Below are 72,089 nucleotides of genomic sequence, written 5' to 3' on the forward strand. Positions count from 1 at the left end.
AGGTTCTCATCAAAAAGTATGGCCCCTTTTGCTTTGGGTGATCTATTTTTTGTCGGACAGGGGGTCAATTTTAAGAAATTACAAGGAGAAGTGTAGTTCGAAGTAAAAAAGCTAAAAGGATGAAAAAAATAAATACTTAAACAGTTTGAGCAAGATTACAAAACAAAAGGAATGGCCGTTTTATTTCAGATGTTCTTGAAAAGCTACGGAGAGATGGAGATTCGGAGTGGCTTACCTTCTATTTATCTTCAATTGCTTTTCTAACAGCTAACACTCTTGAAGCGGATGCGCTTCTGAAACCAGAAATATGTTCCCAGGTAGTAATAAACCTATCGCTTGCCATATTTTGTCAGTTAATATTTGAAACTGGCAATTAATTACAGCAACTAATTAAAGCAACGAATCAAAATTTTAATTTCAGTATCTAACGAGAAGTATCCAGAAATTTGTCAAGGAAACCGAAGAGTTTAACCGGAGAGCCGGTTCAAGGATACCCAATAATGACAAATTGGACTCACTTTCGGTGCCAGAACTTCAGGGTCTTGTCACAAACTTAAGCGATATCCAAGAACAAGTGGCACAAAAACTGGAAACGATCGCTTTCTTCAAAAAGACTATTGAAAAGTTCACCAAATCAATACACGAGACTGAAACAAGGAACTTTGAAAGACTTCAGCAAACGAGCGAAGAGATCGCCGAAAAATCAGCAGTATGTTCTAGCAGAGTGCGGTTCATGCTTGCAAGGTAATAAATCGAGGAATACTTTCTTTTTTAACTTAATTTCAGCCTATTGTCTTTTTATAGTCGTAACAACATGGAAAAAATAGAGCGAGAAACCAGGGATAAACTAAAGAAGCTGCTTGGTCACCTCACAGACTTCGAGACACGCCTGAAAGCAAGTGAACAACAATTAAATGTTGACACTGAAAAAACCAGATTCGAAGTAGATTTATTGACGTCTGAAGCAGAAATATTCGAAACAGATTTCAGAAAACTCCAGAAAAACTTCAATGAACTCGAAGTTTCAAACAATTCACCGGCAGATTTGCGAATTTTGATTGGATTAATTCAACAGGCTATGACGGGATGGAAACGAACCTTAAAAAGCAAACATGAAACCTCGAAACCCGAGAAGGTTGATGGCGAAAATTCTCAAACGCGGGCAAAAAATGAGCTCAATGAAGTTGAACTACGAGTGCAATATCTTCAGGTTGGTTTGCGACAATTAGGAACATAGGAAATGAAATTTTGATGTTTGCGTTAACTTGATTGTTTCACAGGAGGCGATAGTTACACAAAAAATTGAAGTTGCTGACAGGCTGAAAACACGAGTGTCAGCTTTGAGGCACATGAACAACGAAATAGGGAAAGAAGTACGAATAGCCTCGAACGTGCAGGTTAGAAACACGTAAAGATATTTAGTCCCATTAAAAAGTATATTAGGTACGGCAAGTATCTGGTAGAATTTCCCCGGTTCATTAAAGTTTTTCAGCAATATCGGGTTTTTAATCAATTATAACTACTTCAGCTGGACATGTATAATTGGGATGCTTATTTTTGAAAACTTCTAGCCTTTGAATGCCTACCTTTTAATCGATAAGAAACCTACAGTTAGTTTTCTATGTAAAACACATTTGCTTATTGTTGCGACCACTTCCCGATAAGCGAAGCATGATTTTTTTCTCAATTTTGATTGCCCGAAAAAAAACTAGAGAGCCAAATGGGGTATCTTATTTAAGCCATATTGATCGTATTTCGGGTTTTAAAAATGTCTCCGAGTGCAAAAAGTTGTCTCACTGATGAGACAAATTGTCTGACTTCTTGATCAAAAAAAAATTGACGAAAAGCTGACTTCTCAAGTTTAGTTCCTTGCTACAATACTTACGTTTTTTTAGAAAGCTAAATCAACTTTATTTTTAAAGGCTTTATTTTATGCGTTTTCCGCCTAAATCAAACGCCTTTTCCACGGCACATTTCGAAAACAAAAATTGTAATGCATGAATACGTCAAACGTGAAATATTTTTTTTTTTGAACAGCAAAAATAACAGTTTTTAAGAGTAGTGGAATTAGTCGATTAGAGAATTTGAATAAAATGTCTAGTTTTCCTTCCAAATATTAACCCAGAGTGACAAAAAAAACTTATCATACATTTCCATAGAGTGGAAAAAATGCTTGTCATACAATTCAATAAAATTCCATGGGAAAGAAAGAATCGTAAGAAAATAGCATGACTGGCATTCTTTCCATGCAATGGAAATGTATGATAAATAAATTTTCCTTTAAATGGAGTTGTATGATTAACGTTTTTCCTTTCGAAGAAAGTGCTAAGAAAAACTTTTTTTTTGCTGGATGTATAAAAAACCTTTTTCCGATTTTCTAATTGTGCAAAACTAAAAAAAATAAATGAGGCAACATTTTAGCCCAGCCAAACGTGCCAGTCTCTCAACAGAGGATAAAAATTACGGATTGTTTGTGTGTTTCTGTAAGTTTCTCTCGTCGTAATCGAGAAAATCCAGGTGAAAGTCACCCAAACTATGGCGCTCAAAAACACAATGCTGCACTGACTTTCAAGGTAAAACTGAGCAGTGAGGTGGCCATAGTTTGTTAGATTTTTGACCAGGACTTCTCATATATCATTCCCATGATTGCATGCCCTTCGTAAAGAAGTACTGTATATCCTTCTTGAAGTTATTTGGGCTAAGTCAGAGGATCTTTTTGATATAATTATGTCAGTGATTGACCAAGTAGTTTTATAGTAAATTTTGGTTGACTTTAAAGCCAAAAATGATTCATTTTAGGGGTGTTTTTTTTGCCTGAATTTAGCAAAATAAATTGCACCATATTATTTCTGCCAAGATTCTACGCAAGTCCACCCAGTTTGATAAAAACGCGTTTTAAATTTCAACTTTTAAGCGTTTTGTACGGATAATTGACATCAGAGTATTCTGATTTTCTTTTAATTCAATCGTACAACCTTTTATTTGCGCTGAATTGTTGGTTGCGCTCACAAAAAAAAACTACGTCATTCTATTTGCTTTTACTAAAAGCCTCACTTTTTACGAAAACATGATGGGAAACTGAGTCAAAAACCTTCAACTTATTTTGTAAAATCTTTTTCTTTTCGAATACTTTCTGTGACACAAACAAAGGCACCATGCAATGAGATTTTTTGTCAAAATGCAAATTAAAATAGCTTCTTTTTTCCAAATCCTCTGTTTTTTTTGCACACGAAAGCCGAAAATAACCTTTTAATTAGTTCTGAATTTGGAACATTCAGAACAGTTTTAATATGACTTACCTGAAATTCGATTGTTGCGCCTAACCCTTGATCCTATTCTTTTTGACATTAAAATGATTTTTAGATTCATAACATTTTTAAATGCTTTTTAGATTTGCTAGTTCTACAAAAAATAGTTCCTTCCCTCATGAATTGATATTTCCACAAGAAGTATTTCCGTCCTATGAGTTATGCCATGGCAAAAACTGAAAAACGAACTCTAGTGCTGCTTTAGGTTTTCTTCAGATGCTCACATTATTTTTACTAATTGGGCTGATTTTGTCAAAACTAGATTAAATTATCTCAATACTGTTTCAGCTCAATTTCACATCGCAGTTGGATTTTCTGTACCAAGTTGCTCAGCTGGTGTCACTGGTAGAAAAAGAAAGTAGTTTTGTATCCGAAAAAATCAAGGACTTCTTGAACTTCAACCTGCAACCATCTGCCTCGGTACAGCCCATGCTATCAAAAATACAGGTCATACAAGTTTCAACAACTACTTTCTCATTTTCACCAATTGTCTCTTTTGCTTAAAATAAGTTTTTGCAGAAATTTGAGCTTCAAATTGAATCACATGAAATGACGAACATTCAACCCCTCCTACAAAAAGGTCGGGAGTTGACCACAGAAACTGAAATGCACGATAGCAAAGCGATAACAGACCCGATTCAAAACCTGGTTAACAACTGGAACTGGATCAAAACGTTTCTACCAGTTTTGAAAGAGCAGATCAACCAGCTAACCAGCTACGATCAGGTTTGAATGAAGATTTAGGTTTTCAGTCTTGCGCTTAAGATCTTAGTGTCCTTCCGCATATTTGCATGAGAACGATATAAAAGAATGTAGTTGTTTCTATTGTTAATATAAACTCTACTGCAGCGTCAGTATGTCATGAGTAGCAACGCCGGATTTCAAAAAATGACATCAATAAAAGCTCCCATTTTCAGGTGCACCAAAAAGCAGTTGAGAACATTCAGTGGCTTAAGTCGCAGTATGACATTCTCACCTTAATCCCAGTTTCAATTTGTGACGTCGGAAGAGGTGAACAACTTGTGAAAAGACTGAATGAAATCAACTCGGCCGTTGAACTGAATGCTGAGGTGCTGATTGGCATCTCGGAAAAGGCAGAAAACTTACCCTCACTCGAGTTGAGAGAATTTAGAGGGAAAGAAGAGGGAAAATTGAACCAGAGTTATTCAGCTCTCGTTCTTGTGTCTCCGCCGCCGAATTCATTGGTAAATTGATACTAAAGACACAATTAGAATATTACCACTCATAAAGTGATGACAAACACAGTGAATAATAAGTTTCTCGACTAATTTAAAAAAAAATCGCTAAAATGCAAAAAACTTCAAGTCGTTTTTTTTTCAAAAACAGATAAATTTTTTTTTTTGGATTTCTCATTACCGATCAAGTCACGGCCCTAAATTTTTTTGATATGATAAATGATTTAAACCATATGGCGTAAATTTGTAGTACATGCTGTTAAATTAGAGAAAAAACACAAAGCTTGAACTCTTTCGTCGGAACAAAAAGGTCTGCTCGCAAAATGACTTGCTATAGAATAACTCTTCAGCGAAATTTGAACCAAACTTGGTTCAAACAAAAATGAAAAACTCGAAAAAAAAACAATTCTTAAAATAACTAGTTTCAAACATGAAAACTATCAATAATAACCGCTTAAAACTTGGACTATTTCAGGTGAAAGAGCCTATTGAAGCCAATCAAGTGGTGGAGTTGGTAACGATGACTAATCAGTCTACCTGGATGGTGCAAGATACGAGTGGCCGCCAGTTTGAGCTGCCCTCAGCTATACTGTTACCCACTCCTCACGAGTCAAGCAAAACAGTCCAGCTACTGCTAGAGTGAGTTTAACTTCGGTCCAATTTCACTTAGTTTCTCTTCAAAAAAAAGATGATGTCACTATAAGAGTGTGCTTTTTACCTGATAGTTTTTTACATATTTTTGGAGCGGTTTTCAACTGATTAAATCTATAAAGTTTTTATTTCATCGACTTAGTCGGCCATATTTTGGTTAATTCAAAAGTGCTATATGAGTTTAATAACTTCAACCAATAGCTGCCACTTTAGAGCCAAAGAAAAGTTACTTCCAGAGATTAGATTTTTGAAAACTGTCCCCCTCGTATTGTACCTAGATAATAAACAGCATTAATTAAATGGTCAAGTAGATGTCAATATACACATACTTAGGAATTTCCCCACTTTTTTTCAATGAGGTGATTGTGGTGAGGAGGTAGAATAAATATACAAAACCGAAGTAGAACAATTTTTTGCAAATACTGATTTTCATTCTCGGAACCGAGGAAACCGTTTTGTTAAGACTTGAGGATCTGTTCTACGAAGTGAATCTGGCCTGTAACTCGAAGATAGCCACGACACAGTTCAACCTTGAAGTATGCAAAGCAGAGGAGGAGCTCCTGTTTCTGACTAAACCATTCACAAACAAGGTATGAGTTTTTTGAACTGCCGGGTTGACCTCCATACACCGAAAATGATTATCATACAATTCCATACATCAAGTGCATGGAAAAACGCTTGTCATACAATTTTCATACAAATTCGAAAAAGGATTCAAAAAGGATATAAACTAATTTCTCTGGCTGTTTGATTCTAATAAAACAGTCTGGTGATACAAAAACTATAACTTTTTTGGAAAAGTTGTTTATTATACAATTTCCAGACATGAAAATTTTGAAAACTGTTTGGAATCAAGTTTTAATTAGTTAGGAACATTTTTTGCTTCATTGAGAGCACTTTCGACTCCAAAAACAAAATTTTACTTAGTAGCTTATAAAGGTTTATCATACAATTTCCATACAAGAAAATTGTATGAAAAGCGTTTTTCCATAAAGGCAAAATTTTCAAAACCTTTCGAAAGCTGTTTGTAATCAAGTTTTAATTAGTTAGGAGCATTTTTTGCTTCACTGAAAGCACTTTCGACTCCAAAAAATAAATATTACTTTGTAGCTAAAAATTCGTATCATACAGTTTCCATATTTGATATTTGTACGACAAGCATTTTTTCCCAAAATCTTTCAGCATACCAGAAATGCTTAGGAAACGTTTTTCAAACAATTTTATAAGAGTTTAAAATGTGTTTGATTCTGTTGCCAGTGTTTAGCTCCTAAAAACGTACTCCTAAAGTTATTCCTAAATTTTTTCTTCAAAGTTGGTTTAATAAAACTTTTTGTTGGTTGTTCATTTTTCGAATTGAACCGTTGACAATTTTTTCGAATTCACTAACGTTTTACGTGCTTGTATAGTTCTTTCATCACACCACGCACAAAGAATGACATTAAATTGTAGAAAAAAAACAATTCTTTTGAAGTTCTTTCAAGGAATATTGTCGGTACACTCTCTGTGCTAATTGCACCGGGTCTAGGACAACAAGCCGACGGGACTTCAAGCCGAAGGGACTTCAAGCCGAAGGGACTTCAAGCCGAATTTTAAACTTTGCATACACCTCAAATCACTATTTTTTATCTGTAAAACGTTGCTTTTAAAAAATTTTGGCAAGTTTAGACCAGAATAGGCCTTATTCATGACAATAAATCACTTAGGATTGGCATCCGTTAATAATATCAGCCGGTTTTTGAAATGCATAAATTATATACAAGATAATTGCCTTCAACCGTGTTTTATTTTTCATTTTTTCTAAACATCATTTGAAGGCGTAAATTTCATGAAAACGTCAATAACTACTGAAAAAATCATGACTTGATGAGAAAATTTTCGGCTTGAAGTCCCTAATTTTACGATTCGGCTTGAAGTCCCGTCGGCTTGATGTCCGGCACCCAATTGCACCGCAATCGCCTACTCATGTTCTTAGTATGCTTTTTATTTTCTGTATAACAGTGTTTTGAAGTGAGTTTCTTGGTAACAATTTGCTCAGCTATAAGAAACTAGTCGAGCTTTTTAAAAGCATCAGGTTCTCAGACTCATATCAGCGATAGCATCTCTTTTTTTGAAATTGAACTTCATTGATCTAATCCCTATCATCGATGAAATTGATTAAAACATTTTAAACAGGAGATAGATATTTCAACCCTACCATCTGAGTTTGAGAAGCTGTCAAAGGAAATCGAGAACAACTTCGGTCAAGATGTCGAGGAAGGGATTCAAACTTCAGCAAAACTCAAGCAGTTGCACACTACTGCTTCAGGAATCTGCAGCTTCTTCGACGAACTAGGAGGTTAGTCTATTATATTAATCAAATAGGCCACTTTATATGGGTAATTTATATCTTGCATTTCCCTCTCAATAACTTTATAGCTCAAGATTAATATCACTAGGCGACTTGAGAAAAATTTTAGGGTCGGTCGACCAAAAATGGATGTCGTAAAATGCTTGGTAAAGGGTAAAATATTTGAGGGAGGGCGTCTGCAATGTTCCCCCTAAATTTGCAACTCTCTGGAACTTTCCGCATTAAGAATCGGCAGTTCACTGAACCGAAAAAAAATCTAACCGACTGAAAAATAACCAATCCTTAGCCGATTTCAAAAACACACATTTCTCGGTTAATTATCCGCGTGTAAATTAACTGATTTGCTATTCTATATTGCTATTATTGTCAAAAATGTTATAAAGTTAATTTCTGCAGTGATCACAAAAAGCATCTCTGAGCTGTTCTGTAAGAAACTGTTTGAACTCGCAATTATTTTAATTTTTATGTGACTCCGAAAATATTTTAGCAAGCGATCCGATCCAAACTGTACTTAACATTTTAATTACATGTCGGCGTGAAATAAATCAGCAATGTTTCAAACTGTACAAAATGCTGTGATGAATCCATGATTCTGCAATTACTCCACGATTCTATAACTCTACGAAAAAGAACCCTGTTTGAAATTGGTAAAACTTATTTGCTTTTTTTGCCAAACCACTGGTCTTAAAGGTCATCAATTTTTTCAGAGGGTAGCCCAGTGGGACCAGAGAACTTCGATGAGCAACTGAACGAGTGCATCTGGTCGGTCGAGTCGATTGAGGACTCCCTGCGCGAATCTCTTCAACAGAACCAAGAAAATAGAGGTTGGCATTTTTACTCATTTACTCTTCATCTTCAACGACAGCTCTGTGTAAGTCCTTCAAGAGCTGCGACTAGCATGACTATTATTGTTTTCTAGGGCATCTATGTTCAGAGATCTTAAGTTAGGGAAAATGATCCAGGAACCTAGCAAGTAAAATATGATTGTCGCTAACTTCGAAAGTTATTGCAGCTTACCATGCATCTGATTGTTCACTTATTTCAGAAATCTCTCAACTGGTCGAATCACTGGAAGTGCAATTTGACAAACTGTTCGACATCTCAGTTCGGGGCTTCAGATTAGGTCTTCTAGTGCTTGCGGGAGACGACGACAGGGCCGAATTGGATTTAATCATGGAGAACCTAGAGTCTAGGTTGAGTCAGGCTCTTCACGTCATCAAGACACAGCTTAACAAGTACGTCATGTTCACAGCTGACCGATTCAACATGTTATGAATTTGGTCAAAGAGACAAAACGCAGATTGGAGTGAACAACGCGGTTTAAACAGTCAACAGAATTTTTTTTTCAAATTATAATTTTTTTTTTCAATTTTTTGCAGAAATTCTTGTCATTAAAAATCTCCAAAAAATAATTTCTCTCGATAAAAAATAAAATTACGTGATCGAATTTTAACGGAAAATCAAAAACTTCAAACTGTTTTTTCTCGACACTAGAAAAAGTTTTGGGATTTGTTGAAGTGGTTTCAATCACGACTGAGAGGGCTTTAATATGATATATCACTCAACCCAGTCCGATGATTATTTGTGGTATCTGATTTTGCGTGGAAAACAAAAAGAAAAAATACAAAGTTCCTCTCCATTTTCATGGGTCGGCGCAACAAGTATAGCCGGATACTGTGCAAGTAGCACAGAATGTTCCGAGCATAGTCTTAAAAAACAACAATTTTTTTTTGAATAATTGGTGTTTTTTTCGGCGTGGAGTGATAAAATGAGCTGAACAAAAAACTGGAGATTAGGTATATTCGACATTCATAGTAAAATAAGCAAAATGAAAAACTATTTTTGTAATAAAGTAAATTAAAAAACGGAAAAAAACTCTCACGCTTTGCAGTTTTTTGAATTTTTTATTCCACAAAGGCGTTTAAATACTCAAAACACTCAAAACTAATTTTACTCGATTGAAACTAAGTTTTTACGTTTTAAATTAATCTATTGTAAGCCTGCTCGCTCGCTTTATAGGGCTCGAAGTAAGACAAAAAACCAAAAATTGTATAACTGTTTTTCGACACTAGGAAAGGTTTGCGAATGGTGATTATGTTTTGTGGTAGCTGATTTTGCATGGGAAGCAAAAAAAACTGAAACACACCCAAACACAAAATTGCTCCCCATTTTCAAATGGTCGGAACAACAAGGATTCCTGCAACTTCGCTTCTGTGTAATAATAGCAACATTTTTTGCGAATAAAACAGAAAGAAGAATGTAAGCACGAGATTAACTTTTCGGACCGTATGTTTTGAAAAAATTTATTGAATTTTTAATATTTTTTTTACTTAAAGGAGTTGAACATTATGAGAAAGCAGATTAAAACAAGGATAATCGGTTGCAGTGCAAGCAGCATAGAGTTTTCCGACCCTACTCTTAAAATAAATGACAAAAGAAATATAAGGTTTGTTTGTACGCAATGTGATACCAAAACTAAACAAAATTCGAATGTATAGAAAGCTAAATTAGGCATATCCGACATTATTTGTTTCTATATTTTTTTCACATTAGTTTTAAAATGTTTTCGGATTTTTTGCCCAAGTAGCGCTGAATTAGGCAAAATTTTGCCTAAGAAATGCCAAATAGTTTTTGTTTATATTAAAAATATTTTTTTTTTTTGCCCGAAAAGTTTCAGGCTAAAAAAATTTGATTTCGTTACCTGATCAATTTACTCGCTCGGAAGACTGAAACCCAAAATTTTCAAACGGGTTCTTCCTTCTTCCCGACACTGAGAACATTTCTTAAAATTTTAATGTCCTTCGAGTCACGGTTTAAAAGGCTTCAAAATAATCTATTATTCGATCTATTTCGATGATAATTTGAAGTACCTGATTTTGCGTGGAAAACAAAAAAAACCAAAACACCCAAATCCAAAATTCCTACCAATTTTAATGGTCGGAACACCAATTTTCCTTCTGAAAAAATGTCGTTCTATCGTTTTTCTGATTATTTTTTGTCAGCTGTTGCCAGAACGTAGTTTTCTAAAAGTTTTAAAAAAATCTAACAACTCCTTTCATACTTTTTTTGCTTTAAAGTTCATTCGGTTTAAATAATTTGGGCATTTTTACATCGCCTTAGTCATTGGATGTTGTGTTGCCTGAAAACAAAAGACCTTTTAATCCTTTTTTTAAATTTTTGGAGTGACGGGCCTATGAACATTGATTTTCAAAATATTATAGCTGTTTTTCATGCAAACAAAGTTGTTTTCGACTCAAACAGTGTCTTCAAGTATTGCCAGTTTAGTTGCCGCTCAAAAACATTTCTGAAAATGTTCATTTGCCGCTCGAAAAAGTTCATTTAATGATGTAATCAAAAGAATAGAAACGCTTGGGGTCATAAGCGTTTTTTAGTTCAAATTTTTTTATGACCCCTTTTTTTATTTTTTCGGATCAATTGGCGTCTACCACAGTTTTTCTGATCGCTATTTCAACGCTGACGCTTTTATTTCTCGACATTTGTGTTTTCCTTTCATCGGACATCTTTCGCGACAAACGTATGAAGCATTTGTAGATTTTTTCTACTTCATCGACGTAATGGCTTCCTTATCTTCTGTCCGCTAGCGCACAATGTTTTGTTTGTGTGGTATCGCAAGTTTTGTTTGTAAGTGTCGAATTTACAACAAACTGTTTTATACAGTTTTTGCTGAAATTTTTCAAGCAGTTCAAATAAAGACTGAAAGGTTTCTGATAAGAAACGCCACTGATTCAAAAATGCATGAAAAGCTCCTACATTTTTACGAAGATATGTTTGTTGTGATGCCTTAATTTTCTGTTTTACTGCCCAATAGTTGAAAACTGTTCCGAAAGGGTTCATATCATTTTTGATATATTCAAATTCAACAGATTGAAGGAAGATCAGAAGATCTAATTTTCAAGATTCGAGAATTTATGATTTTATATTTATCTGGTTTAGGTTGAATCTCATCCTGGATTCTGGCTTCATCTTTAATGAGCTCGTAACTCGAGCGCAGAAATTGACCAACCATTTAAACTCAAAATTAATTCACCCAGAGAATTTTTTGATCAACGCAAGCACCACAGCTTCTGATTGGCTGATAGAGTCCTCCAATCAAAAGCAGTCACTTGAGAATACTTTGCTTCTATTGGTTGAAACAGTTCAATTGCTTGCACCTGATTCAAGCTCGACCCAGATTGACCCGATTTTTGTGAAGCAATTGGTTTCGGACTTGATTACTGACTTCAATGAACAAAAACAACAGTTGACTTCAATCGACTCAGCATTGCTCAGAAGGTGAGTCCAAATTGATCCTAATTTGCGGAAAAAAAACATAACAAAAAATCATTTAAAAAACTAAGCAATACGGAGCACAGGTTAAAATGTTAACACTCTTTTTTTTCTTATTTGTAATTTAGAATGAATTTTTTAGCTGCCGCGAAGCAGAGTTTCTGAAAAAACACTTTCGACTGAGCGACTTGATATCGGTACAACGGGACAACCAAATCGATTTAGAAATGGAACTTGACGCAAAAACTAAAGAGCTACAAACAGCTAGCAAAATAATTGCCATAGAGGTAGGAAAACCAAATTATTATTAAAAGTTAGATTAACGGCTAAGCCAACATAAAAGACATTGTTTCAGGAAAATTTGAGCAAAATAAAAGAACAGAAAATGAAGTTGAATGATCTGAAAGGGAAGTTGAAATCATTTGAAGAAGAAACTCTGGGCATTAAAGGTAATGAACTTTTTAAACTGTAAATAAATAAACTTTTTGGTCTTCAAATAAATAATTCTAAATAGTTTGTAAAAAATCACAAAAAAACAACATTTCAGAACCGGTTCTAAGAGTCAATGAGATACAGACAGTGGGAGCAAAGCTTGAAGACAGTGAGATGAAATTGAAAACCACATTGGATGAGATCATTTCATCATTAGTAAATTTGTAGTTACGGTTTTATATTTAAGTTTCAGAATCTACGTAGTTCAGCATGTGTGATGTTTCAGACACTTCTGCCGGTCCCCGAGATTCATTCAAGTGACAGCCATGAAGACGAAGCAGACGGTCCCATTCCAGCGATCATACTGACCGAAACTGAAACGAACTCACACAGACTTCTAGAACAACCGATGCAACAAACCCCAACTTCAATAACCGAACTACAAAGCCCCTTGCAGTCGTTTAGTCTCCAGTCATCCAGATCGTTCATTGGAATCAATCGACCAAGGAAAGAAATACTGACTGGAAGCGTCCAGATGGATTCCAGAAAAAGGATCCCGTCTTTTGACACCAGTGCTGAAAATTTGACAAAAATAGGAAAACTAGAAGAAAATTCAGATTCTATAAAATACACTGAAGTTACTAGAACATACCAAGATGATGAAGGTAACGAAGTAGTCGAGAAGAAATATTATAAAGCAGAAAGTTCTAGAATTTCCGACCTTGTTTCGAAGCCGGAATTTGAAATCACCGCTGTTAATTTAGACTCAGAGGAAGTTAGAGAACGGTTGGTTACATCTGGCGTCATTGATACTGAAACATGGGCAAGACGAACGATGTCAAGTTCAATGTTAAACTTGGACTCCTTTGATAGAGGTGAAAGATTTCAAAGTGTGCAGAACCTTTCTTCGAGGTTTGAAACAGTTGAAGAATTTGTGATCGAACAAGAAATTGAGAAAGATGAAAAAGGCGATGAAAAAATTTTGACCGAAAAAACTTACCCACTGCACGAGACGACAGATGAGGAAACCCCTTGGAAACCCAAATCTTTTGAAAACAAAGACTACATTGTAGAAGTGACGGTAGTAAAAACAAATGCAAATGGAAAGCAAATTGAAGAAACTAGAAAATTTGCTAAAGACGATCCGGCTATTGAAGATTTCGTGGCCAACAGAGAAATAGTGAGCCAGCAGACATTCAGCGGTAAATTTACGAGAACAGTAATCGAGGAAACTCGATCGGAAAAAATACGACTCGAAGGTACGCCTGACTTTTTTGAGTCGTCAAGCACAAAAATAAGCACAAGACTAGAGAAAGAGTTTTACGAAGAAGGCGCGGGCATCGAAAAGTCAAAACAAAGAGTGGGATCAACAATGTTCATCAATGAATATCATCAAAACAACAGTTCGTCAGAGGTCAAAGAAACGTTCAAAGTAGAAAGGTCAGGAAAAATCGCATCTTTGAAATCTTACAGTGTTGATCAGGTGTCGATTGTGGTAAAAGGAAGCAGAGTTCAAGAAAAATTCCTTCTGAAAAGCGAGGATTTAAATCAAGTTGGAATTTTTGAGCTCCGAGTTTTTCCTAATTTAGATAGCGAACTAAGTGAAAAATTCATTAACAGAAACAGTTCGGATTACTGGCGATTGAAGGAGAGTGGAATTCTTCCAAAAGATTTGTCGCAAGGTCAAAGTTTTTCGCACACTGAGATTGCGGTTGAGATTACAGTTCCAGGAACTGAGAAGGATATCAATTTAGAGCACGTCTACATTTATAAATGCCATGACCAGGAGCTTCTTGAGTTTCTGAAAATAAACAATTTGACTGCTCATTTTGACGAAATGAAGAGAAAAGCTCTACTTGGAATCACAGAAACAGGAGACACGACTCTAGGAAACGAAGCAGAATCATCAAGCGATTTGGACATATCATCAACTGCCGATGTCGTGGTGGTCGTCGAGCATTTCCAGGACTTAAAAGGTCAACTTTTTGTGATTGTTAAATTCCAGAGTTTTATGGAAGAGAAGGTGTACAAGTATCCTGCAGACGATCCGGAACTCCTGGAGATGGTTAGGAATGAAACAATTCCAGCTGAGTCGTTGCCACATTTAATGGTCGTCATTGGCAACGAAGTCAATGAAAATCGTAATTCAAGTCAGTCCAGAAATGAGTTCGACAGCAGCAGTGATGAAAAACAATCTGAAAATTCTTCTGACGAAGAGCTAATTGAAATATTGAATACCGACGGAACAAAACAGTTTTTCAAACTGAACGATCCTGAACTACTTAAGCAAGTCAGAGGAACGCAATATGAACGAGAAATAGTTCAGCTGCGAAAGAGTGCTTCGCGTCTCAGCGTGAACAGCCGCTCAAAGACTAAAAAACGAGGCTCAACAAGCCAAGTCAAGGTTCGACGGAGATGGTCATCAAGCTCGGGTGAGTCATCATCGGATTCAAGCGAAGAAGAATACGAAGGTTATAAGGTCACACTTTTGTCTATTAAGCTAGAAGAGAGAATTGCAAGCGATGGTTTGAAATATGTTCACGTGACCAAAGTGTACCAAAGCGCAAATGACGACGAAGAGATTGAAGTTCAAAAACAAATTGCGCCCGAATCTTCAAAGATTCCCAAATTACGACAGAGGCAAGCAGAGCTCAAAATGAGAAGAAGAACTAAGTCGCATGTCGACCGATTGGACCTGATGCCACAAATTGAGTTTCACCTTGGAAGCAGTTCCAACATTTACACGCCTAAAAGTCCTGGAAAACGACCCAGATTATCAACAACCAGGAGCGAGCGATTGGTTGAATCTCCAATTTCAAAATCAATGAGCAATCTTCAGTTTGAAGACTACGGGAGAATAGAAGCTGAAAACGACGTGCAAATAAATGAATGGACGTTTCGCGCAGAAGAAGAAATTACAGACGAAGGCGAAAGATTTGTTCATCTGTTTGAAAATAAATATGGAGACGAGGTCGAAACAATCCACAGAGCCGACTCGCCCACTATAATTGAATTAATTGAAGCAGGCGAGTTGCCCGAATCATTTTTGATCCCAGCATCGGACGACGAACACGAACAAGTTGTGCAACGGAAATTTATGGTCAAAAAACGACAAATGAACGAAAACCCAACAAGCGATTCGGGTGTAAATCAACAACACGAGGATCCCTTGTCGAAGCATAGGTTGAGAGTAGAAGACGCAATTGATAAAGAAACAGGTGATCGTCTGATTCTGCTGACTGAACAGTTTACAGATGAACGCGGATCGGATACTTTGAACCAGCAAATACACAGACCGCAGTCACCTAGTATCGTTCAATTAGTCGACAGAGGCTTAGTGCCGGCTTCGTTTTTATTTGAAGAACCAGAAAGAGATATAATTGAAGAAGATGAAGATGGATTTTTTACTGAAAACGTCGTGAAACGAGTGTATGAACGGGTTTATTCTGACTTCGTGGAAATGCCCTTGAGCCCGCGAACTTGTTCGTCATTCGGGGACAACGCAATCGAAGATCTAGAATGGTTCCAGAAAAAAATCAAGCCTGAAGATTTCGATGTCTGCGAAGCAGAAATGGACGTTCATGATGTCAAAATTATTGAAGAGTTTTACAACCAATCACCGAGCTTGTTTATCATTTCACGCCGGGGAAAAGCCTTAAATGGAAAAATAGCGGCAAAGACCACACGGCATAGAGCTAATTCACCGACCCTGACGCGGTACCTTAAGAGTGGCGTAGAAATCATTAAAATTCATCGCCCTGTGGATGAAAGCACACTAGCCAAAATCACAGAAGGTGGGCATTTTTTGCCCTATGTTAAGGGATTGGAAGACAAAACGAAACCTTATTTGAACGTCAATGACCAGAATTGGAACAAAGGAAAGCTGATGTCACAGCAGTCAGCGTTTTTACGATTCCAGGACTCGGAGCTTCTCAACCAGATTTACCAATCTGTGGACATCCGACCATTGAAAGGAAACACCGTCAAAGTCACTTCCTGGCTCGAACCAATTAACGATAAAACATCCGTTGTTTCTGTAGATGCTTTGGAGCAAGTCGATTTGTCTAATCAGAAAACAATTTTGCTGAACAAAGTTATTAAAGACCAGGACGGAAATGCATTCCAAGAGGTGAGAAGCTTCGACCCTGAAAGTGAAGTTATTTCTGCTCTGGTGGAGGAAGGGCTTCTCCCTAAAAGTGTGACAATTCAAGCCCGAATTGTCTCACCTTATGCAGTTCTTGGCCCCGAGAGTCCCACGTCCCGCGAGTCTCCGACAAACAAAAAGCATCGCAAAACTTCCGAGAGGTCGGAATTACTTTCAGAAACTCTCAAAAACAAATCGCCAACCAATGAAAATGCGTGGAAAAAACGAACGGCTAAAACAATCCTCAACATTGACGAAAAGACATTTCCAGGAACTGTTGAAGAAATGCGATCTGAGAAAGGAGACAAGTTTCTAAATGTGACTGTGATAGAACCCATCTCAGAAATGCAAAATGATGTACATATTGCCAAGTTTTCACCAAAAAGTGTTTTCATTGACCAAATTGTGAGATACAACTGCCTTCCAGTGACCTTGAAAAGTGCCCTTATAACATCTGAAGGTGAAATATTTCACATTAAAGTACCAGTTGCAACTTGGGAATCAGGAAAAGATGAAGCACACTTAATTGAAATAGTCGAGCAGGAAAAACATGTTGAAACCCAAAAAAAGGAAATCAAAAGCTCGCTACAGAAAAGAGTAGATGCAATAACTACTATAAATATCAATGCCAAAAAGGTTACACAAGATGTAAAAGAACCTATTGGACCGACTCCACTTGAAAAAGATGAACAAATTCCATTTGACACTTATGATCAGGAAGTGTCCATCAAAACTGTGAAGCTGAGAAAAACAGACCTAGTAATAGAAAAGTTCCCGATTTTGAATGAACCGATTGAGGAACCGGAGGAAGAAGAAACAAAAGGATCCAAATTTATTTCAAAAGTTTTGAGACAGTTCAAAGGATATTCAGTGTCAGAAGCGCAAGGAACTCCTAACAATGTTCAACAAAAAGAAGAAAGTTGGAATATTTCGGATCCTTTGGCGATTGACGTTTCAGAAATAGTCGCTGCTACAGTCAGCGTAACCGCAGATGAAAACGAAAAAAGCAAACGAGTTTCATTCTACGATGATCCTGCCGTAAAAATAATTTTCCCAGACATCAATGAAGACTTTGACAACTTCCCAAAAAATGTTCAGAGCGAAGTGGACAGAATAATTGACCAGAAGTCTAAGAAATTAAAAGATAAAGACAGAATCGATGAAGATTTTGACGAAGAAATAGTAGTTCAAGATAAACGGAACTTGGAGAGCACTCCAGTCGAACTTCCTGATGACGTTTATCAAATTCGAGCGGGTGAATCAAAACCCAAAAGTAGTGGAAACGGTGAAGAGCCGAGTCACATTGTAGTTTTGAGACGGGAGATCCGAGACCAAGACGCCGAGGAGTCTAGAACTTACCCGAGAGGAACGGATTTCATTTCGAATTTGATCAAAGACGGAAAGCTTCCCGAGTTGAAAATTGAGGAGCCCATTGATATTCCGGCAGTTGATTGGATGACATCGGTAGTAGAAGTTGAAAATATATCAATCACACCTCTCAGAGCGAGACCAGATTTGGATAATACGAGTGGGTCCAGCTTAGAAGCATCAGCTTCCAGTTCACTGCCGGTCACAAACATACACAGTTCAGCTATGACGTCATCTCCTGATATCACTAACGAGTTCGAGTCCGGATACGAATCAGTTACTCCAACTCAGAGTTTAGTAGCACAGGGAACAAATTCACCGAGACAGTTATCAAACAAGGTGACTCCTTCGAGAGTTTCCGAAATGCCGGCCGATGCCACAATTTCAGAAGAGGTAGCGGAGGATAGTTTGAAAAACGAACCCAGTAAAGTAGATGTTGACGATGACGAAAATAAGGAGCCAATTGATGATTACAAGTCGGTTTTGGCAGTCAACCGAATCGGACTTTCCGAAGAAACGGCCGATTTTGATGAAGATGTTCAAGAATCCGAGTCGAACCAAGAGGTGAAAGACTTAGCAAAACCATTAGTCTTGGATGTTGACAACAAATTAGAAAACGCGGGTAAAGAATTGGCGTATCAGAGAGTAAGTGATGTTCAATTAGAAGAATCAGAAAATGGTCGAAACGAAACAGCAGAGCCAACTTTGCTTAATCAAGGAATAGCCTTTGCAAAAGACTTGATAGACGAAAAAAATTTGAACGAGACCGAACCAATTTATAACCCATTGATAACCCATACCAATGATGAAATACAAAACATTTCGCTTCAAATTGACAAAAGCCTGGACAATATTCAAGCTGAAAATTTCGAGGAGCCAAAAACAACCGTTGAGCCAGAAACCAAAAATGAGAAACATTCGGAAATTCCGATTCAGTACACAGGAGAAAACGAAGCAAATATTTCATTGAACGTAATCACAGAAACTACAGAACCTTGTTATACAATAGCCAAGTACAGTTTCTTGGCTCAAACTGAACCATATACTGAAGAAGTTACAATTTCGCACATATCATTGAAGTCGGAGGCCACGCAGCCAAACGAACAATTGGCCGAAGAAATCGTGCAGGTTTCAGAGACGAATAAAGTTGAACTTAACGAACAGGTAAAAAGCGCAAATAGTTCTAAAGAAGCAAGGTTCAATGTGACTTCAAATCATGTTATTCCATTGGACTCCCAAATTTTGGAGGACTTTATCGATAGGAAACTTCAAACGCCAGTTCAAAACGAGCCAGATGTCCATTTTGAAGAAGATAAAGACAATGAGACACCAGTGTCGAGAAATGCCATTTCGCGAATAGAAGATTTCAATGAAAAACCATTTGACGAAAAAACAGAATACTTAGAAATCGTGAACAAGAACAAAATTGAGCTGAAAGAATCATCGAACGACTTAGAAGATCCGATTGATGAAACATCAGCGATGAGTCCAATACAGTACAAAACTGGCGATGTTTCTCATGAGAAAGGAGAATATACTGAAGACTTAGTTATCGATAAAACCATTGGCGCGGAATCCACTCCCACAAGTAGTGAGATGCACATAGAAGAACCTGTGTTTCTGGCCAGGATTTCCCATGTAGCTAAGCTGGTAGAAAACTTCTCGGATGAAACCGTTCAGCAAATTTCAGCTGAAGTACCAAAAGAAGCGCATTTAGACATTTCAAATGATGACTCAGAAGCTAATGAAGACCTCTTGGATCCTGAAATTTTCCTCCAATACGCTCCTATGGAAACTTTTGAACCCGATGTGAATATAATTACAGAACTAGAAAGTTCTGAGCCCGCACTAGCGGGTCAAAAATTGATCGATAATAACTCGAGCGAAAAATTAAGCGTTAACTATAATACGACTGGAAAGCCCCTTCAATATATCTCAGCACAAAATACCAATATGCCGAGCGATGATTTATCAAAACTAGAAGAGCCTATTGAACTCAACCCCGATACCAGAACAGTAGAATCATCACCAGCAAACGCATTTAGTTCAGATAAAACTCCCGTATCATATGCTCAAAATGGAGACGAAATAATTGTCGAAACAGAAGTCACTGAAAAATTAAAAACGTTGTCCCCAAAAGAATTATCTACACAACAAACAAACAATAATCTAGAGCCAATAGATCAAGATAAACATCAGTCTATCAATATTCAACAAGCAATTCCAACAAAAATTGAAAAATCAGTATCAGAGGAAGTATCAAGCATAAAAGATCCCTTATCCGAGAATCCAGAGCTCAGGGGTGAAACAATCAGAACGAGCAATCTACTGCCAAATGATCAAACTCAAGTTTCATTACTAGTAAATCAAAGCGCCGAGCTAAACGACGAAGAAAATACAGAAAAAATGGAATCTAAGCATCCAAATGAACTGATTCCCCAGGAAACGAAAATTAACCTGGAAACTCCTCTCAATTCAGACGAACGCAACAGGCCAATTCAATTTGCTCCTACTTCATTTGAAGAAGTGCTTAAGGATGACGAAACAAATATGGCCACTCCGATTTCTGAAAACCCAGAGATAGTTATCACAGGAGGACAGCCTATAAATTTACGGCCCAGTGATAAAATTGAGGTTTCATATCTTGTGAAAAAAGACCCAGACCAAAAGATAGATGAAACCTTAGAAAATTTCGATTCAATGGAGCCCAATGAACTCATTCTACGGGAAACCAGTAATGACTTAGAAGCTCCTCCTGATTCAAAAGAACAGATAAAGCCTATTCAATTTGTACCTTCATCATTTGTAGAAATACCACAAGATAGCGAATCTCATATCACTACTCCCATTACTGAAAATACTGAAGCAATAATGTTTGGAAGAGATGACACGAGTATATTTCCAAACAGTCAAATTCATGTTTCACATCTACAGAATAAAGATGTAATTGAGCAAACAGACGAAGAAGCAGCAAAATTCGAATCTGCGGAACCAAAAGAAATACTTCCACAAGAAGTTAAAAATAGTCTAGAAGGTTCTCCGTCTTTTGCTAACCAATCAAAACCAATTCAATTTGCCAAAATGACATTCGACGAGGTGCCTCATGAAAAAGAATCTCTTGTACCCACTCCTATTTCTGAGAATCTTGACTCCAAAGCAAATGAGGGAGAGTCCGGGCATTCATTACCCAGAACTCAGTCTCCTTTGTCACACATGACTAATGAAGAAACGTCTGAGATAACAGAGGAAACAGTTGAAGATCTGAAATCAATGGTTCCGAATCAAATTACTCCACGTGAATCTAACAGTAAACTAGAAGCTTTCCCCGGTGGTTCAGAAAACCAAATGAAGCCAATTCAATTTGCTCCTACGTCCTATGAAGAGTTCCCGCAAGACAACGAATCTAAATTGGAAACACCGATTAAAGAAAACCCGGAGGCCAAAACAGTCGAAGATGACTCTACAGGTTTGATGTCCGGGGATCGGATTCCTATTTCGCATCTGCTCAGCAAAAACAATCATGAATCAACAGAAGAAAATGCAGAGGAATTTAGTTCTGAGCCTCCAACTGAAATAATTGCTCTGGAAGCCAAAAGCAACCTGGAATCATCTCCAATTTCAGAACAGCAATCTAAGCCAATTCAATATGTTCTTAACTCAGTTGAAGAAGCACCACAGGAAAAAGAGTCTACTATAACATCTCCACAACCTTCAGAATCAGAAAATACTATCGTGCAAAGCGATATAGTAATCAAAGCACCTGAAACCATTATCCCAGTTTCTACGGTTCAGACCAAAAAAGAGCAGGATAATGCAAGAGAAAGTACAGATTTTCTTCTTGCAAATGAGGCAAAGCAAATAACCCCGTCTGAAACTAACAATGAGCTCGAAAACTTAATAGAAGACTGCGAGAACATTGGAAGCCTTCAGTATGCTCCATCAATAGAGACCAAACTTTCGGACGAAGAAACCGAAACCCTAACAAATCGGGAATCACTCGAAGGGGCCGAGAGAAGAATAGAAACCAGCGAGTTCAAGCAAGAACCGCCGGCTTTTATGGTGAGCATTTCACATATCGCTAGAATAGAAGGAGAGTCTGTCGAAGAAAATGTTCGAGAGCTATCAATCATTGTTCCACAGGAAGCTGACCTAGAAGACCTTGACCATGCAGTAGACTTCGAAGCAACAAAAACGTCAGAATTTTTAATACAATATGGACCAGTTGAAACAATAGAAGCTGATGAGGCGTTAACTGTGAAAGTTTTCACGGCCGAACTGGTGTCTGCTGAAATAAATATGAGCATCAGCGAAACTACCGAAGAACTTCCTCTGATTGTTCAGACCGTTTCTGAGTCACAAGATAGCGAAATTGTGACTAGAGAGGAAAAACTGGAGGAATTTGAGGTCAGAGCTCCTGATGATGTTCAGATAGTCAAAGGAGAACACAGTCCTCCAGTCAGACCCGAATTTACAAAACAAAACTTAAACTTTGTAGCAAAACGGTTCGATAAGCGGACAGAAGAAACAATACATGACATTTCTGAGAATCATGACTCCAAAGCAAATGAGGGAGAGTCCGGGCATTCATTACCCAGAACTCAGTCTCCTTTGTCACACATGACTAATGAAAAAACGTCTGAGATAACAGAGGAAACAGTTGAAGATCTGAAATCAATGGTTCCGAATCAAATTACTCCACGTGAATCTAACAGTAAACTAGAAGCTTGCCCCGGTGGTTCAGAAAACCAAATGAAGCCAATTCAATTTGCTCCTACGTCCTATGAAGAGTTCCCGCAAGACAACGAATCTAAATTGGAAACACCGATTAAAGAAAACCCGGAGGCCAAAACAGTCGAAGATGACTCTACAGGTTTGATATCCGGGGATCGGATTCCTATTTCGCATCTGCTCAGCAAAAACAATCATGAATCAACAGAAGAAAATGTAGAGGAATTTAGTTCTGAGCCTCCAACTGAAATAATTGCTCTGGAAGCCAAAAGCAACCTGGAATCATCTCCAAATTCAGAACAGCAATCTAAGCCAATTCAATATGTTCTTAACTCAGTTGAAGAAGCACCACAGGAAAAAGAGTCTACTATAACATCTCCACAACCTTCAGAATCAGAAAATACTATCGTGCAAAGCGATATAGTAATCAAAGCACCTGAAACCATTATCCCAGTTTCTACGGTTCAGACCAAAAATCAGTATGCTCCATCAATAGAGACCAAACTTTCGGACGAAGAAACCGAAACCCTAACAAATCGGGAATCACTCGAAGGGGCCGAGAGAAGAATAGAAACCAGCGAGTTCAAGCAAGAACCACCGGCTTTTATGGTGAGCATTTCACATATCGCTAGAATAGAAGGAGAGTCTGTCGAAGAAAATGTTCGAGAGCTATCAATCATCGTTCCACAGGAAGCTGACCTAGAAGACCTTGACCATGCAGTAGACTTCGAAGCAACAAAAACGTCAGAATTTTTAATACAATATGGACCAGTTGAAACAATAGAAGCTGATGAGGCGTTAACTGTGAAAGTTTTCACGGCCGAACTGGTGTCTGCTGAAATAAATATGAGCATCAGCGAAACTACCGAAGAACTTCCTCTGATTGTTCAGACCGTTTCTGAGTCACAAGATAGCGAAATTGTGACTAGAGAGGAAAAACTGGAGGAATTTGAGGTCAGAGCTCCTGATGATGTTCAGATAGTCAAAGGAGAACACAGTCCTCCAGTCAGACCCGAATTTACAAAACAAAACTTAAACTTTGTAGCAAAACGGTTCGATGAGCGGACAGAAGAAACAATACATGATATCGGTGAAAGAATTGCTGTGATTCCTCATGAAGCGAGTCCTGAAACAAAAGACAACAAAAATAAAGCTGAATTTCAACCGTTCCAGATAACTTATGAAAATTTTCCCGAAAAGGAAATCGAAACCGTTGCTGAAGAAGTTTCTGAAGTCCCAGAAAGCATTTTGCCGACTTTTGAAATTAACGAACCAGAGTTCAACTCGGAGTTCCATAATACAGCAGAGCAAATTTCTCTATTTATTCACGAAGAAACAGAAATCTTTCCAGAATTGGGAATTGGAATGGAACAGTTATCTGAAAAAATGTGTCTAAAATCCTCTATAAGTGATGAGAAAATAAAGCCGAAGTCAATCGTAGCCTTCACAATACCTGACGACAAGGGGAAAATGGAAGAAATGACGCAGATATTGCCAGACTTGGAGTATCAAGAACTAGTACAATACGACAGTGGTAAAAAAGACGGTGGGCACCTAAGAGAAGATGCTAATAGATACCAGCCTGAAACGCACACTGGGAATCTTGTAGAGGAGCTTGATAAAGAAATACTAGAAGCAGTTAGTCCCAATTTGCTCAGTCAGACCATCGAATTTGCAAAACCAAGCGAAATTGAAACCAACCGAGATTTGAGAAGCGGAAAAACCGATTTCCAAGTCACGAAGTCACTACAAATCGGAGAAGAAGTTCCAGAACTATCCGAAATCGAGAATATGGAATTGGAACATGGTGAACTAATTCCAGGTCTTACAGCTCTTCAAATCGAGGAATTGGCGAAGCTTGAAAGCAATGATACTGCAAATTGCAACGAAGTACCAGAATCTGTAGTGAAGGATTCTGCGACAACAGATGATATTGTTACAACAGAAGTTTCCTTTAAAATTTTGGCGGATGATAAATTTTTTGAAAAAACACTCCCTGGAATGGAAAGTGACGATGAAAGCAAAAGTGAAAGTTCAACCGATATTATTGCCGACGTTGAAATTAAGCCAGTTAATGATGCAATAATTCAAAACATCGAAGAAATTGGCAAGAGATTTGTTCACCTGTCAATCAAAACTATCAAAGAAGAGGGCGAAATTGTTGTCGAATATCGAAGATACGGTTTAGATGCACCTGAGCTGTCGAGCATTCAAGGCGACACAAAGAACTTCCTAGAACACCCAGAACAGTACATAGAGGTCACCAAGATGGAAAATGATGGAACTGAGACAAAACAGGTCACACGTTATTATCGATTTGACGATCCTGAACTACAAAAATACTTGAATCAAACCGGCGTTGAGCCCACAGATCAAATTTCAAAAATGAGCCACCAGATCGCAGATGCATCATTGCTGGACAAGTCTGGATTTTTGAAGGGATCACTGGAGTATTATCTTGATGAAAATTCAAATTACACTGTGTTTGTGAAGTTCGTAGAAAAATCTCCACTTAACGAAACAGTTACTGAAGTTCGCAACTATCTGTCGCAGGAGTCTGAAAATTTCACAGTGCCTATTTCTCAAATTGACATGGGTTCTTTCACACCTTTTAAAGAGCAATTCTATGAACTCGATTTCAGTTTCAGTCTCGCCAATCAACAAGTCGTAAGAGTCAAAAGATGGTCCCCGATTTCAGATTCGTTCTTCGCACACTTGATGAAAACTGAGTTTCCTGATAACGAAAAACTTTCTGAAAAAGAAAAATCGGAAACCTTAAAGTTGTCAAGACCAGTAAAACAGCCAGAAGATTTTCTTCTGCAATTTGTTCCTTCAGAAGTTAGAGAATCAGCAAGAGCTGTTTGCTTAGAAATCAACCCCGTTTCTGCCGTGAGAGTAAAGGAGCATCGATTCAACGAAAAGTTTAATATCGTTGACATTGACATAATTCTTCAAACGCCTTCAGAAGAAGAAGCAACTTCAGGCAGAAAAAATAGAACTAATGAGAAAACCGGAATTGCAAAACGCCCAGAAACTCTTGAGATTCCAGAAAAAAATCCTGAAAATGCTGAAATTAAAGTTGTCCGGCATAGATTTTATTCGACTGTACCAGAGGTGACAACATTGAAACAAAAACGACTAATTTATCAGACACGAAAGGAAAGGAAAGTTATAGGGATACTATTTGAGGTTCAAAAAACAACCACTGATATCTTGGATCGAAGAGTTTCCAAAACGAGCAGATATGTTAACCCAGGTGACGAAGTGATCAACTCACATGAACTTAGGCCAATGAATCATCTTCTGAAACTGCATCTCGAGGAGTTTGAAGACGAACGATTGCACACAAAGAACCCCGAAGTGTGTCCAAAAATAGATACCAATCGAGAGCAGTTCCGAGTTGAAGCCCAAACTGATATGGTTGAAAGGATCTCATTAGAGGAAAAGTATGACCAATCAGGAAACGGAGAAAGAACGATTAGCAGGTTTATAAATGAGCAAAAATTGGATTGTATTGTTGAAACTCGAAGTTACAAATCGTCATTGAAACGAATTTTGATTGAGACTTCGTCAAGATCTAATGCAGATGTGGAGGCTCCAAAATTTTACGAGTTCACAATTATCCAGAAAAAAGAAGCCCAAGTTGTGCGGAACAGGGTTTGGATTCCAACCAGTTCTAAACTTCCGAACTTTTTAACTGACATGGAGGAATTGCCTATAGCAGGTAACCGAAAGTTCATTGCAGAAGCCCCAGACAAAGAAGGCGAAGAAACTGCGGTAAATGTTTTATTCAGCGATAATTTGAATATAATCAAGGCTGAACATCTAGATATTTGGGGACTTATCGATGCCAATAGAATGGACATTCTTGATTTCGAGGAGCTGACGCCTCGGGTTAGGAGTGGCCGAGTTGTAATCGAAGTAAGACCAGTGATAAGCATGGCTATCACTGAATTTTGGGACGGTGAAACACGCTGGGTTTTGAAATCACGAAAAATGTTGGAGTATGACAAAGTCTATACACTTACGTCATTCTTGAAAGTGAAAACACCCAGTATCAAGAAAATTAGAAAGTCAACGTCTATGTTGAAAATATTCGGTTCTTCTGTATTTGGTAGCCGAAGAGTGGTCAGCCGAAAATCGAGATCAAAAAGCCAGTCAGATTTATTGCATCGACAAGCATCCAAATTGTATTTGGCAATGCATTCAGGTCTAGAAAAGCTTCCCACTTTCGAAGTGAAAAAGAAAAACCTGGAGTCAATCAGAGATCAAACAAAAACAAATGTAATAGAAATAAAATCAAGATCAACCAAACTTCCAGAAGAGGAAAAAGAATTGGAATCAGACGAAGAAGAAAATCTAGAAACTATTGAACCCACTCCCATTGGAATAAGTGTGAAACAGATACGTCAAAATCCGATGTCCAAGGTAGTAATTTTCGAAGGGACTTCTCGATATAGCCACGGAAACTCATTCATGGAGAGAAGGACGTATAGATCAGATGACCCAGAATTAAGTCGAGCTCTTGAAGAGGACCCGACTGCAATCGTTTTACCTTTGGATCCAAATGACTTGCCAAGAGAGCATGAAACGGTTCACAAAGGTAACGTGGAAGCTGCTCCTTTGACTATAAACGTACGAGGTAGTGATGGAAGTAGTTTCTTGTACCGATACATTGACGGAAAAGTTATGAGCGACGACAATTTAGACACTATAGAACGTCCAAATGTCGAAGTTTCACTTTTTGAGCCCATGCAAGAAATGACGCCAATAGAATTTGATCTAACTCCAAAAAATGAGAAAACAGATGAAAGAAAACGGAGCGTCGAGAAGGTTCAAAAGCGAGTTCTCAAAATAGTTCGACCTGGAAGCGAAGAGCAACTTACATTAGAAGAAGCTTTCAGAAGAGATATAATTGACTCGGATACATATTTGAACTTGAAGCAAAGGAACAGCTTGCAAAGACCACGTGTGTATGACCCGGTAACAGCTCAGCCAATGAGGTTAGACAAAATGGAGATACTGGGAGTTGAACTGCCACCAACGATGCGTAGAATTGTCCATCATGATTTTGCGGTGTCTGAAAGCAGTTTGGTGAGTTGGGATTCAGAAGAGTTAGGAGCCAGGGAAGTATCAGCTGACCAGGTTGTGCTAGCTCAACAACCACAAGGGGTTTCAAAGTTTGACAAGAACCTTGATAGCCCATCGATTCAACACAAAGCAATTGCGATTACTTTGCCTCAAGTGAAGACATTGCATTCAAAAGCGAAAGAAAACCAGGAGCCAATTTTGATGGCTGAAAAAGAACCTGAATATAAAGCTAGAATATCAAAGAAGGTGACAGTCTTGGACCCCGTAACGGAGGAACGAATATCACTGGAGGAAGGTTTGAGAAGAGGTCTTTTTGACGAGAAGACGTACCAAGAGTTCAAAAAGAACGAACAAACGGAATCAGGAGTCCCAGTTTCTAAAGAAGAATATAGAAGACTTATCAAGACACATAAACCAGTTGAAATTATGAAAGAAGTAGAACTGCTTTACTTCCCAGAAGTATCGGAAGTTGATTTTGAGACTCAATGCATACAAGATTTGGTTCCCGAAATTGAAGTTCAAAAAGCAGTTTATGTAGAAAACGAAACGATAACTTCAAACAATAGTAAAAAAGTCACACCTGAGGAAGCTTACAAGAAAGGGCTAATTGACCACTCAACTTATTGCAACTTCATTGAGTATGATACATCAGTTGAGCTGGTAACAATTTCTACTTCAAAAACTGTGCCGGTTAAACCTCCAGACGACATTAGTAGCCCTGTCGAATACAAGAACAAACACAGCTTCGAGCAAGTTACAGTCCTGGATCCCGTGATGGAAGTCATGGAACTGGAGTCCGAATCTCCAGTGGTTTTCAACCCACAAACGAAGGATTTGGTATCACCGACAAGCGCACTTAACATGGGACTCATCGATCAGAGGACATTTTCAAAACTGATGTTTGAAGTAACGAGCGTATTGGAAGACGCCAGACTGCTGAGTTCTGTTAACGACACTTTTGCTTTAAAAATTTCAGTTTTGAATAAGAAAACAGGCAAAAAATTAAGGCCACGAAAAGCTTTCGAGAAAGGATTGATCAATGCGGCGATTTTGGACATCTTGGAGAATAGTCCAACTGAAATTCAGTTCCTGTCTACAAAATCAGATCTGTGGCAGATTTTGATTTTCGAATGCATTAGCGAAAATGACGATGTGACACAAATCTCGTTTGATGATGCGCTTGAGTTAGGAATAATCGACTCAAACTTTTATGTCAGAGTTTTCGAAAATGCAAAACATAAACCGAAAATGACGTCAGGTGAAGTTCCCGAGGGAGTCCGAGTGCAATTCGAAGAGACGAAGTCCAATGATGCAATTTCCGAAAAGGCAGGAATCATTGTCGTGACTGATTCCGAAACTGGAATTACACTGAACCTTGATGATGCGTTCAACTCGGGTTTGATCGAAGATGAAAAATATAAAGAACTTAAGGATCGAGAAAAAGCGGGCATTCGAGAACTAGAAGTCAGCAAAATTGATGGAAAAGTTTTTGTGTTTTCTTCGCAGACAGGAGAAACATTTAGCGTCGAAGAAGCATTCACGCGAGGTTGGATTTCACTGCCAGTTTACGAGAGGCTGACAAAAGGCAAAGATAAATCGGTTCGAAATCAGCAACTTCCAAGATCTATAATGATAACAGATTCTTCAAGTAACAAACAGTACACAATTGAAGAAGCATTAGAACGGAAACTGATTTCACAGAAGGGTTATGCAGACATAATTTCAAAATATCTCTCAACGTCTAACGCTCCGATTCAAGAGGAAGCATTAGTAGCAGGTGCACACAACCGAAAGAGCTTTGCGTCGAATCTGAATTTGACCTCACTTCAAAACATTGCAACTAGCTCGTTCGCAACGTCTCACGAGGTATTAAATTTGGAATTTTCGGTTAAAATAAACGAGATTGAATTGGTTACTTCTGAAGTTTTACCCACTTGTTTCAACTTGGACACAAAGTTATTAGAACAAGGAGCCGAAAAAGTGCAAATGCCGTTAATAATTCCAGGAGCGATTTCTATCAATGATCGCAATGGTGAAACTAGTATATCTATGGAAGAAGCGATTCATCAAAAAATTTTATCTGAACAAAACAAAACATCACTAATGGCCCAGCAGTACGAAACTTTACAAAAAATTGTTTCAAAGTATTTGAACAAAATTATGGTGAAAGATGCAACGCCAAATGATGACAAAGTGTTTGAACAACTCCAAGCAAGTGATCAAAAGATAAGCGAAGAAGAATGTTCGAAAATCAGGGAACAGCTACTCACTATTGTGAACAAAAACCGCATCCAAAAAACAATGGAAAATCAGGGATTTTTAATTTACAATTCAAAAACAGGCAAGACTCAAGAGTCGAAAAATCACAAGATATTATCCAAAAAAATTGATCTGACATTCTATCTGAAGGATTCCAACAAGTTAGCTAGTATTGATGAGTTTTATGCATTCTTGGAACACATACCTCAAATGAAAACGTTTGAAATAGTTGAAAACCTGCTGTCCATTTTAAAATCTCCTTCGACTGATCCAAGCTATTTGTTTATTTATTCAGAACATAATCAACATTTGAGCTCTTTGGAAAACGCTATTGCTTCGAGGAGCATCAATGTTCAAGATTACTTAAGATTCCTGCGACATGACCTCCAAAACATGACATTTGTTTCGACAGATCAAACAGATGACCTTTTTATATTACCAACTGCCCTGTCACAGGGAATCATAACTGACAAAATGTATTACCAGCTAACTCAGACGGTCAATAATGACAGCCGAATAGACGATTTCGAAATTCATGATCCATTCTTTGAAACCACTTTGAAGGTATCTGAAGCCTTTCAACAAGGAAAAATTTCTTCAAACCAATTAAAACTGATTATTCTCCTGAGCACGCAAAACCCCGAGACAACGGGTAAAATTTTCATAATTGACCGGGACAACGATTCGGTGATTTCGCCTTTTGACGCCATTGAGCTGAACCTTCTTGGAGTAAGCGAACTAGATTCTTTAGTTTTGACTAATGTGAAATCGTTCGAAAAGATTTCCCCACCTGGAATTCATATTCTCAACCCCGAAAACCGAGAAATTTTCACTCTGGAAACTTCCCTCGAGCTCGGTTTTACAAACATAGAAGTCTACGAAGACCTCTGTTCAATTGCATATCTGAGGCCACAAAGTGTTCCGAAGCTTCTGGTCATGCTGGAAGATTCGAAATTGGTCTCACCAATTGCTGGATATCTAGATGGAATCATAGACTCCAATCTTTATGAAAATATCAAAACGGACAATATCGACTACCTCCTTTCCCTCAAACCTTCCCAAGTAACAGTCATGCAGCAAAGTGGCACTCTCAGTCCACTAGAATTGGTATTCAAAGAAGACTTGATTGACTTGAATTCATTTGCGAACCTATTGGCTTTAATGAGCGAAGATCTCGAAAGCACTCCATCATTTTTGATTTTGAATCCTTCAAATGGGAAGCTTCTCGAAATTCGGGAAGCAGTGCAAAAGATGGTGGTCGAATTCGAAACGCTCTCAGCTGTGGATCCAAATATATTGATGAAATACAAGTACTCTGACACTCAATGTTTCATACCAGGGAAAAAGCTGTGCTTGTTAAAAGAAGCATTGACTGAACACATAATCGAAATGAAAAATTTTATCCAATTTTTGATAGACAGCGAGACGGCCGAGGCAATGTTGATATATGACGAAACAAGGGGAATCTTAGTTAACCAATCAGAAGCTAGCAACGCTCAACTTTTTGACCAATCAGATTTAGTCCACTTTTCGATATCCAAAAAGAGCGAAAGATTGATTCTGTTCCCGGAAACTCAGCAATTTTACACAGTTGAAGACGCACAAGCAAACGCACTGATTTCGTCAAAATCTCATCACTTAGTGAAAGCTGCCCTTCATGAGTCAGGCAAGTATATGACACAAATAGTGGTTTGGAGCAAAAGCATCCAAAACATTTTGTCGACATACGAGGCAGTTTTCCGAGAAACAATTACGAAAGATCTTTTCTACGAATTAAGCTATCAGAGTAGTGAGTTCTGTCACATTTTACCAAACCCCGAAATTGAACTTTACTCCCTTAAAATGGGAGAGCGAATGAGCATTTCAGATGCAGTTTTGAACCGATTGATTCTTCCAGAAAATGTTGCTCTTCTATTAGAAAAACTAGAAACAGAGCCTGAAATATTCCCGAAGACGCTGATAATTCACGCTACACTGCAAGACGTTATCGTACCTCTAGATGCTGTCGAATCAGGTTTGGTCACGCGAAATGAGTTGGAACAAATTTGCGACACATTCCAAAATTTACGCATTCCATTTAAAGACACAGGATTGTATATTTGGCTGTCACTTACAAAGATGATAATCCCTATTTTTGAAGCCTTGCATGAAAAAGTCATATCAAGTTTTGTGTTCATGAACATAGTTCAAAAGCTAAAATTCGAACCTGAACTACTAACAAAACTTTTAGTTCTAGACGAAAATACCGAAAATATTTTCACGCCACTGATCGCAGTCGATTTAGAAGTCATGGAAGTTTCCGAGTTCGACGAAATCTTGTCATTGCAGCCCGAATTGATCCAACCAGTAAAAAGCACCGGGATCTATGTATTAAGCATGAACAATGGTGATTATGACATGATTGAGAATTGTGTCTTGAATGGAACAATATCGCTCGAAAGTTACTCAGAGACCTTGCGACTTTTCAAAGAGAACGGAGTCGAAACTAGGAAGACAATGCTATATTTTCCCGATTCTGACGAGCTTCTGACCATCGATAAAGCAATGGAGGAGAACTATTTAACAGCAGAAGATGCGACAATGTTTGTAAACACAACACCTGGTTTAGTGCAGCCTGCAAAATATAGTGGAATTTTTGTACTTTTGATGCCCGAAAAGCTTCTGGTGACGTTGGAAGAATGCCTGAATAAAGGAGATGTGAATTACGATACATTTTTGGAAATTCTTTCCAGACATTACTCAAACGCAGCTAAACTGTTTGTACTACAAGTAAACTCAGACATAATCATGACAATTGATGATGCGCTGATGAACCGATTAGTTCCAAGCGAAACTTACAAAGATCTTTACGATCGGAAACCAGATTTATTCAGCGACGAAAAAGTTCCTGAAATGTTCATAATGGACGCAGATTCGGGAAAAATTGTACTTTTAAGCCAGTCAGTCGAGGAAAAAGTTCTTCCTCAAAGCATAGCCATTCAAACCGAAAGAGATCTGAAAGTCAACCCTTTTAGGCTGCGCAAACTAATGATATATTCAGCTCGACAAGAAAAAATTTTGAAGATTTCTGAGGCGAAGAATCTTGATTTAGTAGACGACCATTTCTTTGAAGAATTACTGAGCACACAGCCTGACGCCTTCGAATACCCAATCTCCTCAAAAATAAGCATAGCTCCGTTTGAGAAAATGATGAGAAATAATTCAGAACTTTCTAGTCTGGAAAATTCCGTTCTGACGGGTGAATTGGATGTTTCAGTTTTTGACGAGATCGAAAGGCGTATCACGAAAAATCCTTTATCTGTAACAAATGTCATGATTAACACGAATGGAAATCTGACAAGTTTATCCGAAGCATTCAGGCAAAACTTGATATCGCAAGATATTTTTGATTCGTTAAATGCGAGCGTAAACGGCGAAAAAAACGTCCTTGGCTCTAAATGTAAGCTTTTAGACGAAAAATCAAAAGATGCAATTGACCTATGGACAGCCTTCACTTCGGGCGTAATCGATGAGTCACAGTACCAAGAAATGACGAGGTGTGAAAGAGAGTTTCCAGAAACATGCAGTCGTCTCTTTGTTTTGAGCCAGGGATATAAAATAGAAAATCTGAGAAGCAAACAAGATTTAGAAGCTGCATTATCAACATCAAGCATGAAAAATATCGAAAATCAAGAACTGGAAACACTTATTAAGCCGATAATCAGTCCGCTGCCGATGATTTTTGACATTGACCGCAATATGTCAATTTCCGTGTTCGAAGCTTTAGAACGAGAGTTGATTACAGTTCAAATGAGTGATTCACTCTGTGAACAAGTAATGAAGAGACCGGAAAAGTTGACGAAAGTTCTGGTCCCAGACAGAATTACGAAGAAGTTATGGTCCCCACTCGACGCCTTGGAGAAAGGTAAAATAAATCAGACCGAATTCGAAAACATAAAATTGATTTCCAAAGAAGCGAACCAATTCTTAAAAATACCTGATTTGAAAGTGTACAATGATGATTCGAAAGCGATCAATCACATTTACGATCTCATCATGAAAACCGAAATTGAAGTCGAGACGCTTAATCAGGAACTGCATAAATTAACTATTGGTGGGCTTGGAAAATTGAGGAAGATGCTCATTTACATGCCTTCGAAAAAATCTTTTTCATTTGTGACACAAATTGAAAACGAAATTCTGATAGAGACGGAACGAGCTGAAATAATCAAATTGCATCCAGAAACTATCGAGAGCTATTTGAGTCCGTCTAATGTTTATTTTGTGAATGATTCTTCAAAAGTCCTTCCGATGTGTGGCCTATTGAGACAAGAAGTTCTAACCTCGACGGAATATGAAGAACTGACTGAAGAAATTGGAACCATGAAAAATATGCATACCAAAATTTTTGTAAAAACTGAAACACAGGAAGGTCAAATTAAGCTGAACAACTTATCTGAAGATCTGTTTGAACAGTTTAGTGATAGCTTAAAGTACAAGCTCAAAAATTATGGATCGCTGCGTGAACAGAAACCACCAAGTGGATTAACCACTTTTAACCCAAGCTCAAACGCCATCTTGCCATTAGAGAAAGCAATTAAAAACAATGAAACAAAATTTCAACAAGTAATGGACGAATTTGAAATGAGTCCTGAAGACTACACAGGAATCCTAATTCAAAGCGAGTCAAAAACTATTACAGACGAAACTGAGTTACTGTGGCCAACCGAAGCTCTAAGCAGCCATACAGTAGAAGCTTCTCAGATTCGCGATTTGCAAAGAGATTTTCCGGAAGTATTTCAACCTCAAAAAACATCAGGTGTGACCTTGATTGATGTAAAATCAGAAAACGTTCTGCCCTTGGAAGCCTCATTTAATCTTGGATTGATCACATTTGAATTTTTCAATGAAATCGTGAACAAAGTCGACAGCGACGAATCTTTTGGAACTAACTTGATTCTGTTCGACAACGAATCAAAAAGAACACGCAAGATACCTGTTGCAACAATATGCTTTACAATGGCTGCAGAAGACTACGCGACTTCATTTTACGGAGATGAAATGAACACCGAAGTAGGAGAAGATCTAGTCGATGGCGCAGCTTCGAAAAAAACGGACCTTGAGTCAATTCCAGAAATACAAGAACCGGTTGACGGATCTTCTAATAAGAAATTGGTTAAAACATTACCCTCTGTAAAGCCCAAAACGGCACCAGCTGTTAGTAAAGAAAAGAAAGGAACAAAGTCCCCAACAGTTTCAAGCAAACTAACAACGCCGAAAAAGCAACCCGTGGTTCGACGTCTGAATGATGAACCAGGAACTCCTTCTAAAACCGCAGGTACGTATTCGTTGCAAATTGAAACATTTGGGAGAAGTTCAACACTAGGCTGCTTATTTTTGATCCGACCATTGAAAATGGGGAGAAACATTGTATTCGGGTAAGTTTTAAATATATTTTTTTCTTCTTTTTTTTGTTTTCCACGCGCACTCAGGTACCACAAACAATCATTGGAATGGTTCCAGCGATATACCATATTAAAGCACTTTAAACCGTGATTCAATTAACATTAAAAAGCTGTCAAAGTGTCAAGAAAAACAGGTTTGAATTTTATGAGTTTAAATCTAATTTCGAGCGAGTAAAGCTATCGAAAAACGTTCATTATATAAAATTTAGACTAAGAACACTTGATTTTACAAAAAAAGCGTTTCCTGGGCAAAAAAAAGTTTTCTAAAAACATCAGGGCAAAAAAATTTTAAACAATTTTGGAATTTTTTTTTGATTTTGTTTTCATATTTTGTTTGTTATTCACTTTTTTGCGACAAATTTTCTTTACTAATTTACTAAGTTTCAAAGAGTTTGTATAGTTCTTTCATCACACCGTGTACCAAAAACGACACTAAATTAAAACAAGAAAATATATTTTTTGTAGTTTTCCCATGAATGTGGTCGGACGATACTATGATACTCGTACAGCATCCGCTGTCCTTGTTATAGTCTAATATTTACCTTTCAGCACCTGGGCTAAAGTCTCCTTTACGACAGCGAACCAAATCAACTGACTCGATCTCCAGTCAACCAGACTCGAAGAGCGAAAAGCAGTGGAGATCCGGTAAATTAACTTCTTTTTCCCGGACTTTTTCTTTTTAGTGTTTTCCCGAATAACAACGCAGAGCTGAATCATTCAGGGTCATTAGTCTAAAACCACTGCTCAATTTGAGCTTAATGAACCAAAAGACAAGCAATTTTGAAAACGTTTTAGTAAAGCGGATACATCTCATACAAAACAAAATTGCCAAGTAGAATCTCACCTATCACGACAAATCCAACTTTGGTACGGGGAGGGGATTGGTAATAAGCTAAAAAACAATGAAGCCAAAATAGCTCAAAATATAATTAAAAGCACAGTAGAATCAGATTGGGCTCTCTTTTTCATCAAGCCATCAACTGGATAAAAAATTGCTAGAAGCACGCAAGAAACCGATTTGGCTCTCTGTATCATTACGCCATTAACGGGAAAAAACAAGACCTGTTTTGTCGTCACTGAGAGACCCTTTTGTAAATTTTCTTTGAATTAGTGTTTTCCCGAATAATGACCCAAAGCTGAATCATTCAGGGTCTTTACTCTAAAACCACTGCTTCTTTTGAGCTTAATCAACCAAAAGTCAAGCATTTTTGAAAACGCTTTAGTAAAGCGGATACATCTCATACAGAACAAAATTGCCAAATACAATCTCACTTATCACGCCAAACTCAACTTAGGTACGGGGAGGGGATTGGTAATAAGTTTAAGACAACAGAGTGAAAATAGCTCAAACGATTCTTAAAAGCACAGTAGAATCAGATTGCGCTCTCGTTCGCATCAAGCCGTCAACTGGATGAAAAATCAGACCTGCTTTTGTCGGCACTGAGAGACCCTTTTGTAAATTTTCTTTGAATTAGTGTGTTTCCGAATAAAAACGCAGAGCTGAATCATTCAGTATCATTAGTCTAAATCACTGCTCCATTATTTGAGCTTAATCAACCATAAGACAAGCAACTTTGCAAACATTTTAGAGAAGCGGATACATCTCATACAAAACAAATTGACAAAAAAAAACTCAACTAACACGCTAAATTCAATTTAGGTAAGGGGAGGAGATTGGTAATAAGTTAAAAACAAGAGAGTAAAGTTAGCTTAAAATATTTTTAAAAGCAAAGTAGAATCAGATCGGGCTCTCTTTTTCATCCAACCATCAATTGGATAAAAAACCAGACCTGAGAGACTCTTCAGTAAGACATCTATTGAAAATCTGAATTACAACAGAAAAAACTATAAATTGAAGCCATACTAGGAGTTTTTTCAAGATACCTACAGCTGAGTAGAAAGAAACTTCACCACGCGATAGTTCCTTCACTCTTTCAAGAATGGTCAAAGCAAAAAAAAACATCATTTTGTCTAAAACTTTTGCGTGACAAGTAAACGTTAAATAAACTTTTCTGAAAGACTTTTGATCAGAAAAAAAGTACTTTTATGCGCACTCTACCTCAAAATTTTTTTTGTTTGATTCATTGTTACGGAAGTCGAAAGTTCCGAAAGAACTTTTCCCAGTTGGAGCACAAAATAGAAAAATTAATCTAAAAGTAAATAATCATGGAAGATAAATTAGCTATGCCCCCGAGTATATATAACATATGCTGACAAAGAAACAAAAAAATTGTTTCTTTGTCAGCATGCTGACAAAGAAACCTCAGAACTTTTTTGCGAACTGTGTTGCATCCACGGCAGCCCCTTTTATCCAAAGTTACAACACACGCATATATGAAATAATATATACGACAAAGCACAAGACATTCCTTAAAGTATAAATAAATGCAGAGGCGATGCACAGCTTCGCCACACTTCTGATACCACAAAAAAAGCTCGGCAGCAAAGCAAAAGCGAGTAAAAGTAACCGGTTGCTGTGCAATGAGCACAAAATGCTCCGACTAGAGTCATCAATGCAGAAATACATTCAAAGGGAAATTGAAATTAATTTCAGAAAAGATATTTTTATGCAAATTTTTATTAAACATTTAAATCAACCAATCACAGGTTTCAGCGTGATCACTCATCGTTCAAATGAACAGTCAGAACAGTAAAAACTAAAACAAAACAACAATTCTACAATATGCCAACTAAGCCGACAAAACATAAGCAGATAAATAAAGAGCCGAAAATTTTTTTGTGAAACGGAAAATTTCCCGTTTGAAAAAAGTCCTCTCGGATTTGAACCCTGAACCCTTGCCGTCCCGGGCGTATTCGTTATCTCTGAACAATTGTGCTGGAGACACAAAAAATTAGAAATTAATTCAGAACGGAAGTTAAATTTACCATTTGTAATTTTGACAATTTTGTGCCTAAAGTTATTTTAGGGCAAGAGTAACAAGACTGCTCGTATCAAGCCGAAGCCTTGATTGTTTCAACTGCCCTTTAACGTCTATATAGTATTGTTAACTTAAAAAACTGATGAAGTATAAAAAATAGAAAAAATTTAATTTAACAAGTGATATATTTAGCATATATTAACGTATGGACTAGAATAAATAGCACGCCTAAGTTCAATTTGGAGCCATTGCTAAGCCTGATTAAAACGCCGCTTTCCGTAAATAACAAAAAAATTTGTCGCGCGTTAGTTGACTCAAATTGGCAATCTTTAAACCACCATATCTTTAAGAGAAATGACCACAGATGAAATATCTTTTTAAACTTGAGCTTAAGAAACAATATATTTCAGCTGGTAGAAAATAATTCCGCCAAAAATGGCTTGCTAATAAGCCGAAAATCCCCCCCCCCCCCCATCGCGACGTTTGCCAATATTTTTTTTTCGAATCACAATCGATGGGGCCGGCCATACTTTGATACACACTTGCATCTCCGCAGGTTTTTTGAGGTACCTAAAACCGCGTCAAAAATCTTACAATTGAGCAACTCCTTTGCCAGAGTTCCTGTCAACTCTACGCGAGTGTTCGGAGCAGAACTCAACTTTTGAAATGAGATAAAAAACCTCTACAATTAGCTCGAATGACACCTTGGAATAAACGTATGGCAAGCGAATAACAATTTTTTCAGCTCTGGTTGTCACCCCTGAAGTGGTAGAAATTCTTCTGAGTCCTGTAAACACATTCATAAAATGGATGGCGGAAGACATCAAAGGCGAAGCAAGCAAAGGATCGGAGAGTCATTCCACTGTGATGCTAAATGAAGTAAGATCTGGAAAAAATAAGGCAGCTCATTTTTTGCAATTCTTGGTCTACAAAAACCTTTATATTCCTCATCAGTGGTTTTCAACTCGAAAAAAAGCATCTTTAATTCAAATTATCCTATGGCCAAGAATTTTGGTACATATGTAAATAACGTCTTCATATATAGGCTCTAAAACGCTTGGTTACACCTTAATTATTATTCTCAAAAAGGAAAATCATCAAAACATACCGATTTAACTTGTTATGTTGCAGCATTTTTATGTGGATCAGATAGTTGGATGTGCTAAAAAATCGTTTAAAAGCAATTTTGAAATCATTTTTGCATCTTTCAGTTTATTCACTTAGCTTGGCTTTTGTGCCAAATTAAAAATATTCCATTTTTTCAGATGAAATCACTCAATCTAGAGTCGGAAATCAGAGTAGCCGATGAGATCAAACAGTTCGCGTCATCATTCCTGCAGAAACACGCTACTCTGATTCCAACTGAAAGTGCACAGAAGATAAGGAGCAAACTGCAGGAGATGCAGAGAAAACTAGATGTGCACAAACGCAAACTGAATCAGCAGAATAACAAAGAGACGGCTGGGCAGTTTAAGAAAAAGAAAAGCACCTCGACCATCGCGGAAAACAAAGACGTAAGCTTTAAAGGAAAATAATAAACAATATTTATCCACGGGGGAAACGACCAGCATACGAACTACAAACTGTTCAGCTCTTTGCAGAAAACCGCTGCTGCAACACTAATTAAGACACTTTCGTGCATTTATGGTTATTTTTCGGTTCCATTTTAATTAAAGCTCAACTGTCTTTTTTTTACAAGCAAGTCAAAATCGAAGCTTGACTAAACGTAGCAAAATTTCCAGTTTTTTTTTTTTAAAAGTGTCTCTAAAATTGGCCATGATCGCCGATCTGTGTTTTCAGGGTCCGTTTTTGACGGAAATCCAAGTAAAACTGGCTGAACTATCGGAAGTATCAGCTTGGAACGAGAAAAACCCTCTCGACACATTTTGGATCTATGGACGAGATTCTTTTGAAGATGTCTCTGACATACTATCGGTAACATAACATTTTCTATCACTTAGAGAATAGTAGTTTTTGATTTTCACGCCTCTTTAATTTCAGACAAAAATCAACAATTCCGAGAACATTTTGAGAATCGCGGATGAGTTAAAAAATTGGTCCGAAGATATAGCAAAGTACGAGCTGCATCCGATTTTGAAAACCCTCAATGCAAACTTCGGAGAGACAATTTCAAACTTTAAGGAAGAAATAGAAAAGACGAGCAACTTTTTGCACTGCAAGCAAAGTGATCTGATAAAAACACAATCACCCCTCAAGACGATCGGGTTGAATTTTAAACAGATCGAGAAACTCCTGAATAATCAAGTTGATAAAGTCGCTTTTAATATGTCACAAAAATTAGTGGAGAGTTGTATCGAAACACTTAACTCTATCGAGCAGAAGTTTTTACCAGTTCTGGACAAAATAAGTTTGGCAAAAATTTTGAGTCCGTTCTACAGCGAACTGGAAACAAAGATCGAGCTACTTGAAAACGGGTTGAAAAAGGTGCTGAAACAAAACTTCGAAGATTTGGTTGAAAAAGAGATTCTAGATTTACTGACTGAGCATCGTAACAACATGGAATCATTGGACTCTTCTTACAAAGATTTGATCTCAGATCCACCCGAGTCAAAAGAAGATATTTTGCACTCATTGAAAGAAATCTTAACAAATCTCGAGAAAATTTATCTCGAACTAGAAAGTAGCATGTTCACTGATGCAACAACAGAGGTTAAAGTATTAGCCAAGGCAGTCAAATCAAAGCTGCAAAAGGTGAAAACAAGGGTTCAGAGGCTGTTTTCTCAAACTAAAGCAACGGTGATTGGAGATTTGACCGAAGATGAGAAAAAGGTCAGGTCGAACTCATTCATGACGATGTGGAAAAACAAGATGCAATCTTGGGGGACTATGACGCTGAACTGGGACTATTTAGTATCTATTCTATCAAAAATTCAGGTTAGATTCTTGATAAATTAGGATACTTTTTTAGCAAACACATATTTAGGACGAGATATAACGTCGATGAAATAGCCTTTCTTCTTCCAAAAAAAAATAGAAAAATTTATTGCACTGAGAGAGGCGGATTTTCGAATTTCTTGACTGAAGCGGGGCCGAATTTCAACTTAAAGTAAACTTTAAAATATTAAGGTGCGGAAGAAATCTAGAATTTGGTCTTTTAGTGAAATCGACTTACATTATTCGAAGCTCACAAACAGATGCTTGTGCACTCTGCAGTGGAATGCACTACGATAAAATTCGAGTCCAAAAAACGGAAGCAGTTTTTAGCATTTATCCCTAATACGCTACTACAAAGTATTACATTTGTGTCAAGTATCATAGCGTTAAAAACAAAATGCCTATCTGACTTGAATTTGAAAGATTTACTTCGCTACTAACAGTTAAGCAAAAGGTTAAGCGTTAGTGGCGAATTCGCGCGTTAGCTATCCCAAACTTACAAAATTGGCAATATTGAAACCCCCATAACTTTACCCAAAATGGAAGCACGTAAAATACATTTCTGATTTTGAGCTAAGGACAGCAATATCGTTCAGATGATATAAACATTCCGTCAAATAGGCTAGCTTACAACAACTCGAAGTTCGTCTGGAGAAAAACTTAACAAGCGTAAACAATCTGCCAATTTTTTGGAATTCGGAACAAAAAGCGGACCAAATTAATTTGAAATGTATTAACTTGCTCTTATTATTTTTTTCAGCCATAATATATAACGTGGAACACAAGGGACACTCTTTAAGTTGTCACATTGAAAAATTTGTTTACACTGAATTTCAAATTAAAACAAACAAGACTGCTCATATCAGTGCGAAGACTGCTCATATTCCGACTGCCTCTCAAGCTCTATGAAGCAGTGTTTGCTGTAAAATATTGATGAATTTTTCTTTAATGAAAACATCTTTAAAATGAAGACAAATTGAAATATTTTTAAAAATTATTTAAAACCATCCCCCTCAAGCCATATAAAGTACAAAGTGATAGATTGCACTTCTAGTAACGTAGAACTTGTGACCAATAGCCTGCTTTAATCAATTTCGAATGATTTGTACGACGGATTAAATCTCCACTTACGCGTTAATAGCGCAAAATGTATCGCGCGTTAATAGTTCAAAATTGGCCATATTGCCAATGTTTATATATCTTTTAAATTTGAGCTCAGACATCAATACTTTTCGAATGGTTTCAAAAACCATTAAAACCTGCTAAATAGAAAATCGAATTTCGTCTGGATCCAAAATCCACTCCGAGCACAAATATTCCGTCACTTTCTTCGAAAGTCAAAACTATTAGTACAGTTTTTTCAATTGGTTGGTGGATTCCATTGAAGACTTGGAAATATTTCGGCTGCTCAATCTACTGTTCATTGATGTTTTGAAATTGAGGTTTTAAAACTAATAATATTTGACGGACTTTTTAAATATCATTCGAAATGTATTGCTGTACCCGCGTTTTTTTTGTGCTATTAACGCGTTGGCGGAAATTTAATCCGTCCTATAAATCGTTCCAAATTGGATTGAGACATGCTCTTAGGTCAATTTAATACTTTGCTATATGCAAAATATATCCCTTTGTACTTGAGATAGCGCTTTAATTCGAGTGTTCTCAGGCATGTTGTAAGGCTTGTACGTGAATTCACTCTCTTACTATTAAAGGCAAAAATGTGAGACTTGATTTCATCACACTTGTGTCTTTTAATGTTTTTGGATCTGCTTGACACACTTTGACCCAAAAATACGCTTGTTGGGCAATCGCTCACCCCTCAAAATCAATATATGGGTGGTCGCAAAACTAGCTAAATATCGACTTTGTTTTAGGTAATGAAGATTGAACTCGAATGCTTTAACGAAAACGAAAATTACGAAACCACGAAACAAAACACGGAAAATTTAGAGGGTAAAATCCGAATTCTACTTGAACAGTTGAATATTGTTGCGAAGTCAACTAGCAGAATCCGAACATTGACTCACAGCATCGAGATGTTGGATGAAATCCTAATGAATACGACCCTAAATGTTGACCGAGCGTTGCTACAGAGAAGTCAAAACTTAGAGGTACCATTTAGAAATTTATTCGAATCAGAACTTCCCGGCTTTTTCCTTTTCACCCACCTCTTAACTTTGACATATGAGACTTTTTTAACCGCGTTTTTCTTTCGTACGAAAAATTGGCATGGTAACAAAGAACTCCATATATGATAACCAAATTCATGAATTTCTATTAGGAAACAACTTCACACATTATGTGCTTCATGCATTATAGGAAACGGAAAAACTCCTCGTTGAGTTGCAAGAAGTTATAGGCGAGTTGATTTCTTTCCGAGAAACATCAGCAACGCATTTGACTGCCTGCTCACCAGAGAGTGTTGAGTCATTCTGGAGTCTTGTGCAACAAAAAATGGCCAGCGCCGAAAATTTCTGCAACCGATACGCCACAAGGTGATTAGATCTCTATTAGAAATATCATACTATGTTACAAAAACACACAGTTATTCAAATTTTTTTAATGAAACTTATTTGTATGAGATTTTGTGATATATATTTTTTCAGAATTGGAACCCTTAAAGTGGTACGTGAAGCGATGCTGGAAATAGTCAACACGGAAGCAACATTGAGTCACGGTTTGGGTGATATATTGCAGAAAATTGGCATCGACTGTTTAACTGCGCAGAAAGAAAACATGGAGGTATAAACCCAAAAAACTGCTTAAATAGCTTGAATAAATTTTTTGAAATATTTCACTAATTTTAGATGCTTGTTTCGGAGATTGAGAAGAACATCGTGAAATCATCAGAATTGATGAAAACGAATGAAAACATCACTACTACACTAAAACAGCTGGAATCCGAATCTTGGAACACAGTCACATTCAGTAGCCATCCGAAGCAGTTAAATGAAATACTGAAGAAAATGAAAATATCAGTGCAGACGAAGATGAATAGAGCCAACAGTGCCAAAGAAATGGTAATCTGTTTCATATTATTTCAAACAGTTTCATGTTTTTTTTCGAACATCTTCATTTTTTGAAGTACACAAAGTTCTGCCATTAAAAATGATGCAACTTAGCCAAAATATATTCAAGAAAATCTACATGGTGAAACCATGTGTCCAGGAGTGAAGTTAGCTGCACATCGATTCTATAAAATTTTCCCAAATTTTAAAAGAATTTAAATTGAAGCCAAACAAAATTACTCGTATTGTTGTGAAACCCTGAATGATCATACTCTCCCTCTGTCGGCAGTGCAGTAGCTTTTGGTATAAAAATTTGATAAAAAATTCAAAAAAAAAATATTGTTGTGGAAAACCCCCTCAACCAAAAAAGTGCTTTATTTCATTTTGAGATGATTTCCAAGCCGGAATAAATCGCCACATAAGTATTAAAACTAGAAAACAGGAAACCTTGGCCAATTTTCAAAATGCAGAGTTTCACAAAAAATCACCACAAATTGAAAACAGGTCGTATCTCAGGGTTCCAGTTGCACTTTAAGGCCAATTTTAAAAGTTTTTGCTTGAACAATTGACAAAGTAATTGATAAAAATGAAGAAAAACGTTTTTTTTTTCACTGTTTCCTCCTTTTATCCCCGCACACAATATGTAGAAAAACAGAGGGAATGTTAAACGTTTCGTATTGTTATCGGAAGAATAAATTACTGGTCTCAATTCAATTTGGAATGCATTAATTAGCCGCTCATGCGTCTTATAAGAATGCAATATATCGCGCAATAACTTTACGAAAAAAGAATCACAGGTGAAATATCTTTTGAATTTCAGCTCAGGACAACAATATCTCTCAGATGGTGCAAAAATTTGTCAGAAAAAGGCTTAGTTTAACTCGATTAATAACTGAACAAAAAACCACCTCAAACATAAATATTCCGCACTTTCTTTGAAAGTCGGAACAATAACTTTTTATTCGAGCTAAATTTAAAATTGATTTGATAAAAGTTCCAATCAAATATCAAATGTTAAAAAAATTGTCAAAATCTGCACCGAATTTCAAAAAATTCCTTTACTTTCTTTAAAAACGAGAGCAAGACTGCGCATATCAAACAGGAGACGTAAATGTTCGGACTGCTTTTAACGTGTCTGAAGTTGTCTCTGGTAAATATTTATCTTTTTCGAAATTCTCAAACACATAACGCACAAGGTGATTTAATTTCACGTCTAGAAACACATTAACATAGTAATTGACATTTTAAAATTCAATTTGGAAGGATTTCGAGGACGCGTTGTTTTGAAGCTTGCTCGTTATAAAATATTGGAAAGATGAGGTGTTAAAATTATGACATATTGGTCAAATTGGCAATTAAAAAACGCCGTTTAACAAGACAGTTGAATTTTGAACAAGTCCTGAATGTTCTCAATAGTATTTAAAATTTCGGAAGCAAAGTTTGTTTAACATGTCGACAGAAATTTCAAATAAAAACATTAAACAATCATTTTAAAAAACTTCAAATATCCTATGTAAGACACAAAATAAAAATATTTCGCATCTACTAACACATTATTTGGAACAATCAGCAAGCCTCAATTCAATTTGGAATAGTTTTTGAGCCAGATTTATTCGACAAAATTGCTACGCGGAAAAATATATTTCGCATTTTTAGTTGGCAACAAACTTTCGTTTAAGTAAAAACCGAAATTGCTCTAGCATAAACACTACCCTGAGCATAAAAATTACGTCACTATTTTGAAGGTCGGAAAAATCTCGTAATTTATTGTTCTAACTGAACACAGGTCAACAATTTGCTTATGCTGCTATAAGCATACTGTCAAAAACATTTAGAGAATTCTTGTTTAAAGAATTGAAAATTAACCAAAGAAAAAAATTAAAAATTAAATAGCTCAATTATTTTGTCTTTTTTTTCCAAGAAATGGAACATTTAACACAAAATTTAACCGGTAGTTGAGCAAGAACCACATAAACTAGTTTTAGCATGCGTTTGTTTTTTAAATTCGAAATTGAAGATAATGTACCGTAAGTTTTTCAAATAGTGTAGCTGAAGTTTTCAGGCTTACTAAAGTGAAATTTTTTGACACTAAGTATGATGAGTTGCGCTAAACATGCAATATACTGCACAAAAAAGCCTCGTAATATGAAACAAGCGTCGCAAGCAAAAAACCATCTAAAATTTTGCTGCTTTATTAAAAACCAGCAACCATTCGATTTTATAAAAGACACCAAGATCATGATCATTTTTGTTCCCAGCAATGAAATTATGGAGGAAAATTGTCTTCGAATGTGTTTTAATTTTTTTGCTACGCGAAATCAATACTAAAAACAATCATCGAAAAGAGTCAAAAAATAATTTATATTGAATCGGTTTCAGTCGCGATTCGTTTTTTCCAGTGTCGAAAAAAATTGGTTTGAAGTTTTTGAGGTTTAGTCTAACTTCAAGCATTAATGTAACGGAGGTCATATGATAAGCTTATAATAGCCTTATAAAAACGTTAAGCCGCGGATTTTTTTTTCAATCCAGTAGAATTAGTTTTCGAAGCTTGTTTTAGCGCATTCTTCTGAATAGATTTCAAGAAAAGATTTCTGCAAAAATTAATTTTTGTATTTGTTTTTTCTTGCATTTTTTAAATACACCTAATTTAAACTTTCCTCTCGGATCTGTCTAAATTCTAGTTTTTTTTCTGAGTTTAAGTTTCTGAGTATATTTTTTAAAGTTTTTTTCTTTGTTGTGTTCGGAGCAAACGACTATTCGCGCAGCTACCGGTTATCCGTTCTTCTTAATAGATAAAAAATTTTGCTGAATAGAAATAATTTCACGCACACACAGCAAAGCGGAGCTTCGCATCACTTGCGATAAAAGACAAACCTAACAAGGCAAAAAACGAAAAATGTTCAAAAACACTAAGTCTACTAAAATCAAAATTTTCGGAAAAACATGTCTCATTTTACGCAAGGATGCCATAATTTGAATGTCAACATAGCAACAGAACAAAACTTACGAAGAGAAAACAAAGCCAACAATCTTTGAGCAGACACAAATGTTGCCGAAAAAAAATTTAATTAAAAAGAATGAAATTCTTCAAGTCCCCAAAGAAATTACATCGAACAACCTTTGCACTTGCAACTTCAATGAAAAATGCTTACAAAGTTCGAAATTTTTATATGAAAGAAAAAGTTTTTTTAATTCTCAGCTGAAATTACCTTAAACAATGCTTGCAGGTAGAGTACAAACAAAATGCGAGATGTGGCTACTAAATCGACAAAACTTGAGCAGACAAACAAAAAAAAAACTTTTTAAAAATTCTTTTAAAATGTCTAACTCCCGACAAAAAGACACCTGCTTTCCCAATTTTTAAACAGAGACAAACCGGAACTTCTCAACATTTGCGATACAAGACAATGTTAGAAAAAGAAGGAAAAATTGCTTCTGAAAAATTAAGCTAAAAAAGTTTTCGAAAAAAACTATCTACAAAAAATTCATATCTTTGGCTCGGACGATGTTCATAAACAGAATCAAAAAAACGTGCGTCAGCTAAGGCGAAAGAAGTCAATGCGCCAAATAGAACTCATTTGACCCTCATTAAGCCCAAAAGGAAACTAGCCATAAAAAAACTTCAAGCTATCAAAGCTATTTGATAATTCGCCGTTAAAACTACGCATTATTAGTGACTAAATTCGTAGACAGAATGAGTTTTTTTTCAAAAACCCGAAACCGTATTGGTTTCTGTACTAAAATAAGCGATTAGCAGCGAGTGTAGGGTAGATACCTGCTACACGTTCTTACATATGAACTTGAAATGAAATTGAACAGGGTAGTGGGCTTTTCCTGCAGCATATTATTTCAATCAAACTCGTGACCTGCAAAACCAATTATACCGGAAAAATTTTCATAACCTGTTTTTCCGATTGAATTCCAAATTTCCGATCTTTCAGGGTAGGTTTCGAGAAGAAAAAACGGCAAAAACTTTTTCAAAATCTTGTTTCACATAATTTTAAAATAAGTTGGAATTTTTTTTGCCTAGGTAAGGCTAAAGTAAGCCAAATTTTTGCCTATGAAGCGCTAACTAGTTTTTGTTTCAAAAAAACTAACTTTTTTAGCCTAAATTTTTGAGATAACGAACGTTATTCGATCGCTTTACCCACACAGAATTAGAAAGAAGCTGAAAAAATTCAAACTAGTTTTTCTCAACTCCGAAAAAAACTACCTGAAAGAACTTAAGTATGATATAATATTCGACCCCTTCCAATGACTAATTGTGTACCTAATTTTTTGTTGAAAATAAAAAAAAAAGAAAAACAAAACACACCAAAGTTGCTCCCCATTTTCAATAGTTGAAACAAAAAGAATCTAAGCACAAGAGTAAATTTTCGGGCCGTTTGTTGTAAAAAAATTATCGAAAAACTATTATTTCTCTATCCACAATGAGTTGAAACCTAAAAGACAACATAGATAAAAATTACCCAGATATTAACAGAAAATTCAAGTCACCGATTACACAAATTTTTATGATTTCAGAAAACAAACAGTCACGCAAGTCTGGATGAAATTCTGAAAATGCTAGATGAAATCAATGAATTGAACTCTAAAGCAGATAATGAGGAGAACAATGCCAAAATGACGGAAGCAGTTAAAAAATCAAACTCCATTTTGAACAGCTTGGGAAATTACATGATCCAATTGGCAACGACATTCGACGTCACCAGAGTTGAGAAGCAACTGACCATATCATATTTCAAAAAAAGTAAATGCATTTGATACGATTGTAACAAGAAGTGCGCTAGTTGAAACGTTTCTTTTAACCAAATGCCTCGGGAACATTTAGAAAAGCAGTGCGATACAGGGCAAAAAACGAAGAAAAAAAACAGATTTAGGTTTAAAAATACAATTTGTCAGTCCTGCTATCCTTTTTCTATCGAAGATTAGATGTTTCTTTTCGCGTACCTTTTTTTTCGCACAACTTTTTAAAAAACAATCGGTCTGAAAATTTTTCTAAGGGTGCCCCTCCGGCGTAAATTAATGCTTCCAAATTTCCTCATAACATTAGTGCAAAATGCCTTTTTATAACAAAATATGATTGACATATAACCTGAGCCATTTTCCAGTGAGATAAATTAAATATTGAATTTCAGTCGAAGACTTCATAAAGATGGAAGCGGGCTTTACAGAGAGATCGAAAGCAGTTGAATACATTTCACAAATTGAGCAGAATCTAAACTCTCTTCAAACTGCAGTGGACTCTAATTTGTCAACCATGATGAGCTCACTGGAATCACAGACTGCTCCGAGCACTTTCACCAAAGCAGGATTTGAGCAAGGAGACCTGAGTTTGAACTGCTTTTCATTGGAGATGAAAGTGGCTAAAATCCGCATGCAGATGTTGCAGAATTTGACTGCTATTGGTGCTAATTTGAATAGAGAGGAGTCAACAGCTAAACGAACAGAATTTGAACGAAGATGGTGCGATTTGGAAGAGCAGTAAGTTCGAAGATTCATTCGGAGCTTTTTGAGATGCGCATCAAAGATACCGTACCATATTTTTTTCTCTAGTTGATACAGCAAGTTTTCTAACTAGCGAAACATATAAATGGCGCGCTTAAACAAAAATAAAGCCTCAAAGCTTGGAAATTGAAATACACCCAATTGTGCTTACACTTGACTCAAAACGTATTATGAAATTTCATCAGGATTTTCGAGAAAAAATTTTATACAAACCACTTCAAAAGAAACTTCAGCTGCAATAGGCTAGTTATTAGTATAGCAATCTCGCCGGTGACTGATCAATTGTTCAGATATTTTTTGATCCGACCACTTTAAGGCGTATAGGGCTGTTTTTTTTTCTGCTCAATTTTAGTTACTTCAAGGAAAGCCAGCAAGAGTGTGGTATTATATTAACGCAACATTGATCTTGATTCGAATACATATTTTTAAACTTGCCAAGCGAGTGTATTAGTACGAACCTTCTTTTTCCCCTTTTTTCCATTTTTTGGGGCACCTTTACAGGTTTTTCATAGCATGCGCTTTGATATTCGAATAGTAATAAGTTAACACAGTTGATGCATTTTTATTTCATCAAATGAACACAAAAAAAACTATTTGTTTCAAACATAACAATCATGAAAACTCGATTTCAGAAACTTTCTAACTCAATATATGTCGCAACTTTTTGAAATGAATAAATTATACATAATGTAGATTTATGCTTTGCGATTTGTAACATGTAAAGTTAGTGTGGATGCCTTCAGTTTGTTATATTCTAAATTATTAGTTGCAAAATTGAGTCGATTTGTATTTGGTGGCAGTTTTGGTGAATTGAATTGGCAATTTATTGGCATAAGTAGCTGCTTTATTTGTGTCGGGTGTTTATCGGTTGTTAAGCTTGCGTGGCTGAGTGGATGCTGCGTAGAACTCAAAATATCTTGATTGCAGTAGGTCGCATATTCGAATCTTACACATAGCCGAGTTATTGCTAATTCGAGGCTTATTTCTACTTTCTCTTATTTCACTTGACAGAGCTGCTTTTTGATCGTGTTTTCGCAAGTGTTTGCGAAGCGCAGCTTCGCTTCTGTGTTAAAAATTAAGCTCTGGTCTAAACTTTTTGTTTTTCGTCAATCAATTCCTTTTGAGAAGACTATAAATTTCAATTTTTTAATTGTTCCGACCATTTGAAAAATTGGGAAGAACTTTGTATTTGGGTGTGTTTTAGTTTTTTCTTCATTTTTTGTTTTCCACGCTAAATCAGATTCCACAAATAGCTATCACAGAAAGCCGAGTGATGCATCATACTAAAGCCTTTTTAGTCGTGATTTGAGCGAAACTTTAGAAAATTGCAAAAAGTTCTCAGTGTCGAGAAAAACTCGTTAAACATTTTTGATTTTAATTCTAATTTCGTGTGAATTAGGTGAGGGAGAAAGCTTAAAATAGGGTTTCAATTAGCTTAATCATGCTTTATTTAAGCTGTGAAAACTTAACTTAGTAAAGCTAGTTTTTGGAGATTGTTTGCGCCATTTGTGGAATCAAAAATTCAAGTTTTTTTTTCAAAGTTCGAAAAAAATCTGTAAAAAAATTTGAAAAAAAAAAAAATGTTTTTTTTTAACAATTGTGGTTTCATTTTTCTATTCATTGTTCTGCTAAAACTGTTTTCCAACTTGCTTATTTTTTATGACTGTCGATTATGCTTAAGTTCTAGAAAAAAAAGAAAGAAAAATTGTATTTTATGGTCGGAACATTCTGTGCTACTTCCACAATAAAAGGCTATCCTTGTTTTCTTTTCTTTTTGTTTTAAATTGTTTTGCGATAGTAGCTTCGATCGGTAAAGTTTGTGATACTTACATCAGCAACTGATTACCCTTGTTCAAAATAATTATTTATTAAAAAAATTTGGAAATAATTATTGACTTGTTCATTTATTCAGTCATTTTATTAATCAGTAATTTTATTTTTGACAAAATCGTGGCGTAAAAGCCGATTCTCTTCTTTCAGATTTGACTCAAAACAGAGGCAGTTTGAGGCCGCAAGAGAGGGGTTTGAAAGTGCGCGTGAATTCATAGACGGAGTGAGTCAGTGGATGAGGAGTAGCAGAGAGAGGGTGAAGAGTCTGTCCAATCTCCATCTGGACACCAACACAGTCGACACTCAAGGAAGGGTCACTAAGGTTCGTCAAAACAGGAAAATCACTTTATGAATCTTCAAGGCCTGCACACATAATCCGCGTACTTACAAGCACAGAAGTATGCTTAGCAAGAAGTGCACACCTAGGCCTCGTAAGACTCATCTTTTAACTATATCTCCGATTAGTCTAACACGGAGGCGAAGTGGAGTTTCGCTTCATCCGCGATACCAAGTGAACATAGCATTGCAAACTCGCAGATAACAGATGAAATAAAACCTTTGAGTCGGAAGAAATTGTCAAACTAACCTCATCTGTAAAATTTTCCATAAAAAATTACAAAGGTTCTGTAAAAATTTTTTAATTTTTTGATGTTCCATTTGAGGCAAAAAAGTCCAGCAATACAACCGCCGGCTTTAAAAGTATTCAGAAACATTTAACGGACGGCAAATAAGCTGACTACATTTTAGTAAACGTCCATTGAGCCGAAAACAAAAAGTTTCAATTTCTGACATTTAAAAATTTTACGTTTATCCCCCTTTGGTAACACAAAAAAAATTAACACTCTATTTTTCTTTCAAAAATGCAAAATTAGATCACTAAACTAACGAAACGTATGCCATGACCATTTAGGGCAAATGAAGATTTTAAGCAAAACAAAATTATGAGAACTTATAGAAAGTTAAAAAAAAATACAAAATACAGAAATGAATGAAAAATACTTTCCAAGTTACAATGAAAATTGCTAAGGGCAAAAAGTTGGTTTATGCAGCAACCAACCCACTATAACGTAAGGAGACAAACTTAAGGTCCAAAATTTTTTGAAACTGAAATTTTTAACTTGGACAAAAAATAGGTCGTAGTGGGATTAGAACCTAATAAAGCTTCTCTGCATTTAGTAAACAAATTCTAAAAAACGGTGAACTTAATGAATACGCTTATTTGAATCTTAAAACTATTTTTTTAAGCTAATATACCAATAATGATGGTTATAAATCATTTACAACCATTAAATTATAGCTTGAGAGACAGTCAAGAAAATTTCTGGTCTATTTTCAGATTTCTTTGAGCGAAAAAATTAAATTGTTTTCTTAAGACCCTAAATCTTATTTTCATCAGTATTTTTATCAGTATCCAGCAAAACTAATAAAAACTCAAAAAGGTTCGAGCTTTCTTAAGAAACGAAGAAATAATAAGAAAAAAACTACAACCAAACTGTTGAGATGTTATTATACATTTCCAAGCTGTATATTATGTTGTTCAGATCTTCATTGCTCGAAACGAAGTTATCTAAGAACAGGTAGGCCTTTTTGGTTAAATCTTATTTAGCAAAATTTCTAGGTAAATTAATCCCAATTTATTCCATAATTAGAGACGCAACTGAGCAGTTTTCTTATTCTTATATGCAGATAATTTTTAAAAACTTAGCACTGGTTGTTAAAATTTCTTTTTAACTTATTGAAATTTTTTTCAGGAAAAATTCTAAAAATTAGCTTACGTTCAATTTCAACATTTTGCAGCTTGACTTTTGATATCTTTTAACGTTCTGCTCAAATTCATGTGACAAAAAGAAGTCAACTTAAGCTCTCCAATTAAAAATGCAAATATGAAGCAAAAAATCTGACGTGAAAAAATTGGATTGGAATTATAATAAATTATTTAAAAAAACGTTGAAAAAGGTTTGAAAAAGAGTCATCCTCGACCCTTTTCAAACTGCACGTTGACTACGTTTTCTCACGAGGCAGTCAAAAAAGCACAACACTTGTCGATATAATACCTCAGTCAAACATTTTTCGTTTTGTTAAAGCAAATTGATACAAGACTCTCAAACGCGGGCGAAGCCCTAAATACCCCGAGACATGGAAAGTCAGAACAGTGCAACAATTAGTTGTATAAATACTTTTAGCTGTCCTTTGTTGCTATTCAAATCTCATAGGGAATTGGAATCACTTCTATTTAGAAACTGGAGAAGGAGTGCAACTCATGGTTGCAGAAAGTAGACACTCACATCGCACGACTGAAAGAATTTACAGAAGGAAACGAGACGCAGAGCAGCTCTGGTATCTTTAGCAGACTGGACAGGATCAAACAGGACCTGGATGATATCAAGGACACTATTGGTAAGTTCATTTTTTCAGCAACTTAATGTCCGAGATCAATTTCTCAACCAGGTCAGTTTTCATGCGCTCTGCTGAGTGAGACTAACAAAAAAATAATATTTGAAATTCTTTTACTGCAATAAAAAATTAGCCGATAATAAACTTTTACTGTTAGCAAAAATTTTCATCTGCCAGCTTGAATAATGGATTTCAACTAAAAATTGTAAATATTTTATTTCTTTTTACAGACATGAAGCTACAAAAACTGATCCAGTCGCAATCGATCATCGACGTCTCCAAAGCGGCATCGATCGCGGGATCATCTTCCAGTCTAGCCAGTTCGGAAGAGCAATCGAAACAGCTGAAGAGAAACCGACCCAAGAGCATGGAGCTGTCTGTGCTGCACTCAAAACAAGGTGCTTCCAGTCCAAAATTGGTGAGGACAACTTTATAAGGAATCAAAAATTTCAAAAAATACACCTAAAATTTTACAAATACTCCGAGCAAGTTAACACCATAGCCCCATATAAACAAGGCATACATATTTCAAAAATGTATCAGTGATATTGCGCTTAACTCAGAATAAGATTTCAAGCATTGCAAAACAATCAAGTTTGATCGGCCTAAAAAGACGGAGAGGAGTACGACAATGCGATTGAGCATTCGTTTAAGGGTTACAAAATACAAATGATTCTATGTTTCAGGCAAAGCCCATTAGACTGAAGTCGACGCAGAATCTCAAAGATGGGAAAAAATAAACTAACTCAGCTTAAAATATTTCATGGTTTCAATATTTTTGTACATAAAACATTTGCATAGCTTTAAAAAGATTTTTCAACTTCAAATTCAAGCTCAAAAGATAATAAATTTTTCTTTTGGCTTCAATCAGTGGCTGACTTAGGAAAGCGCTGACGCCCCTCTCAGAAATTCAATCGAGTCCCTTCTTTGGTACTATTTAACTTTAAGAGCCCCTTCCTTGGTACTATTTAAGTAATATTTATCTTCGTTCAAAAAACCATGATTTTTTTAAAAAGCCGCTTCCTCTCTAATTTATTGTAAAAATGAACGGTTCGAGAGGTGTTAAGGAGCAAGCAATTTTTTTAAAATCAAAGGCTTTCACTCCTTGAGAAAGTTCTCAATCCTCCCCTGGCTATAATATACATTAAATTCGACATTTTTCTGAACATCTTTAAAAACAGCTTTTTAAAAGTAGAAGAAACTGTCGAGAAGGTCATTCGACCAATCTTAACGCAGAAGAGTAACATTTCTTGGAAAAAAAGTCGCACTCACATAGTTGCATTTAGATAAAAGAAGGAAACTTTTTCTAGAGATTCTTGAGTAGGCAACATGGTTGCTTGAGAATGGGTAGTTTCACATAGATCAAATAAATTTTAAGTTTTGAGCAGAAATTTGCCATTTCAACGCTGACGCTACGGGAAAATAAAAACCAGGGAAATGAAAAGAGAAAAAACAACTGAAATATCATTAAAATGTCAACCAAAAATTATCTGAAAAACACAATTTTACAGCAAATTCATGGAAATAATTTCGTGGACCATTAGAGATGTTTGACCCAATTATAAGGCCCCATTCAATGTTTTCTCATGCCAAAGAGAAAAATTATCAGAAACAACCTCAGAAAAATGTTATTGTGTTAAGCATCGTGATTCAAAAAGATTTCAAAAAAATTGTGCTAAAAAGAAAATTCTTGGAAATAAACAAATCAAATCAACATCCGGAATTTTTGGGATACAACAGGACTCTGCAACATTCAGAATTTCGTAAACAGTTTCCTTGCCTGTTTTTTTCTCAAAATTCGCACACCCTCGAGAAAACCCTAGATCCGCCCAGCTTAACACTATCAGCAAATTGGAAAAAAAAATGCGAATATGCTAGCCTCAAAAATACAACAAAAAAAATCCTGGACAATTAGTTGTCAAAACAGTCGTTTAGATTTGCAGAAGCACAAGACAGCAACCAAAAATTTTCAAAAAACAACAAATAAACTCATGGCACAACGTGAAAGAACGTGAACAACCACACTCATATGTCTCATTCGCCAAGTGCAAACTGAAATTTTTCAAAACAAAAACAGACGAGGACAATTTTGTTTATTTTATTTTTGTCTGATCGAATTTTCCTGAAGCTAACAAAAATTCAGACACTATGTCAATAAAAATGGAGTCAAAAGATATAGACGAAAAAAACAGAAAGCCCATTTAAAAAAAAACTAAAGATCCACAAACGAAAAAAGCAAAAAAATCCTATAAAAATGCTTATTTGAAGAAAAACGCCCGGAATTTTAACGTAAATTATGAAGCCAAAAATAGTTAGAAAATTAATTGTTAGTTTTATCTCTTAAAACATATTTTAGCCTTCAACGCTATCTATTATTTAAAATTAACCTAATTTTATTTGTAGAACACCGAAAAATTTTCTACACATTCGATGGTCGGAACATAGAGATTAAAATATGGGAAACTTCAAGTCTTATTTGACTCAAGGAATATTAAAAAATTTTCAATGACATACAAATCAGAGATTGCCATTAGTTATTCGTGGAGGTTCACAGAAAAAATTATTAACCTACACTTTTAATTATATTGAAAATTGCAAGCGTATTCAGCAAGAGTAATTTCAGTAGAATTTTTCCAAAACTGTACGGCAGCAGCTTTAGCATTTGCTATCAACAGGTTTGACTAGTTGTGGATAAAAGATATACAAAACCGGATATCAACAAGAGTCTGCTACTGCGCAAGCAGCACAGAAAGTTTCTAACACCAACGATCAGACATAAAAAGCAAACAAACGAAACTCCCATAAATACTCAGTTTACAAAAAACAGATCGTGACTGGATTCGAAACATAGACCTTTGTCGTCCACAGCATGGACCTAACCTCTGCGGCAATGTGCAATTAAGACTGATGCGATGAGATTGAACTGATTATAAATCAAGCTATTCAGTGATTCTATTACACAAATTATTTATCCGAAAAAAGTCAACCTTCCGATTTGTTAAGCTTGCTAATCGCAAGTCTCAAGACATAAAAAATAACGTAATTAAGAGTATCGACGTAAGTTTTTGAAATTACTTCAGCTATCACGCATTTAGAGATATAATGAATCGCTTGTTCGCTCATCTCTTTCCACCGCTGTTCCCATATTCGTTCCACGCAAATTTAACTTTTTTTTCGTACAATTCCGCAAAAACCAGTTTGTTGAGCAATCAAACGATGCTGATTAAAAACAACCCTGTATTTGTAATTCTAATTCTAATTTTATTGTAAAACAGAATCGCTACGTCAAATATGCAAAAAAGTATGGGTTTCGTTTTTCACAAAATTTCAAATCACTTTCCATTTTTCTTTAGCTTTCTTTAAATTGTTGACGCAGTCGTTTAATATCTTGGTCTGACCGCTTCTAACACTGCTTTCGCTAATGCAACCGAATCAGCTATTTAACTGCAAATATTATTTTCACCACGGTGTAAGTTTGTACTTCGATTCAAACACACTCGAAAATATAAAAAATCTGATATTTTTCCGAATTTGGGTGTTTTTTATTCGGTCAATTCTCGAAATTTTGACTAAGCATTTCCTACAGAAGTTTTTAAAACCATGTGAAAGATATGATTTTCCGGAATTCAAATGTAAACGTAGCCAATCGAAGATTGGGAAAGAGTAATGAACGCATGCAAGCATAAAAAAACACAGACTTTCTTGAAAAAATCTCCACTTTCGAATTTCAAAGAAAAAAGTAGATGCCCTTTAAGCTCGTTGAATTTTTAGAACAATTTATGATTGGCGCTGTTTTGATAACATGAACCCAACTTGAGAAAACTGGATCACTAGGAAAAGTTTTCATTCCGCTGAGAAATCTTAAAAATAAATTCCACTTTCGAAACGATTTTTCGCACCATTTCCACGTTCATATTTGGAGAAAGCTAATTACGTCACTTTCAGCAGATGAATTTCAATTGAACTCAAAAAGTGCATTATACCTAATTGCATCAATAATTTAGGACTTTTTCCTGAAAAAAAAAACAAAAAAATCAGCAAGACCTATATAGTCTTCACTACGTTCATTATTCTTAAAAAAATATTTCGACTGTGATTATTTTCAGTTATATTCTAAGTTGGAATAATTAGCGTACGGGACCATTTTAACGACTGAAACGAAAAATAAAATCATTAACGCGCAATATATTTTGTTCTTCTAAAGAGTAAGCGGAAAATTAAATTCTTCAAAAATGAAAAGAGACACGCAGTTTGCTCTTAATAATCAGTTATCACACGCAACATACATCAATTGATACTTTACATAGCTGATGGGGCTATGAAATTTAAAAAAAAAACACTTCGAAAAAATCACATTTTCTGAGAATTTTTACAGTTGCAATGAAGATACCGACTCCGTGAGTTCAAATCTAAATATAAATTTTATATGCTTTCGTTTTTCATGACGTTCTGGGAGTAGAAAAAACACCAATATTCTGCCCGCTTGGAAGATTGCATCTATGATGCTGAAATTATAATGCTAACAAGGATAGTCGGTTACTGTGCAAGTAGCACAGAACGTTTCGACTATAGTCTTAAAAATAGACTAGCGTGTACCGCACCTCCGGTGCTTCGAACTTTCAACAACTCAAAAAACTATTCTTCGAGTGAGCTCTGACAGCACCCAATTACAGGGTTCGTAATTAAAAAATTTGCAAAATTTTTTGGTCAAGTTTTTTTTTTACAAATTTCGAAGAACCATAAAATTTTGTGAAGTTTTATAGGAGTTCTTCAAAAAATTCAAAAATTACTAAGAAATGTCACATCTGGGAAACTGAAAGCAATTGAGAAGCCGCATTTGGACGCAAGATTTGCAACTCTTACAGTACCCAACTACAACGTTGGGAAATTCAAATTTTGAGAAACTTCACATTAAGTTTTGTAAAAGAGGAATTTTCCTGGAGGAAAACCAGAAAAAATTCACATCTCGAAAAATACCAAAATTTGAGCAATCTATTTTGATGGCAATATTCGCAATCATTGAAAGTACACAACAACAGGGTTGGGAATTTCACTTTAACGAATTATTTGATAATTTGAGTTTTCTGAAAAATTCCCAAAAATCACAAAAATCGTCGTATCTCTTAAGCAAAAATGATTTGGGCATTCTTAATTGGAGGCAGAACTTGCAACCCCTGAGATTACTCTGACAATCCCCCAACTACAGGTTAGGATTTTCAAACTTTCAAAAAAAATAATTTAATTTTCATGAAAAATTTTTTTGAAAAAATCACAAAAAACGTCATATCTGGAAAACTGCAAGATTTTGAGCAGTCTTTTTGGAGGCAAAATTCATAACTCCTGAGAGTATCCTAACAGAGCCTCGCTACAGATATGAGAATTTCAAGTTTTGCGAAACTTTTTATACCTAAGTTTTCTGAAAAATTTTAAAAACCCTAAAAAACGTCAGATCTCGAAAACTACAAAAATTTGAGCAGCCACATTCAGAGGAAAGATTCGCAACCCTCTGAGATGAGATTACCTTCGCAGATTCCAATAACAGGATTGAGATCTTCAAAGTTTTGGAATTTTTAAACATTTTAGTTTTTTAGAAAATTTCGGAGAAAATCATAAAAAGATTTTTTGCCCAAGTGATAAGCAAGGGTATAGCAACCTTTGTTGTTTCTCCAATAAAATAATTGAAAAGACTGAAAAGTTTTGAGAAAAAGGAATCATCCATGAGATGTTACATTTTTCTTACAAAAAACTGGAAGAGTCATCGCTTCTGTAGGAAAAAAGTATCGCAAAAAGTTCTTTCGATTGAACCCTTTATCTCAGATTTTATAAGGTAGATTCTAAGAAGTCAAAAATAATCTAAAGCACGATCAAACGTTCAGAAATTTTTTTCGAAATCCATAAAATTTTCCGCAAAAATGGACATTGCCGCTTATGTAGAGAATATTTCCAAAGTCGGGTTTCTCGATTGAACACTTAACCGAAGAATTAGCAGGGTAGTTTTCGAGAAAAGAATATATAATTTCAAAAAACCGTCAAAAAACACAATTTTAACTTTTCCGAGGGCCATAACTTGTTGTATAAAAAAATGGGCGTGACTGCAAATGCAGAAAAAACTTAACAAACCATTCTATCCAATGAATCCAAAATCTCATAATTGGGAGAATTGATTTAAAAAGGGGAAAAACTCAAAAATTTGGGTCAAATAATCCCCCTAAAGACTTTTTCGAAGGCTGTAGACAGTACGATAAAGTATAGAAGATTATGCAGGCATACAGATGAGCATAAGTTCCTTTTAATGTTAACTTTTGTTTTGAAAACCGAAAGAGTAGTTTTCTACCGAAGTAAAAATTTTGCAAAAAATGAAAAAAAAAAATTCAAAAGCGTCTCAAAAAAAATAAAAATAACCCAATCCCATGCGTTTTTTTAAGACCTGACTTCTACAGGGTGAGAATTTCAAGTTTTGTAAATTATTTTGTTACTTGAAATTTAAAAATTGAATTTCTAGAATTGTTTATTCATATATGGAGGCCAGAATCGCAAAACCAGAGAAAACTAACAATATCCCACTAATAGGTTGCTAATTTCAAAATGAATGAAATAAATACTGAATTTAAACAGGAAAATCGAAAAAAAACTTAACCATAGCAATATACGATATAGCTTAAACGTGAAAATATTTTTTTGTTAAACATGCAAAAATAATACGTTGAAAAAGCTTAAACATGGCAAGATAGTGAATCCCGCATTTAAATATATAATAGATAATAGATAGATAGATAATAGATGAAATTTAAGAAATTAGGCGACGGGTAGACAGACATGATCAAATTAATTTAAAAAGCAGGTATACAGACAGACAGACAGACTTAATTTGGCCTCAAAAAAATACTGAAAAATTAATGACCTTGCGAAAAACTAATTGAAACATTTTCTTAAGCATTGCAATATATGCTATAGCTTAAACATGAAAAAATTCTTTCGTTGAACATGCAAAATTATTATGCTTAAACATGGGAGATAGCTGTCACTCGCATTTAAATATAGTATAGATATAGATAGATAGATTTACAAAGTTTCTTCAAACTAGCGTCGTTTTTCTGTGTGGCAAGATAAAAGAATCCGAAGGAAAAACTAAAGCTTAGGCATATGCTACAATAATAGTAAAATCAGTAAATTGGACAACAAATTTTGTAGAAAATTCACTGGAAAAACGAAAATCCAATAATTAGTTTTTGATTCCTAAAAACTTAAAAGAACTAATTTTATCCAAGTAAAACAAAGTTTTCATGGCCTAAATCAAGATATTGTAAGCTCGTAAAAAAAACAATTGCAAGCCTGCTCGCTCGCTTTATTTGCTCAAATGAAGAACAAAAATTAAAAATTTTCTCGCAACTGGTCGTACCTGATTTTGCGTGGAAAAAAATTAAAACACGCCCGAATACAAAATTCTTCCCCATTTTTCAAACAGTCGGAACAAAAATTTATGTCTGGCAGAAAATTTATGCGCGGCATTTTATCTCGCACTCAAAATCGTTTCAAACTGAAATGAAACAAGCTCATCGATCATTTTAATTCTCTAATATGACTTAAATTTTCTTACCTAATATTTGATAATGGCAGTCCAAAATTTATAGTTTAGCAAAAATTGAAATATAGTTTAGCAAAAAGTTTAGCATAAATGACGCTGAAAGGATAAAATGCCATTATCGCAAAAACTGAAATATAGTTTAGCAAAAAGTTTAGCATAAATGACGCTGAAAGGATAAAATGCCATAATCGCAAAAATTGCCACAGCTTCGAGGCTGTTTAAAAAAAATTCAGAAAAATTCTTCTTTGTTTCTTTACTTGGCTAAAATATAGCCAAAAATCTCAGGCACTACAATAATGTTTAGATTCAAAATCTGAAAATACTTAGCAATTTTTAATATTCATAACAAAAAAATCTAATTATTAAAACATGAAAATTCATAATAGTTTAATGATTCAAGATTGAGATGATCTGAGTCTAGATAAAACAAGGGTTGTAAATCCGAATGTAGCGATGCAGGCCATGATTACAATCCAGTAAGTCGGAGTTCGTGTATTAGAATCATCGTCGTCTTTACTACCTTCGGCAAAAGTTACGCTACTTTTGTCGCGTTTTCTGTTCCTAGATCCATTCGACTCCGATTTGAACTCTCCTATTTTTGGGCTCGCATAGTTGAGCTTTGAGCCGTTTTCCAGCAAGATTTTATGCTCCAAAACGGGTTCACTCAGCGGAGAGTCATCAAACACATCTTTGTTGAAACTGAAGTTGGCGGTATATTTACTGAATGGTTCTAACTTTCCAGGTGGGCTGGAGACTTCAGTTACCATACTACTGCTTAGACTCGCTTTTTGGACATACGGTGTGGGATCTTGAGGAGAACTAGGTCGGCTCCTGGAAACGTCGACGTTAATAGAAACACTGATTTTAGTCACATCATCGCTGCCGCGCTTTTGATTTTTGGAATCAAGAAATATTTCATCGAGTGAAGAGTTTAGAAGGTCTACGCTTTGGTTCTTAGAATCATCTTGATCATTCGCTGTCTGCGGTTCTTCAGTTTGCTTTTCATGAACCAAATCTTCTGATTGAGCAGATTTCTTCTCAATGTCACTTTCAATGCTTCGCTCCAGTTCTGAACTTAACTCTTCGTAATGAGCATTGGGTTCCGAATTTGATAATGAAATATCGCCATCCGTTGGTTTTTCTGTAAGTTCTTTTCCAGTCGAAAAAGCATCGGTTCTTTCATGAACTACCTTTTCAGGCTCTGGATCTAAATCTGAGAAGGTTGGAAATAATCTGGATTCCTCCCGTAATGCATCTTGTGCGCCAATGCAATCCTCGCCTATTTCCTCTTCGTCGCTGTCTTCCCTATTTTGATCCGGTTTTGACACTTCATTTGGTCCAGACTTCTTGCTATTATCTTTTAGGGCATCAGTTTCTGCATATCCGCGGTCAATTTCATCGAAAAAATTATGGACTGAAAGGTTCTTTTCAACGGTGTTTTCTTGTTTGACATACGCTGAGTCGACTTCATCGTCAACTTCTGCGGTACTAGGTGATGCATTTCCTTCATCGTTAACGACAGGTTTTTCCGGTTTTCCTTGCGGAATTGCGCTTGTTTCATTGTCAGTTATCGCATTAAGAGGATCCACGATTGTAGGGGAATCATGCAAATTTGCGTCGTGATTATTCAGCGAGGAGGTTTCTTCATTGTCAAAACCTGATGGAGCGAACTGAACTTCTTCTTGATGTTTCGAAGGAACCTCGTCTTCTGAAACCTCAGTATCCTCTAGGGATATGTCAAAACTTAGCTTCTTTCTACTTTGGTACCCTGTATCGTCATGGCTGCAGGAATTTTCGAAGTCAGCGCTTTGTATCAGTGGGGTGTCCCTACCTGCAACTGAACCAACTTCGGGCGCAATAGATGAAGTAGGCGAACTCGGCTCAAACTTAATACTAGCACAGTTTTCAGTGTCTTCATTTGAGCTATTCGTAGACTTCGATGTCTGGGAACCAAAATCTTGTTCGAAGTAGTTTGCTTCATTCGCAATCGAATCTTTTCCAGCCATTGTGGGAGTTTCATGCTTCTCATTGTCTTGATTAGAAGTTGCAGCTTCGTTCTCATTTGAATGATCTGATTCGACACACTCATTATTTTCGTTGCTTTTTCCAAGAACATCAGCTGACTTTTCAGATGCCTCACCATCTAGCTGAAGGTTATCTTCTACTTCACGCGATTCCAGTTCGTCACTTCGATTATTTTCGCCTTTATCTGGCGATGGCTGATGCAATGAGCTCGATATAGGCGGCGGGAAATCAGCAAAAGACGCGTCCATCTTTTCGACTAATTCTTTCACAGCTATCAGTTCAGCTTCATGAGAATCATAAGTAGTACCTTGTGGAGAAGGTTGATCCAGGTTGCTCTCTTGGTGCGCGTTGTTATCATCCCGTGACAAATCGTTCTTGTCAGAACGATCCAGGTCTTTTTCCTCCTGATCATCGGAAATATCTTCGTCTGGCTTTTCGTCAGACTCTCGTTCGTCATTCTCATCAACATCCGAGGCATAACGCATCTTGGACGCAAATCTAACGGATTCGTTAATTTCTTCGACAGATTCTGCTCTATGAACTATACTAACGCTTTCTTCTAATCCGAGACTGGCCTCAAAACGCCGTCCAGTGGCCTCTATAGATGTTTCCAACTTTGGCTCCGGACTGGCTTGATCGTTTTCGTTTGAGTCCACGGTGCTTTCCACAATAGGGCCTGTCTCACCATTACCTCGATTTTCGGCAGCAGAAATAACTTCAGGGTCTTTACTGCCATTAATAGCTTCCTCGTCCTCTTTAGCTTTATTTTCCAAATCTGATAAAAATGAAAAATTAGGAGTTGATTCTATTTCAGTTTCCGCCTTCTCGACCATTTCAACTTCGTCCTCCACTTCAACTGTTTCATCTCGGTTCAATTTAACTTCGACATTTTCTTGTTCTTTTGCATCCTCTGGTTTATCGCTATCTTTGCGAGATTCCGAATGGTTTTGATCCCGCAGTTTCTCATCAGATATAGAGTCTTTCGGGTTAATTGATCCAGCTTCATTCTCGTTTGAGCTATTGGTTGGAGAGACTTTTGCTGGGCAGTCTTCATTGGAGCTCATGCCACCAGGAGAAAATTGATTCGAATCTGTTTCCTGTTGCACTTTCGCAGCAGCATTTTGATCAGAGCTTTCTTCGGTTGCAATTGCAAGCTGGTGACTCGAATTGGAATCTCGGTTGATCGACCCATCCTCAAAGCCAGAAGTCTCACACTCGCCTTCGTCTTTGACGATGATGACGTGGTTTGCACTTCTGCTGGGCGATACATCGGCAGATCGGCTGGGAGATATCGAAATTTTCCTACGTCTGTCGTCACCATCCACTGGTTCGAGTCTCAATCCAGGTGCGCTCTCACTCTGAACATTTTCATCAGCTTGTTCGTTTTCATCGCCACTTTCCTCCGCGATGCTTCCGACTTGCGACAATCGGATCATCAGTTCTTCTTTATCTTTCTCAAATCCTGGCAAATCTTTTTGCTCGTCATTTTGTTCGCTTCGAGTTTCAGTATACTCGACTGTGGTAACGCTGATTTTCTTAATTAACTCGACGGACATTCTCACACTTTTGCTTGTCTTCCTTTCGTTGGGAACAACAACGCGTTCTGGTTCCAACTCCTCCTGATCCCCATTGTTTGGTTTTTCGGATGCCTTATCAACAACAGGCTTTTCTTCAAGTTTTATCTCGTCAGACTCAGTCGAGCTAGTCGAGGCCCCAAGCTCGTCTTCCAATGACGGCATTTCACTTCCTCGTCTCCCTCCTACCAACGACTTGGTTTTTTTCTGCACAGTCGTTACAGCAACACTTCCACTTCTAGTCGTGCCAGTTGGACCTCTAGTCTGTGGGAAGTTGAGCGCTGACAACTGGTCCAATTTCGCAAGTTTGTCATCCTCCTCGATTTTGTTACTCCCAATTGAGATTGAATCGATGTCGATAGCGCCCACTGAGGACCGAATAGATTCACGATCTTCAATTGAACGGTACAAAACTGACTCATCGGATAGATGTTTAATTTGATCGATTTTACCTAAATCTTTATTAGCAAATGCAAAATCCAATTTCAATCTTCCGGTCAGCTCTTGAGCAGGGTTTCCCTTAGCTGAGTTCTCAGTAACTGACAACTCGTAAAGTCGCCAAACGAGAGACTTTTTCTGCAATGCAGCACACAAAAGAGTCTTACTGCTGCATTCTGCTTGACCAATCAAATCATTCTTGCCGATAAGGTCACGGTCAAAAACCTTGAACACCAGGTTTTGGAACTTCCAGTCTGGCGCAAACGTTCTTTGCGTGATGCTAAAAACCTTCCAACTCGGGTTCAAATTGTTCCTAAGCCATTCTGTTTTTCTCAAAAGTTGTGGTTTGAGCGTCCAGACTTCCAAATAAGGATCGGATTGGCCGATGAGATCTGTATTTTTCAAGCCAATAGCACTGAACTTCACTATCAGGTGAATTTCCTTTTCTTTGACTAGTTTCTGGTACAACTTCTGAGCCAGCTTGTCAGCATGGTAGTCAACTGAGATATCTGCTATAGTTTCCAGGTGTAGAGTGTTTCTCACCATGTTCACTTTGTTGATGACTAAAATAATCCACTTTGATAGACAAAGAATTTTTGAGCTTACTTAATTGTAAGAATATTTCTCATAATGATGTAAAGCGGAGCTTTGCATGCTATCCGCGGTACGCAAATTTGTGATTTGTTCACATGGGACTTTATGCGCCTCAGTCTTACTTTTTTCACTGGTCAACAACTTCTGACGGCAGAAAAAATTAGGCTTAGAATAGATACCAAGAAAAAAAAATTACAAATAAAATCAAGGCTTTTAAAAAGATACGCTTAATGAAAGCAATAAAAATTGTGCTGCAGAAAGATAAAAAATCGCAAATTAGGAATCGAAAATAGTTGCTACGTAAATGATAAGCTTTACTTCCCTTGCGAAGTAACTACTCTCCGTTGCTCAGTTATCGGAGCTTCAATATTATCAAAGGTGTCTAAGTAGTATAATCGAAATCAATGATCAAGGAGTGGGGCTAATTTTTTGAGAGGCAGTATAATTAACACAGGCGACACCACTTGCGATACCACAAAAACATAGCATTGAAAGCTAGCAGACAAAAAACGAAACGAACGCCACTAAGTCGAAACACAAATTGAAAAAAGGATAGCCGGTTGCTGTGCAAGCAGCACAGATTTTTCTGATCATATTCATAAAAAATAATAGGAAAAACATTTTTAAATTCTCTACTGATTAGTGTTGCTTTTAGTGAATAGTGTGATTCGAGAACTATAGGATCGCATAAATAAAAATTGAATTAGGCATAATCGAAAGAAATTGTTTTCAAAAAACAAATACCAAACAAAAAAGTTTTTTTTCCGTAATTTTTGAAAAATAGTTTTTTTTTAAAATCGTTATAGTCAAATATGCTTGGAAAAAAAACATCCAAAACCAGTTTGGATGACAGTTAAATCAAGTTGTGTGAGCCTAAAATTGAATAAAAAATTCCAAACCAGCTTTTCTCGATAGTGGAAGACTTTTTAGAGGATTTTTAGGAAAATTTTATAAATCGTTCGAATCACGACTGAAAGAGTTGTACTATGATGTAAGTATACCACTTAACTCTATCCGATGATTTTTTAACATAGCTGATTTTGCATGGAAAAAAAACTGAAACACACTCGAATATTAAGTTCCTTTACTCTTTCATTGTTCGGAATAAAAACGTTCAATTTTAGGAGACCACGTCCGACGGGGGAGACCACGTAAAAACTATGTTTCAATCCAAAAAAGGCCACCAAGACAAAAAAAAACAACCAGAAAAACATTAGGCGGACTTTTTTGAAACCGAACATTTACAGTTTGAAAAAATTCCTGGCTGGATCAATAATCTTAAACTTTGCTATCCCAGACGTAGCTGTAACCTCTGGGCCAAGTGTGCCGGAAAATTCAAAAAATTTAAATGATATAAATCAGGCTGTCGAAAAATTTAATTGAATTTGTTTAAAAAAGTCTTTATTCAGATTAGATAACGCTTGTTTATCGCACGTGCAATTGATACAGACCTGATCTACGTTTTGAGCAACTTTAACCATAACTGACTGATTTGTAACAATGACCGTAATTTCTCGAAAAAAAGAAGAAATATTTAGAAATGAAAACCAAGCAGTTTTTTGCCCAAGTGATAAGCAAGGGTATTGCAACCTTAGTTGTTTCTCTAATAAAATAACTGAAAAGACTGAAAAGTTTCGAGAAAAAGGAATCATCCATGAGATATTACATTTTTCTTACAAAAAACTGGAAGAGTCATCGCTTCTGTAGGAAAAAAGTATCGCAAAAAGTTCTTTCGATTGAACCCTTTACCTCAGATTTTATAAGGTAGTTTCTAAGAAGTCAAAAATATTCTAAAGCACGATCAAACGTTCAGGAACTTTTTTCGAAATCCATAAAATTTTCCGCAAAAATGGACATTGCCGCTTAAGTAGAGAATATTTCCAAAAACGGGTTTCTCGATTGAACACTTAACCGAAGAATTAGCAGGGTGGTTTTCGAGAAAAGAATATATAATTTCAAAAAAATGTCAAAAAACACTATTTTAATTTTTCCGAGGGCCATAACTTGTTGTATAAAAAAATGGGCGTGGCCGCACATGCAGAAAAACTTAACAAACCATTCTATCCAATGAATCCAAAATCTCATAATTGGGAGAATTGATTTAAAAAGGGGAAAAACTCAAAAATTTGGGTCAAATATTCCCCCTAAAGACTTTTTCGAAGGCTGTAGACAGTACGATAAAGTATAGAAGATTATGCAGGCATACAGATGAGCATAAGTTCCTTTTATTGTTAACTTTTTTTGAAAACCGAAAGAGTAGTTTTCTACCGAACTTTTGCAAAAAATGAAAAAAAATTCAAAAGCGTCTCAAAAAAATAAAAATAACCCAATCCCATACGTTTTTATAAGACCTGACTATGTCGAAAAGGAATTTTTTGGCCTTTGAAACTCTGCAACTTGACTAAGCTGATACAATCTAAGCTGAAACCGTTTTATTAAAAAAAACTTATAAAAACCAAAATTATTTAAAATCAGACTTGGTAAAATGACAAATTACAGAACTTTCAATCATAAGAAAAAAATTTACAGGAAAAAAACCATGCTTTACAAAGAAGGACAATAAAATAAGTACCAGATAAAAAATGCCATTTAAACAAACGTGAAATGAGCCGACGGAAATTAGGCCGAAAACCAAGAATCCGAAAAAAATTCAACCGTTTTTCAAGAAATTTATTAGAAAAAATGATAATGCTCAAAACGTTATTCACTTATTTACTACCTAATTAAGGTACTTTTATTTAAAATTTCATGAAATTGAGCATGTCGGTAGCATAGCAGCAATTGTTTTCACTGATTTTATTAAATAAGTTGTTAACCTGAAAAAAGTCTCGATTCCGATTTGATAACGCTTGCTAATCGCAAGCGTAAACATAGCCAATCGAAGATTGGAAAGGAGCAATGAACGCAAGTTAACATAAAAAAAACACTGACTTTGTTGAAAAAATCTCAAATTTCGATGTTTGAAAAAAAAATAGATGCCCTTTGAGCTCTTTGAATTCTTAGAACGGTTTATGATTGGCGCTTCTTTGATAATATTAACCCAACTTGAGAAACCTGGATCAACGGGTAAAGTTTTTATTCCGCTGGAAATCTAAAACTTACATTCCACTTTCGAAACAAGTAGCCGTTCAAGAATTTTGGCGGCATTTGCACGTTCGTATTTGGAGAGTGTTATTTAAGTCATTTTCTGCAGATGAATTTCAATTGGACTCAAAAAGTGCATTTTACCTAAGTGCATCAATATTTTAAGACTTTTTCCTGAAAAAAAAAATCAGCAAGACGTAATAAAGAGTCTTCATTACATTCATTACTCTTTATAAATTGTCGGCTTCAATTCTGTCTGTTTATTATCCTACGTTTTTTTATATGTAGCGAGTCGTTTTTTGATTATTGACTCAACTTCGACAAGTTATGTTTGAAATTTCGAAATCACTTAGCCTACCTTCTCTTAGAAAAATTAGAACATCATTTGAAAAAATTCGAATTTTGTTCAAAGTTTTTTTTTATTGTTTTTTTCCTATTGTGATATTCTTTTTGACGAATCTAATTATAGTCACGAGTTTCTTTTTCTTGGTATAAACTTCAATCAGTTTTTTTTTCAATTGATTTTTATTCTGCTTTAAATGCTTTCCTGCTTATGTTTTTTTTTGTAAAACGATAACTTCTCTAAGCAAGAAACTCTGGTTTAGGAGGCGTTTAGTGCTATCATAGCACATATTACCTTACATACATTTTTAATTCATATTTTGCTCGGAATTTTCTGATATTTTTTATTGTGTGCTATTTTTTTCTAGCACACATAATTTTTTCCTATTTTACTTTATTTTTGCTTTTTTTAATACACTTTCATTAAAAACGTAATTCAAGCTTTTCGTTTTTATACTTACCAAATATTTCTGATAGCAACAAAAAATGAAATAGACGACAGATTTTTTGCCAGCATTTTGCTTTCTGACATACTTGTTTCGTCTGGGTTTGGACTTAATTCCTAGCAAATTTTCATCTTAACTCCTCGTGATGTCTCAAAATTTTTGTTGCTAATCGATTCAAAATAATGACACATCGAATTTACGAACAAAAATTAGAAGTTTCTCATTTTTACCCGTTATTCTGCTTATACCAAATCCCACGTTTAGATTTTTTCTGACCATTTTTCCCGGTTTTCTTGTATAGTTAGCGGTCGGTAAGTTTTTAATGCTAGTCCAATACTGGCCGTTGTCTTCCGCCGCAAGTTTAATTGGATACAAACAATTTTTCACCTCTGTGTTAATATATATATTACTGTTTCTTGGCAATAATTACCGTAGTGCGAAAATTCTGTGCTTCATGCAGACCAACAGGTGTTCTGGCTGTAATTACATACCCTTTGTTATGAGCCTGTTCTTTATCACCATCTCAATTTTTCCATTTTTCTTTCTGTAGTTTCCGACCCCCACAAATTCGCAAGGTATTAGATATAAAACGATGTATCAACTTTTTTATTGGCTATTAAAGAGTAGAAGGTAGCTTGGTCAATGTTACAGAAATTTTCGAATGCAGTTTTTATCGCAAATTTTTCCACGAGTGACGGTGTTACACTGCTGATTGAATTTATCCGGTTGAATAGAATCAAGCGAAATATTGCATCAATTTGAAATTGTACTCAAAAAAGTTCACTAATTGCCAGAATTATCAAGGTCCGAAATCATTGGTTTGAGAAGCTCTAATCCAAAGTAACCCAAAAAAAAACAGATCCTTTTCCCTCGATTCCTTTGATTTGGAAAACGCAACACTTCAGAGTAATCGTTTTCAAAGCAAATTTAGTCAAAACGAGCGTCTTGCTTAGCCCAAAAATACGAGAAGATAAGGTTTGAAAATTAGGCCAAAAAAGCCGTATTTACTCATATAAATGTTAATTTTTCAATTTAATATCAACTTTTCAATGAAATTTAAGAAAACAAAAGTTATCTCAGACATTATACTTCAAAAACATTCTAAGAAACTTTTGCACGCATCAGTTTTATCTAAATTAAGCAAAATTTAAGAAAAACTCAATCAAATTTTAAAGTTTAATTAGTTTTCCTTGGATTTTTTGAATCACCATAGTAATAAGGTCTTACAACGCCGTGCCAACGCCCTTCACTATGTGAAAAGATTCCATATAGTATTTCATAGCTTGAGTGACGCGTGAGTCAATTTGGTCTTTCTTCAAACTGTTTTTGAAGATGGGACCGAGAGAAGATGAAATAGAGATATTTATTGAAATATTGTTTCGGAGCCCGAATTACAATTGGGATGCTTATATGGGAGGCCAGAGCCGAAAAAACTCAAACTGAAAACCTTCCAGGAGGAAAAAAACTAAACTGATATAGGTTACTTACAAAGCATGCATTCTTGGTTGTCTTGATCGTCCAGAACCCACGCTCTCGGTTCCTTACTCTCGTAGATATCGTACAAGTCGCCCACTTCTATACAAACACTGCCCACATATTCATTCGAGCGGACAATATTGTAGTTGTGAACGTTCAGCACAACCTTCAGATGGTCGGATTTCTCTCGACTCAGTGCGAATGTCAATCGGTCCAGAGGTACTTTTACCTTCGGCCACGTGGGATTGGCATTGTTGCTGACAAATCGTGTCCTGGCCACATTGTCACTTTCGTTGTTTTCTATTGACACGTAAGGGTCAATGGAGCCTACCTGGTCAAGATGTGGTAAGTTGATGGCTTGAAACTGGATCGAAAAACAGACGTCGTCTTGCATTTTCGTCAGCTGGTAATCTGATGTTTGTTTTAATTGTTTAGTTTAGTGCGAATAAACGCTCAGTCGAATAAATATAAGCAGCACAAATTGATAGAAGTAACGTTATAAAGCACCACTATACCAGAGCTATTTGGCCACCTGCCAAGACTTGTTTCAAACAGATCAACACATTAGCACAAATATGATTGAAGATTGAGTAAGTTTCACTATCATACAAATTTTTTCACTTCAAAAATTGTTTTCACGAAGAGCCTTTTATTTCAACGAATCTTTTCTGAATCTAAATTGAAGGGATTGTCAGTCAAAAGAGCGTTGAATGTCTTTGGGCAAAGTGAAAGGTCCTGTCAGGTGTCCGAACGTTC

The 72,089-nt window shown here is 36.1% G+C and overlaps 2 protein-coding genes across 3 annotated transcripts in view; one reads left to right on the forward strand and one right to left on the reverse strand.

Annotated features, from left to right (window-relative positions):
• The first annotated feature begins 12,174 nt into the window (after positions 1 to 12,174).
• Positions 12,175 to 54,596, forward strand: LOC134839210 (uncharacterized). The gene is made up of 18 exons (XM_063854688.1): positions 12,175 to 12,238; positions 12,337 to 12,437; positions 12,508 to 35,128; positions 35,805 to 35,900; positions 38,880 to 39,013; positions 39,400 to 39,648; positions 39,935 to 40,069; positions 40,136 to 41,029; positions 42,904 to 43,140; positions 43,349 to 43,524; positions 43,636 to 43,771; positions 43,837 to 44,049; positions 48,562 to 48,787; positions 49,176 to 49,521; positions 51,526 to 51,697; positions 53,613 to 53,772; positions 54,000 to 54,187; positions 54,456 to 54,596. Exons 1-18 carry the CDS (start codon positions 12,175 to 12,177, stop codon positions 54,507 to 54,509), a joined length of 26,202 nt encoding a protein of 8,733 aa, XP_063710758.1. The 3' UTR covers positions 54,510 to 54,596.
• Positions 54,597 to 61,664: 7,068 nt separating this feature from the next.
• LOC134847677 (dentin sialophosphoprotein-like) overlaps positions 61,665 to 72,089 on the reverse strand; it is an 11,336-nt gene continuing 911 nt past the window's right edge. The window contains exons 1-3 of one of the 2 annotated variants that reach the window (XM_063864856.1): positions 72,086 to 72,089; positions 71,346 to 71,842; positions 61,665 to 65,954 (exon numbers count right to left, since the gene is read on the reverse strand). The exon at positions 72,086 to 72,089 is cut by the window's right edge and continues 911 nt beyond it. In XM_063864856.1, the coding sequence (XP_063720926.1) occupies positions 61,750 to 65,954; positions 71,346 to 71,727 (4,587 nt within the window). In that variant the 5' untranslated portion in view covers positions 71,728 to 71,842; positions 72,086 to 72,089 and the 3' untranslated portion in view covers positions 61,665 to 61,749. Of the gene's footprint in view, positions 65,955 to 71,345 lie in introns of both variants that reach the window. The other variant, XM_063864848.1, reaches the window with a different exon arrangement.

This window comes from Symsagittifera roscoffensis, chromosome 1, assembly GCF_963678635.1.
Source record: "Symsagittifera roscoffensis chromosome 1, txSymRosc1.1, whole genome shotgun sequence".
Taxonomy (NCBI): domain Eukaryota; kingdom Metazoa; phylum Xenacoelomorpha; order Acoela; family Convolutidae; genus Symsagittifera; species Symsagittifera roscoffensis.

Excerpts from the sequence above, each read along its gene's own strand:
- LOC134839210 (XM_063854688.1), top strand. The coding sequence starts at position 12,175 with ATGAAGTTGAATGATCTGAAAGGGAAGTTGAAATCATTTGAAGAAGAA. Across the intron at positions 35,129-35,804 it reads AACTCCTTCTAAAACCGCAG|CACCTGGGCTAAAGTCTCCT; the intron begins GTACGTATTCGT and ends TTTACCTTTCAG. Across the intron at positions 39,014-39,399 it reads CCACTGTGATGCTAAATGAA|ATGAAATCACTCAATCTAGA; the intron begins GTAAGATCTGGA and ends CCATTTTTTCAG.